Source organism: Vigna unguiculata, chromosome 1, assembly GCF_037176805.1.
Source record: "Vigna unguiculata cultivar grain cowpea cultivar isolate G323 ecotype 2 chromosome 1, ASM3717680v1, whole genome shotgun sequence".
Lineage (NCBI taxonomy): Eukaryota > Viridiplantae > Streptophyta > Magnoliopsida > Fabales > Fabaceae > Vigna > Vigna unguiculata.
The window spans coordinates 21815535-21883572 of record NC_140792.1 but is presented as its reverse complement, the minus strand read 5'-3'; the positions used below and the strand labels follow the sequence as shown (position 1 = coordinate 21883572).

The following is a 68038-nucleotide window of genomic DNA, read 5'->3' as shown; positions in this document are numbered from 1 at the left end:
GCAGGTTCGTGGAAGCATTGGAATCCCTAAGACCAGCTTGAGTGTGTATCTTGTATAGGGTTATGTGTTTTTCTTAACTTCGTTTTAGTGTATTGTTATGTGGACTTCGGCCGAGATGTTACATTTGGTATCAGAGCAATGATTTTCAAATGGTTTTTGGGCCTTCGGGAGTGATGAGTGCGTATTTTTGCCCTCATTTAATGTTTAATTCTGGGTATTTAATTGAATTTTTGTGCTTAAAGATTGATTTAATTGGGATTTCCTATAATTGGGTTTATTGAACATGAGATACAAAAACATGTTAAAAATAGCTTTTTAGTTGCATAAATGTTCTTTGGATATTTTGAGGTGTGTTTGTGCAGCTGCAGCTATGTTGAGCTCATGGAGGTGTGGAAATAAATTGATTAAAGCTTCATGACACCTTAAAGATAAATCCAAGAATAAGAAATTATCAAAAGCACAAAAATCCAAGCCAAGCATTGCATGAAGACGGCAAGAAAAGCTTGAAAAGTGAATAAGTTTGGCTAAACCAAGAAGAGAGGAACAAAAAAATTGGACCTTGCGGTTTTCTTTATCTTTATGATAGAAGATAATTTGGAAAAAATATATCTTTAGATATTTTATTTGATATTTTTAAATAATTATCTTATTTAATTATATCATAAAATATTGAAAGATAATAACTACCAAATCTTTTTAAATATGACAAGATCTTCTTGAATCTTTTTAGTTCCACAACAAACAAATATATCTTGAAGATATTGGATTATTTAGAAGATAATTTAAGGAGATTGCAAAGGGTTGATTTGGAAAATTTATACAAATACTAATTGGTGATAATTTATCATATATCTTTAATTAATTAATTAATTTAATTATATTAGATATTGATATTATCAACCAATTATATTTGTCAAATAGTCTATATCTCTCCAAATATTTTTTAAATATTTATCTTTATCTTTATTTTAAAAGATATTTGAGAGATTTTAGCAACAGAAAAGCCTAGTCCAATTCCTATATAAAGAGACCAAGGGAGAAGCAGAAGGACATGCTCGGGACTTCGGAGTTTTGGAACCCTTAGGGGGGCCTAATTTCGTTTCCTTTCTCTCTCTCCATTCTTTTATTTTTATTTTGTATTCCATGGATTGCTAAACTTCTTGGGTTGATTCCATTGTAATTTCTTAATTGGATTATGAGGTTAGATCAATTAATTTCTTTGTTCTTTTTATTATTGTTTAGGTTTAATTTCATCTATGTCTTTTATCTTTGAATCACGTAAAAAGTAATGATTTTAAATCTACACGCATGCTAATCATATGAGTTAAAGAGTTTTTAAATTCAATTGAAACTTTACTTTGATTTTATTTAGAAACTTTCATGTGATTGAATGAGTTTTTACCAATAATTGAAACTTTACTTTGGTTAAAGGTATTTACTCTAACTACAATTAATTGAGACTTTACTTTGATTAATTAAGTTTTTTATTTGGTGAGGAGATAAAAGAATAGACATGATTAGGCATAGTAAATTTGATTGAGACTGTACTTTAGTTGAATTTACTATGGATAATCTAAAAGTTCTCACTTTTAATTGAGACTGTACTTTGGTTAAAAGTGAGAACGCCAACAAATTAATTGAGACTTTACATTGATTAATTTGTAAATCTACAACAATAATTAATTGAGCAATAATCTTTAGATAGCCGATGATGAATCTATTTTGAAAAAGCAGTGGAATCAATCTATTTTCTTTACTATTGTTTCTATCTTATTTATCTTTTTATCTTAATCCTCCCATATTTTTATTGTTTTATTTGATTAACTCTTTTGTATAGTTTTATAAGAACTAATTTGTTAGAAATTAATTCCGTGTTCGTTGGGAGACGACTTAAGGTTGACTTAACCCTTACTATTTTGTTGACTACTTTCTTAACAATACTGAAGTTGTTATAGATAAGTAGTATTAATTTGATCGCGTCAACGACAACGTTATCAGGGAGTGAGCTTGTCGTGTTTTCGTTGCAAAACCTTGTAGGAATGGATTGATGGTCTATCAATCATATTATTGATTGTGGACTGTGTAGAGTGTTGAAACTGGAAGCATTAAGAACAAAAAATATCTTGGTAGAGTGATGAGGGTGCACACTCATGACTATATCAGAGATAGTTTCCTTTCTTAATTCTAAAGTTTTTGGTAAAAGAGAGGGAAGTTATAGGTTGAGTTTTTCTCCTATACCTTTTCCTGTTATGTTTGCACTTCTGTGGTATATGTTTGTTGTTTGTGGTGGCAAAGAAATGCAGATTCAAGGTCACACTTGACTTGCTTGCCTTGCAAGGGTTGGGTAGGACCTTTGAGGTAGCCTCTTGATTGAAGATACGAATATGCAGAAGGTTGTGTATCGGTGGACGAGTGAAGTTAAGTTTTGGATTTTGGCGAAAAGCGCCGGAGGAGTTTAGAAACATCGCGTTAAACTGAGGGATCTTCAAGAATAGGTTCTTGGGAATATCATAAGTTGTGCAAGAGGAGTTGAGTTCAAAGGTTAGATAAAGGGAAGGTATCAGTGTATGCTTATGCAACAAAGTTGAGAAGTCAAACTGGTACTACATCCTAGAATAGGTTTGAGGTCAGAGGTAGAAAGTGGTAGAACGTTGGAGGCTAAGGCTTAAAAGGTAGAGACTAGGAAGGGAGAATCTCAAGTGGGAGGTTAAGTTGAGGCAGATCTAGGGAGAGTAGCCTGACAAGGCGGTGTTCTAAGGCAAAGGGGAAGTATGTGAAACTGGGGTGTCTTTGATAGTTGGTGCTGGATCGATTGAAGCAAATAAGTAAATTCAAGGATACAAGGTGTAAATGTGGTGCTTGGGGTATGGGTTTCAGTTTTAATTGAGATTGTATACTCCTAGGTAACGCCGGTATGGGAATTGGGTTCTGGTTATCTTCAAGAGAGAGTGTAGTGAGAGGTTGGTTTGGCTAGAGTTGTGGCTAAATGTGGAGTACTCGAGTATGAGTGGTGTTTCGTGGTAATAAGAAGATCCAAACTCAGGAAGCAAACTCATAAATTCATTGGACCATATCAGATAACACGGAGGATAGGTCCAACAACCTATGAGATCGCTTTACCACCGCACTGGACGTTGGTGATGCCTTTGGTGACAATCGATGTCGTTAGAGCTAACCTTGGTTGTGCGAGTAGCATTCGCACAAGAAGAAAAGGTCTAGCGCATTGGAGAATAAGGAAGAAAGAGATGTGTTGTCGCCGGTGAAACTTTCAGTGGTGGTCGCCGGTGTCCCTGGCCTGCCGGAATAGCTGCGACGCTGATGTTGGTTGGTGCTGGTTTTGATTTCATGCGTAAGAGAGGGAATATGAGACCCTCGTGATTTCTATTTTGAGAAGAAATTGGGTTAGGGTTGCCTCCTTTTCTTTGTGCTGCCACCTTGTTTATTTGATGGGTTGTCTCCATTTCATTCGTGCACCCCCTACATGCTATTCCCACTCCCCTTGCTTTGTCATTTTTGTTTTGGGTTTTATTGCTGGCAAACACCATTGCTCTCCGCTGATTGCACCCCTGCCACACTTATTTCCCTTTTTTACTTTGCGCACTCTCACATGATAATCTCACACCCCCTTATGTCTTTGTTTATTATTTTTGGGCTTGTTTTTTTGTTTACTTCATGCACCCTCATATTTTTGTTTTCCCACTATTATCCTTTCTTTTAATTTCACAGTTTTATTTTTCTTTCTAAAAAGAGAAAAAAAAAACGAAGGATGCGCACTAATGGCGATGGCCCTGGGTGCTCCCGTAGAGATAGTTCGAGTCGCGCCTGAGAGGAGAGTGAAGGTCGCATGTCTTAAGGCTCTCGTCGTCAACATCGATTGACGTTGACGGCAAGCTTGCTGCGTGATGGCGTGGTGAAGCAAAGATGAAGGTGGTGTTTTCGTGGAGAATGACGAGAGAGAAGGTCCATGGGTAAGAGGGCCACCGACGATGATGATGCTCGTCAGAAGAGGTGTGTAGCGGTGCACCTACATGCTTCTAGTTCTCGCTCGAAGAAGTGGCTTGTTTGGCGACATTGATGAGGATTCTGGTGGCAAATGGCTTCGCCGGTGACATCTCTCGGTGGCTGAGGTTAGTGTGGTGGTGACACCTGCTATTGGAGCTCCATGGAAGCTGTCCGTGTGACATTGGAGAAGAAGGAGGTAGCTGGAATGAGGAACCCTTGTTTTGGATGCACTGAAGAAGAAAGAAGAAAAAAGAAAGAAGAAAGGAGAAAGGGTTTGGGCATGAAAGGAAAATCTCGTGTGGCACCCCTGAATTTACCCATGCACCCTTGTGTTTGTTTTCTACACACCACTACTTGTGTTTTTTATTGTTATTTTATGTCTATTTTATTGTTCTTCTTACACTCCCCATGTTACTAACCCCACACCCCTGTGTCATTTTGTGTTATTTTTTAGCTTGTTTTATTTTCTTCGCATACCTCCATATTTTGTTAACTCTACACCCCTATATTTGTTGTTTGTTTTGGGCCTGATTTATTATTATGTGTGTATCTAGATGTTTACTAGCCATGCACCTCTTATGTTATTTTGTATCTGATTGTGTTTACTCATTACACTCTTGTTGTTTACGCCTTGCACCCCTTATGTCATTGGTCCCCATTTGTTGACTACACCCCACTTTTCATAATTCACACCTCTCCTTCTATGTTCACTTTACTTTCAGGTTTTACTCATTGCAACCCACCGTTTACAGCTTACACCTTCCCATGCATCTTATTTCTTTTTTAACCAAGCTTTTATTTATTTATTTATTTAATCTCACTTTCTCTTTATACACATTTTTTTAAAAAAACCCAAAATATTTGAAAATCATAAAAATTCACAAAAATACAAAAAATAATTTTCTTTCTCTTCTAGTGTTTGTCCGACCGTTTGCGTCACGTGACACTAATTTTCAAATAATTCAAAAATAACAAAAAATATATAAAATTTTCAAAATATAAAAATATCAGCATTTCTAGCCAAAAAGTCTTTTTAAGAACTTTGTGATCCTTGATTGTCCATTGTGAATGGAGATACATAAGAGCAAGGTCATTCATTCTTAGGTTCACCACCAAAACATTTTCCAAATTGTTTCGCCATAAGAACTACGTGATCCTTGATTCTCCATTCTGCAATATGTAGGAGCAAGGTCAACCCTTGTCAGGTTCATCTCCCAAAAATCCAAAATCATTTCCAAAATAGTTTTCCATAGAGATGTCAATGTGAGCCAGAACCCGTGAGCCAACCCGGCTCACCACGGGTTCGAGCCGGGTCGGGTTGGGATTTTTTTTTTTTTTGCGATAATGGGTCAAAACGGGTTGAGCTCACTTAACCCACGGGCTATGCGGGTTCGAGCCGGGTTATGGTGAGCTGACCCACCAACCCACCTATATTTTAAAAAACCTAATTTAGTAAAATTAATTATTTAAAATTAATATTTTTCAGAATCTGAAAAAATTTACGCAATCCCTAACTCAGTTTTCACGCAGTGACGCAGCGCGTAGTTCCCTTTCTCTTTTCCTTTCCCTTTCCCTGTCGCGACGATGGTGCCATAGGTGGTGGTCGTCAGTGGTTCTTTGGCGGCGGTGGTCGACGTTGGGTGGCGGCCGTTCGGTGGTGGTCGAGCTGAGGAAAAACGGTGGTGTCCGTTTTTCAATTTCGACCCACACAGCGCAGTTCCCTTCCCTCTCAGTCGTGTCCGTCGCGGTGGTGCCCACAGGTGGTGGTCGTCGGTCGTTCTTTGGCAGCGGTGGTCGACGTTGGTGGCGGCCGTTCGGTGGTGGTCGCGTTGAGAGAAAACCCAATCCCTAACCTAATTCTGTTCTCATTTTCATTTTCGACCCACTCGCACTTCCCTTCCCTCTCACTCGTGTTTGTGGCGGTGGTGCCCAGAGGTAGTGGTCGTCGGTCGTTCTTTGGCGGCGGTGGTCGACGTTGGTACCGGCCGTTCGGTGGTGGTCGAGCCGACGCTTCTTTTGCTCGTGCTGCTCCTGTGCCTAGCCACTTTCCCTTTCGTTCCCGATGATTTTTTTTAAAAAAAAAAATCTTTTTTTTTAATTTTTATACGGGTTAGTGAGCCAACCCACTCAACCCACCAACCCGTGGTGGGTTGAGCCGGGTTGAAAAATTTCTGGCTCACCAGAAAGTGAGCCGGGTTGAGCTCAACAATTTCTAACCCGACCCGTGGTGAGCCAACCCGTGTGAGCCGGGTTGGCTCACTTTGACATGAATAGTTTTCCAAATATCTTTTAAAGAACTACATAATCCTGATTTCTTATTTTGAAGGAGAATACGTAGGACCAAGTTCAATCCTTGTCGGGCAAAAAAAAAACAAAAATATTTTTGTTTCTTTTTAATATTATTTGTCTTATTATTTTTGGGGAAAATTAACATTTTTTAAAACCACATCAACTTGCATGTTTAATTAAAGGTACCACCCTCGGGCAAGCGTTAACACTTTTCCTACGCGTAACCGACTTCCAGATCTGAAAATTTGGTTTTTCGCAGACTTCCTTCATCTTTATAGTTTTCCATAGTTTCCATAAATAACTACGGTGGTGACTCAAAATCTCTTTTTTAACTCATTTCTTTTTTGGTTCGCCGTTCCCGTCGCAATTTAAGTTGCGACAATTGTAAACAAGAACTTAAACCAAATACTTATAGTATACAAAGGACTAAAAAGAACTCTCTTGATTTCTTGATTTGGCCAATGTTTTTCTTTTTTCTCTGTACATAAACATGTTTGTTGCAAAAACCAAAGACTATAAACAAAACACATCGTAAAAACCATTTTCAATTCCAAAGAGAATGATGTAAATGTAATAATACGTAATACATTAAAATACATAATTCATAGCAATCAAATTCTACATCAAGCCCTACTACAGTTAAACCTAAACAAACACACAAGTCTAAGATACATAGTGATACCAGGTACTGCTTGATACGAATAAAATGATCGTTTAGAACTCGACGATGTAGAATCTCCTTTATCAATGGACCAAATATGTTCAAGGGTTCTTCAAGCTTCAAACACCATCGAAAAAGGTTCCTTTGATATGGGAACAATGTCTCTTTCTCTATAGACTGTTCATTTCAACAATATATTTAGTCTCACAACGATTTTGAAGTTTAACCTATAATTTCATACAAATAAACCATGAATCATACTACATTCAACAACAATATATGGAAAAAAATAGTTGAAATTAATTCAGTCAACTAATAAATCCTGACCTCAAATGACCTGTACAAAAACTATCTTTGAAAAATCAGTCACTTAAACAAAAAAGTATTGTTCAAAACAACATTCAAGTAACCAAATAAAAAATATTTATTTTCCAAAGTGAATGAGCACATCATGTACAACTAAATATATGTTTTCCTTTTATGAAAAAAGCTTATAGGCTAAAAGAATGAATACGTCACTTGATAACTGTTTCTGTTTTCATCAGGACACAAAAAGCAATGAAGTATTTAACTTAAAAAAAATGAAAGACCATTCACATCAATAAATCTAAAAGATGTGTATTTTGGGTATCAACTTCACTCAAATAATTATGACAATCTGTAAACAAAATTGTATGCAACAAAATTGTACATTTAAGATATAAAGATGACTTTTTCAAATTTCCATAGAGGGATGTTACAAACATGTATGCATTCATTCAATGTAAATAAAAAACTATGTTCTTGCACAAAAATGTTCTCTCGGGTTACCACATAACTAGAACCTAGTTGTCACTTAGGCGTGAAAACAAAGGGGGTAACTTCAGCCAAAAAACTTACAAATGCGACAAAGATGGGGTTCTTCGAAAAGTACCGACCATCGCCTGGAACACCAGCGCAAAGCACAATATCCACGAAAAGGTTTGAAACTCAATCCCAAGATAAGGTACGAGAAGTTTGAAAGAAAACAAAGAAGGGTAGACTAACCCTAATGCAACTCAACACAAGACTTCCTCCCAAGATGCAGTATGTGAACAACATTTTCAAAATAGAGAATGGTAGAGCAAGGCGCAGCACAGGATTTCCACCTTGGATTAGGATTAAGAGCAACCCTAAAGCTACAGAACTACAAAACGAGGCGCGCATGAAAGGAGTTTGTCCAAAATGTAATATGTGAAAGATGGAAATAACGTAGAGGAGAGTAGAGGAAGACAAAACCTATAAAGGTTTCAAAGAAGGGCCACAAGACAAGAGTTTCTTCCCAAATACAATATGTGAAAAGAATGTTTGAACCCACCCCTATTTAGCTTCCATCGTGGAATAAAAATTCAGTTTTAAAAAAAAAACTAAAGTTAATGCCATGTAATGTGTGTGACCTTATCTTATCAAAAGTTGCAACTCCAAAAATGTTGTCAAAATATCATTTATGTATATAATAAAAGAAACTAACTCGTTTATATAGATCCAAAAGAAACAATGGTCGTTTGATGTTGTAGGGCTATGATATGTTAACAAAGTATTTTTGACAAAGTTTTGACAAACTTTCCTATTTAGGCAAAAACATATTATTTTATTATTTTATTTTAATTAAAAAATAAAAAATTAATCAACTTTAATTCTATTTTTAGAAACTTTGTTAACTTTGTCAAAATTTTGTTTGTCAAATGATAATTTTCCTAAAGATTAAGGTCGTGTGTTCTTTTAAATAGACTTACTATTTGAAAGGAATAATAGACCATTTAAAGGATTTTTTCTGTTCCTTTAAATTGATTTGCGAGTTAGGAAGGAAGTGGAAACGCATGATTCATCCTTCATGGCATCTTCCTTTGTGCAAAGAGATTTGCGGGGTAAATTTTTTTTTTACAAAAACATCCTCATTTAAAATCACTTGTATATCATGGACACCACCACTCTTTATTATTCTATTGTTTATATTTTTCTTTCAACGAGTTCAAATCTATTCATTATACAAATGTATACTAGTTTTTTTTTCTTCTAATTTTTGTAATCAATATTTAGAAACATACTTTATTTGTAAAATGTATTTCTCGCAATCCTAATTTTAAAAGATAAAAAATATTTTCAAATTAAATATTTATTATGTCACCTTTTTTTCTTCCCGATAATCATTAATATTTAAATATTTTTTTTTTCAAAAAATAAAGAGATTATTTAAAAATAAATATTTTTTTTAAAATTAATGAATAATAATGTTAAAAAAAATTAACTCATCCAATGTTCATTTCATATTTTAACATTAAAAATAATTTAATAATTTTTATTTTTTATCTATTATATCTTTTTTATGTATCATTTCAATTAAATTATTTACAAATTTTCACAAATTTCATTTTCTAATCTATTCAAAAATCATTTCTTAAGAAAAACGATAACCATTTTACTTTCTAATTCTTCTTATCTCATCTCTTCCCATTCTTCAAATCAATCTATTAAAAAAACACAATTGCGACCAAAAGGGTTAAGTGTGTGGCAGGTGAAAACCCACTGACTCAAAATACCACGTTAGCATATGATTGTCATAATAACCAAACAAAACACTCGTTAATTTATATATGCGATTTTCTTTCTTCACACTAATTGTGAGATCGGGTTTTGAGTGACACTGAGCAATTTGGTTATCACATTTTCGAGAAAAAAAATCATGGGAAGCGATAGAAAATCGAAACGAACTTCACCCTCCCAACGCGAAGAAGGTACTTGACTTGCCCTCGCTATGCATCATTCCACCTTCTGCAAAAACCCAAACTAATAAGTTTTGGAATTGGAACTAACTTCGATTCATGGGTTCTTTAAAATAGTGAGCAAGAAGAAAAAAATTGGATTTCGTACTTATTTATCAATGTTTTTGTGTTGACCCGTTTATCGTTATTGTTGTTTGTTAATTTTGGGGTTAATTGACAGATGAGAAGAGAAGCAAGAGGCAGAGAACAGTAGAGGACGAGGAGAAGAAGGAAAGGAAGAGGGAAAAGAAAGAGAAAAGGGAGGACAAGAAATCTCGCAAGCATTCCAAAGAAAAAGCTGATAAGAAGGGTCAGTGGGCTTTATATCTTTTATTTTTAACCTTTGCTTAACTTTGGTGGATAGAACTGTGAATGTTATAAGAGGAAAAAAAAAAACGTAGAAATGAGATTGTTAAGATGAATGTATGGTCACACAAGGAAAGACAAGATACCAAATGAAAGTATCTTATTGCTAAATGGTGGCACCTTGACATATGATGGAATGGTGAGACAGATTTTTTGCCAACTGCCATAGGCAATTTGTGAATGGAGGTATGCTAAGGCCGTTTTCTGGCCATAGTGACATGTTTTATGGCTGAATTTCAGCTTTCCGCACGTTGATAACACTGTATTTCTTGTAAAAGGAATTGGTGTTGCACCAATTGAGGAAAAATGCAGAAAATCAATTAAGATGGTATGAACAGGAATAGAGAAGCTCATTGAATGCACCAAAGAGTAGACAGCATGGCTTCTAGTCATGTCAAAGGGGGAAGGGGGGACAAAGAAGGAATTTGGGGGACGTCTTTAAGAAGAACCTTATGCTGAATAATGTCTTTAAATTTGGTCTTAAACTTAGTCGAAAAGCTTCATGTGATCCATGTGGTCAGGCTTTTCTAGTGGAACAAGGCTTTTGTTGTTGCTTAACTGTAGTGCCGGCAGGACATAGATACATGCATATTTGGGTTCTGATTATCTGGATTGGACATCAAGTTTAACCTTGGTGGGACTATTAGTTTCAAATCTTAAGTAAACGGAATATAATATAGCATTAATCTTGTATTATTGTGTAAAAAACGTTGTTTTGAAAGTGCCTTAGGCTGTGATAGTTTATTTAAGAGATTAGGACCATATCTCCAAGTTATGGAATAATTCTAGTCAGAGGAACAAAAGAAAGGAAGGGTTATCTGCAGTCAACATGATTTGGAGAGTATCGAGAGATTGTAAACCTAAGCCTGTTAGAATAGGAAGCGAGAGGCTATGGACACTAGTTTTTTATATGCTGAAACCTTCAATGCTCTAATCCAAAAGGCTATGGACACCAATATTTATTATGTATTTTGAATGTAAAATAAATTTCAGGTATCTTTCTGTTTGATGGGTCTATGGACACCAATGCTCTCACCCATTCTCCAGTTCCATAACATAACTCAGCAGATCAAATTTTAATGTAAATTCATCTGGTCATGGAAAATGAAAGTATTTCTCAATCATATGTACCATAGGTATGTGATTTCCTACTGTAATAGGGCAAAGTATAGGCATAAAACGTGACTACCTGCTAGGAAGGCAGAAAATTGGATGTAACCTAGGTAAAAAAAGTAAAATAGAGTGGAACTTTGTTGTTTAAAACATAACAGAAAGTGGATAGAAGAATTCTCCCAGGGGTTTGCCATTCATAGCGGATCTGGCCCTTTGCTAAATGCACAATCTGATTTACCGAATACCTTCCCCAATCTGATTTTCCTAGTTTCAGTAAATAACTGATGGACTAACTGACTAAAAGCTGTTCTTATTCAGTCCTCCTACTTATACATCCTAACCATACTTCCCCTTTGAGCCCTCAAGGTGGAAATAGGAAATGCTCATCCTATGAAGGCTCTTGCCGATACTCTTAGCCTTGCATCTCTCTCCTGGATGTTGATAATCTCCCTAGACCCACCTTATTGGCCCATTATTTTGCCATTGCACAACAAATTTTTTCACTACTTTATCCAATGATACCTCACGTCACAACATCAGGTATCCAAGGTTTGGCGGTTATCTCCACATAGTTGTAAGGGGGAGATTTGTTGGGTATTGGGTTTCCTTTCTATGTGGAGAAAAGGCCCAAAACTTGAGAAGCCCATGTCTCACTTAACCTAGCGAAGAAGGGTTGCAAAATAAAAAGAGAGGTAGAACAATAGAGTTAGAATCCACTAAAAACCCTAACACATTGAGAGAGAGGTAGAGGGAAACTAAGCTGCCACCATAAAATCGACACTACGGATTCGTTCACCTTGGATCGTGTTGGAAATTTTACAGCAGGTTCAGAACACATTGTTCTTCATCCTGACCGGTCAGATTGTTGATACGAGGTCTGAGTTGGGAGAAATTAATTTTGCACTGCAACAGTGATTTTATAGGTTTTTCTTCACTCTCCAAAGCCTCTTCAAAACAATCAGGTTCTCCACCGTCAGTCAAAGTTATATACTCATCATAAGAATACCTTGTAGAAGGTTGTTTCTGTCTGTTAGACCTCCTGAGTTGGACTTGAGGTGGTTCAGGTATATCACCAAGATCATATGTTCCTCTTGAGCATCATCAATTGGAACCTCTACTCCACGTCCAAACTGTTGATCGTCAACATCACAATGTTGCTCATCATCTTGAGCTTCAGTTTCAACATTATCCAGATTGTGAGCGGCAACCTCATCAGATTGTCATCAGTGAGATTATTATGTTGCTCGGGTGTGGTCTTTTCCACCTTATCAATGTCCTTAATGGTCTGGTCTTCCATGAATTATACATTACGACTTCTAACAAGCTTCTTCTCAACATGATCATAAAACTTGTAGCCAAATTCATCCTTACCATAGCCAATAAAGATGCACTGCCTTGTCTTCGCATCTAACTTGGATCTTTCATCCCTTGGAATATGAACAAATGCTTTGCAACCAAAGACATGTAAATGATCATAATTTACATTCTTGCCAAACCAAATTTTATTTGACACTTCACTGTCCAGACTCACAGTAGGAGTGAGATTGATAACGTGCACCGTCGTGTATAGTGCCTCACCCCAAAAATGCTTGGGTAATTTAGCATCTCAGAGCATACATCTCACCTTCTCAAGTAATGTTCTGTTCATCCTCTCAGCTAAACCATTCAACTGAGGAGTTTTTGGGTGAATCTTCTCATGTGCAATACCATGTTTGCAATAAGCATCAAAAGGTCCACGATACTCACCACCATTGTGAGAACGAATACATTTCAACTTCTTCCCTAACTGCCTCTCAACCAAGGCATGAACTTTCTTGAACTTATCAAGTACTTGATCCTTTCTTTGAAGTGCATAGACCCATGGCTTCATGGAACAATCATCAATAAAGGTAACACAATAAAGTACACCACTAAATGACTTTACTTTCAATGGGCCACAAACGTCAAAATGCACCAATTGTAAAAACTCTAACTTCCTTGAGGTCGAATGCTTCTTGAAGGATACTCTGGTTTGCTTGCCATCTATGCAATGAGAACATCTCTCTAATTCTGCATTTTTAGCCCTTGAAGAACATCCTTTTTAGCTAAACAATTAAGCCCTTTTTCACTTATATGACTAAGACTCCGATGCCACAAAGATGCCTCCATATCCATGGCATTTACAGTGTCTTCAGCAACCAAAGCTTTTGTCCACTATAGTTTGGTTGATTTTTCTCCTCTAGCCACAACCAAGTTACCTTTGGTGAGTTTCCACTTTCCAGAACCAAAGTGACCATCATAACCACCATCATCAACCATCTGCACAGAGATTAAATTAAAACGGACATCAGGAGCATGTTTGACTCCTTTAAGCAACAATTGCATTCCCATGTTGGTTTGCAGGCAAACATCACCAACACCAATCACTTTAGATACACCATTCCTACTTAGGTGTAACATGCAGAGTGTAGCACCACTATCAATAATTCACGTGCTCTCATCAGATACAAGATTAACGGACTCAAAATCACGAAGAAGAACAAGATCACCACCTGTAGTAGTGACACGATCATCGCCACGATCATTCTCTTTCTGCTTGCCCTTCTTGTCTACATTGTCCTTTTTCCACATAAAACAGTATTTTTGAATGTGCCATGTTTTATTACAATAATGACACTCTATATTCTTGTATCTAGACTTGGACATGCTCCTGCTTTTCTCTCTACCACCTTTCAGTTCCTTTTCTTGACTTCTCCCCCTAATTTCTGTGACAAACATATCAGATTGAGATGAAGAACCATGTGCCTTCCTTCTCATCTCTTCATTACGAGCACCACTCTTTGCCATTTAGGGCAGAGTTTGTAATTGAAACCCGAAATATCTCCCATAACTCTGGTAGAGTATTTAGTAGCCATAGTCCCAAGACTTCATCATCAAAGTTTAAACCCATTCTTGATAGTTGATCCAAGAGCCCCTGAACTCATTTAAATGATAAGAAATTGAAGAATTCTCTTTGTACCTCAAATTCATCAAGCAATTCAACAAATACAGTTTATTATTGCCCGACTCAAAAGCATACAAAGACTCAATCTTCTCCCACAAAGTTCTAGCATGTGTCTCATTAGCAATGTGATTATAAACATTATCTCAACATATTGCCGAATAAAACCACACACCTGTTGGTGCTCAAAGTCCTATTATTTATTAGACATAGAATCCGGCTTCTGTGTAGCAAATATGGGAAGATGCAACTTCTTAAAAAATTACAAGTCTTTCATATTGTCCTTCCACAAGTGATAATTTGAACCATTCAATGCAACCATCTTTGCATTTGCCTCCATCATTCAAGCAAGTAAATATAGCCTAACCAAGAGCTCTAATACCACTTTGATGGGGAAAACAACAACACAAATAATATACAAGAGAGTGCAACATATATAATTTCCCCTAACTTACAAGAATCTATGAGGAAAAACTGTCAAAGAGCAGCAATAATAAATCAGCATAATCACAAATAAAGACACTAAGATTTTTAACGTGGAAAACCCCTCAAATAAAAGGTAAATACCACGAGTCGTCCAGATCAAAGAAATAGTTCCACTATGATCAACAAGAGTACAAATAAGTCTCAATCAACTGCACAAATTAGTGTCAACATCAGTGTTGTCTAATATCGGCCATGGCACCGATATGGCAGAAACCGGTAGCGGTTTTTGGCCAGCCGCCATAACAAGGTGGGGGCGAATCGGAATTTGCATGGCGGCTCGTGGCGGCCGCTTTGCGCGTGACGGGTGGCGGTGGCGGAGCGCTCGTGGCAAAAATCTCGGACAGCAGGAGAAGAGAAGAGAAGAGAAGAGAAGAGAAGAGAAGAGAAGAGAAGAAAAGAGAAGAGAAGAAAGAAGGAGAAGAAAGAAAGAGAAGAGAAGAAAGGAGCTGTGCGGCGGCGTGTTGGTTGGAGGAAGAAGATAGTAGAAACCTAAATTCCTAAACCTAATTGGTTTGAAATTGGGCCTTGGCCCACTTCCCCCATCCAAATTTCTTCATTCCACCCATTTAATATTTAGCCACGTCCAAACGTCCAAATTTCTTCACTATTACCTCATTTCAGCCATTCAGCCACTGATTCTGTTTTTATTCTACGTGAACATGGTAATGGCCCCATCGTATGCATACTACGTACACGTCCTTTTATGCCCTCTTGTAAGCCATGAATAAAATTTCCAAAGTATTGATCATCAGGCAAACGTGGTATCTGTGCTGTCCACTGCTCAAACTCAGATATATACTCCTCGACACTTCCTTCTTGTTGAATCGATGCCAACCGCTCAAAGATATCACCCTCTCCACAACCACTATATTGTTCCAAGAGTTCGGTCTTTTATTGTTCCCACGTAAGAATGGTATTCTCATCAATCAGCGATTTGAAAAAATGTATTGTCGAGCCCTCCATATAGAGTTGTGCTAACTTCACCTTGATATGAGGATGAGTCTCATGTACCTGGAAATACATCTTAGCTCGTACTATCCACCCAGCGGGATCTTCGTCGTTGAACAACGGCAACTCCACCTTCTTTGCATTTTGTCCAAAATCATCCTGTGGATCGTTGTTTAAATCTGGGGAGGTCCTTGTGGCTGAACCACCACCGTTTGTTATTCCACTGTTTCCTGACAATAGCGCCATGAGTTTCTCATGATTAGTGTTAGATATAGTTTGATATTATTAAGATATTGTTAGATATTGATAACCACAATATCAAACAATATCTTCTATTTAATCTTTTTATTTTCAGTTACTCTTTTTACTTGTACCTCTCTCTATTATAAATAGATTACCCTATGTGTGGTTTATACACAAGGGAGATTAATCTCAATCCCTATCTTCTTTATTCTCAACATGGTATCTAGAGCTTAAGGTTTTTTTTTTCCGCTATCGCTGCCTCCACCTCTGCCGCCACCGCCGCTGCTGCCACCGGAGCCGCCGGCGCCACTGCCGGCGCCGTCGGAGTAGTCGCCGGAGCCGTCGCCGGAGACGCTGCCGGAGCCGCTGCCGGAGCCGTCGCCGGAGCCGCCGCCGAAGTCGCCACCACCGTTGTCGTCGCCGGAGTGTTAGTTCCGACCGGCGACCATACAGTTTTGATCATCCCTCACGCGCCATTCGAAGCCGCATTCGAAGCCGCGTGTCTTCCAGTTCCTCTATGGCGTCTTCCGCTGCCTCTTTCTGTTCTGAACTCTCTTCTGTTTCATCCGATATACTTGTTATGTACAACAAATTTCTCAAATGGTATAAGGATCAACAGTTTTCTAGTTCCACTGCATCTGTTGCTCACACAGGTACATCTTTTGTTGGTCTGACTCAATCTTCTTCTCCTGGTCCTTGGGTTTTTGATTCAGGAGCCACTGATCATATTACTGGTAACAAATCTTTGTTCTCTTCTTTATCCTCTACTAATCCTTTACCTTCTGTTACACTCGCTGATGGTTCTAGAGTCTCATCTCATGGTGTTGGCATTGTTAAACTTTTTCCTTCTTTAACCATTGATAATGTTCTTTATGTCCCTGGGTCTCCTTTTAACCTGTTGTCCATCAGTCGCCTAACTTGTTCTCTTGATTGTGTTGTTTCTTTTACCAACAATTCTGTCTGTTTACAGGATCGGAGTTCGAAACAGGTGATTGGCACAGGATATGAGTCTCATGGTCTTTATCATCTTCGTCCCTCTACACACATTGGTGCAGTTATGGAGTCTCCCTCTCTTATTCATGCTCAGTTTGGTCATCCAAGCCTTGCCAAGTTACAACAACTTGTCCCTGCCTTGTCCAAGTTGTCTCGTTTGGATTGTGAGTCGTGTCAATTAGGCAAGCATACTCGTACTTCTTTTCCTTGTAGTGTCACACGTGATGCTTCGTCCCCTTTTGCCTTGGTTCACTCTGACATTTGGGGTCCTAGCCGCGTTAAGTCTACTTTAGGTTTTCAATACTTTGTTACTTTCATTGATGATTACTCCAGATGCACTTGGTTATTTCTAATGAAACATCGTTCGGAATTATTTCATATCTTTCAATCTTTTTTTAATGAAATTAAAACTCAGTTTGGTGTTTCTATTAGAGTTTTGCGTAGTGATAATGGCCGTGAATATCTTTCTCATTCTTTCAAACAATTTATGGCTTCTCACGGTATTCTGCATCAAACTTCTTGTGCTTATACCCCTCAACAAAATGGTGTAGCTGAACGTAAAAATAGACATCTTATGGAAACCACTCGCACTCTTTTAATTCATGGCGAGGTTCCTGAACATTTCTGGGGTGATGCCATTCTTACTGCCTGTTATCTCATTAATCGTATGCCTTCTTCGGTTTTAAAGAATAACATACCTCACTCCATTTTATTCCCTCATGAACCTCTTCATCCCTTACCTTTAAGAGTTTTCGGGTCTACATGTTTTGTTCATAATTTTAGTCCTGGTCTTGACAAGCTTTCTCCTAGATCACATAAGTGTGTTTTCTTAGGGTTTACAAGATCACAAAGAGGATACAAATGTTTTTCTCCTTTTCTTAACCGTTATTTTGTGTCTGCAGATGTCACCTTTAATGAGTTCTCCCTTTATTTTAAGAGTCAATCTTCACCTCTGACTCCATCCAATCCTGACAACTCTTCTAATACCTTTAACGTTCCTATTGTTTGTGACCCTCTTACTGTGTTTTCTTCACCCTCGGTTCCTGCTCCACAGTCACCTGCTCCTCCACCACCTCTTCAGGTTTATAGTCGCCGTAATCGATCACAACCACCACCATGTGACTCCACTCCAGTGCCAACTACTCTGTCTCCTCCGGCCCTGACACCTGAGTCTGACCTTCCCATTGCCCTCCGAAAAGGTATGCGTTCTACCCGTAATCCCTCTCCCCATTATATTGCTTTGAGTTATCATCGCTTGTCATTACCTTTTTATACATGTCTTTCCTCTCTTTCTTCTGTGACCATTCCAAAAACTGTCCGTGACGCTTTAGCCAATCCTGGTTGGCGTCAGGCCATGGCAGATGAATTAAGTGCTCTTCATAATAGTGGAACTTGGGAACTGGTCCCGTTGCCGTCTGGGAAATCTGTTGTTGGTTGCAGGTGGGTGTTTGCTATCAAAGTTGGACCTGATGGTACTATTGATCGCCTCAAAGCTTGTCTTGTAGCCAAAGGTTATACTCAAATTTTTGGGTTGGATTATGGAGATACTTTTTCCCCCGTGGCAAAGATGGCTTCTGTTCGTTTATTTATCGCCATGGCCGCTCTTAAACAATGGCCTCTTTATCAACTGGATGTTAAGAATGTTTTCCTCAATGGTGATTTGCAAGAGGAAATTTATATGGAGCAACCTCCTGGGTTTGTTGCTCAGGGGGAGTCTTCTGGGATGGTATGTCGTCTTCGCAAATCACTATATGGCCTAAAACAATCTCCTAGGGCCTGGTTTGGAAAGTTTAGCAATGTTGTTCAACAATTTGGTATGACTCGGTGTGAAACAGATCATTCTGTTTTTTATCAACACTCGAGTGCTGGATGTGTTTACTTGATAGTATATGTTGATGACATCGTTCTTACAGGGAGTAACAACCATGGCATCTCTCAGTTGAAACAACATATCTGTCACCATTTTCAGACCAAAGATCTTGGCAAACTCAGATATTTCTTGGGTATTGAGGTGGCACAGTCCAATGATGGTATTGTTATATCTCAAAGAAAGTATGCCATGGATATTCTGGAGGAAACTGGATTGATGAGTTCAAAGTCTGTTGATACACCCATGGATCCCAATACTAAACTTCTACCAAATCAGGGGGAGCTTATATCTGATCCTGAGCAGTATAGACGATTGGTTGGGAAATTGAATTATCTTACCGTTACTCGTCCTGACATTTCCTTTGCAGTCAGTGTGGTAAGCCAATTTCTTAATTCTCCATGTGAAGATCATTGGAATGCAGTCATTCGCATCTTGAAGTATATTAAAAAATCTCCTGGAAAAGGATTGTTATATGGTTCTAATAACCATACAAGAGTTGTTTGCTATTCAGATGCTGATTGGGCAGGATCTCCTTCTGATAGAAGATCTACATCTGGGTATTGTGTCTCCATTGGTGGTAACTTGATCTCGTGGAAAAGTAAGAAACAGAGTGTTGTAGCAAGATCTAGTGCAGAAGCAGAATATAGAGCTATGGCCTCAGCTGCCTGTGAACTTGTTTGGCTCAAGCAATTGCTTCAAGAGTTACAATTTGGAGATATTACTCAAATGACACTTGTATGTGACAATCAGGCTGCCCTTCATATTAGTTCTAATCCTGTCTTTCATGAGAGGACTAAACACATTGAGATTGATTGTCATTTCGTTCGGGAAAAGGTTATGTCTGGAGACATCAAGACTGAGTTTGTTAACTCAAGTGATCAGTTAGCAGATATTTTTACGAAGTCTTTACGGGGGCCTAGAATTGATTATATTTGTAACAAGCTTGGCACATACGATTTGTATGCTCCAGCTTGAGGGGGAGTGTTAGATATAGTTTGATATTATTAAGATATTGTTAGATATTGATAACCACAATATCAAACAATATCTTCTATTTAATCTTTTTATTTTCAGTTACTCTTTTTACTTGTACCTCTCTCTATTATAAATAGATTACCCTATGTGTGGTTTATACACAAGGGAGATTAATCTCAATCCCTATCTTCTTTATTCTCAACAATTAGAATAAGCTTTGAGCTACATGACCTGCAGTGCATTCCTTAGGTCGACGACTTCTAGCTCAAGAGTTGTGCTATAGCTTCCATTTTCTTTGGTGGCATTCTTGACCCCTGGTTGTCCGCTCGTATCTGGCAGGTCAGACCAATTTGTTAGAGACTAACAATCGAAAAAGGACAAAACAATTGAGATGAAAGATTTCTGATAGTATTATTCAGAATATGTATCATAAAACAGTAAGGTTAACAAAACCTTCTGCCACAGAGCAAGCTCCTTACAAGGAATACCCACATCCTTCCTTCTCTCTTCCCTCTCTCTCTCCTCTTCTCCTCCCTTTATATTCCCTCATCTCCCCCTTTATTCGATTATGTTACATCTTTTGCCACCTCAGCACTCCTCTTCACACCCTTTGTTCTTCTCTCATACACTCTCCAAACCTTGGGCCTACTGCTAGTGTCCAGGCCCACATCCCTTGCTCTATCACAGAGGTGCTATCTCATGAACATTTGTCCTCTTGTTTTTGACTCGATGCTCCAGTAGCAACCCACCTAGGCCACACGACCAAGATGCAGTGAACAACTTAGCGAGCCATAGTGTATAACGCCCTTTGCATTTAACGCTTACACAAGATTTAATGCTCACTACCAGCACTCGCCTATACTCAGTGTAATTGCATTGGTCCTATAACACATGGATTCCACACTTTGTGATCTACTTAGCATAGAACACAACTATCGTCCAAATCATTGCAAATTGCACTTAGCAACTATCCGTACTCATCAAACACAAAACACACCCACTGACCTAAACACGTTTGCTTGCCTTAAAGCACGACCTCGTCTAACACCATACTCATCTAATTTGCAATTAGACAACTCCACCTTGACTAGTCCTCCACTAGACCACTCCATTCCTTGGTCCTTACACTAGATCCTTATTTTTAAAGTCAATTAAACAATTCAAACTCCACATAATATTGAACTTACACATTAACTAGTAATTTGTTATATTGAAATTATGTTTCTGATAAGAACAATTAGTAATATAGAACAATCAAGATTAGAAGCTAGAACTCAAGATTACAACTGAGGAAGCTTTGAGAGATCCTGACTCTTCTACCAGGTCCTTTAAGAACAACCAAAAACTGCCTATTTTCCTATAACTTTTGACTATTTATAATAGTCAGTTACATGACAGATTTAAAAAGAGAAAACAGAATTACTCTACAAAGGTTATAACTGTCATATTCAGTTATTCCTCTTTTCCCTCATGGGTTAGAAAAGATAGTTGCACCAGCCAGCTCATCCAATAATTCATCTACTGTCATATTCAGTTATTCCTCTTTTCCCTCATGGGTTAGAAAAGATAGTTGCACCAGCCAGCTCATCCAATAATTCATCTATAACTGGAATATGAAATTTATTTGGAAAGGTTACCTTGTTAAGAGCCCTGTAATCTACACAAAACCTCCATCCACCATCTTTCTTTTTCACCAAGATAATAGGGCTGGAATAAGGACTAATACTAGGTCGAATAATACCAACATTCAGCATATCACCAATAAATCTTTCAATCTCATTCTTTTGCGAGTGCGAATACTTATATGGCCTTAAGTTTGGAATGGATGGTCCCTCCTTGAGATGAATAGCATGATCTTGTTTTCGGGTAGGAGGTAATTCCTGGAACTCTTGAAAAACCTCACCATAGGATGCCAACACTTGCTCCACTTCCTTTGTACAAGCCTTGGAATCCACAACTTCATGATTCTGAACCATATTCACCAAAAATCCCTGGTCCCCTTGCTGCAATTAGTGTATCAACTTTTTAAATGAAGTTGCAGTAGATAAAGCAGGATCCCCGATCACCATGTGCTGCTGGTCCCCTCCACCAATGGAAAGTTTTAAGTTGCCAAAATCTGCCTTACCTCCCCTAAACTGGCCAACCACTCTAAGCCCAACACAATATCAGCTCCACCTATCTCAAAAATGAAAAATTCTTGTCGAATTTGTAATCCTTGGATTTCTAAGATAAAATCTGCACATTTTCCTTGACAATCTATCTTTCTACCATCTCCAACTTCCACCACTTAAGAGGGAGTGGCCATTGTCTGCAACCCTCATCTACTAATTAAATTATTTGAAATGAAATTGTGGGAAGCTCCACAATCCAACAAAACAATCACGGTCTCTCCAATTTTACCCCAAAGTTTCCAAGACTTCTTAGTAGTGAGTCCAGCCATGGTACACAAGGATAACTGTAAAACCTGTCTTGTGTCCTTCAAGGTATCTTTTGTTGTCTCTGTGTGGTGCTAGAATTCTCCCAATTCAGTTATTTCGTCTTCTGACAGTAGTAACATGTGCAATTGTTTGTTTCTACATACATGTTGAGGCCCAAACTTCTCATCTTGTCTTGCAATTCTGCATCAGATAATTTTCGAAAAGGGGCTCCTCGTTGTCGCAGGCCCCCTGAATTTCTTATAGACACCTCACTGCTCTCCCCCTTGTCCTCATTGGTAGTACTAGAAGCTACCGAGTTACTGCCTTCTCTTGAAAATGTTCTAGTGGCTGAATATGGTTTGGCCCCTGAAATGTTGCTGCCAACCCCTAGAAGTTCGCTTTTAGATGTGACTCTAATTTTCCTCCACCATTTTAGCTTTCATCATTAGTTCAGCAAGACTTTTTGGTTCATATAGCTTCACTTCAGCCTTAATACCTTCTTTTAACCCGTTCAAGAAAATGCCTACCAAATAATCTTGCTTCACGTTTTTTAAGAACCCAGCATATTATTCAAAATTTTCAATATACTCTTCAACCAAACCTGTTTGTTTTAAGCCAATCAAAATCTCAAACGGATTATCCAACATGGTCAGTTGAAACCTGTGCACCACTACAATCTTGAAAGCATCCCATGTAAGCTTGAGATTACACGTTTCCCACCATTGGAACCAAATCAAAGCCTTTCCTTCCAAAGCAATAAGAACAACCTGCATCCTTTCTTCCTCTGTTACCTCCTTTAAACGAAAATAGCGCTCCAATCTATTGGTCCATCCATAAGCATCTTCTCCTATAAAAACTGGAATATCCAGTTTTCTCCATCTTGACGAAGAAGAAGAACGTTCTCCATTTGTGACTGAAATATCATCACTATCCGATTTTCCTGTTAACGATATTTTCTCCACCACCACTGTAAGACCACGAATCATGTCTTCCAAACGTTGGAACTTGATGAGCCTCATTTTCCTGTCTGTCTCGATCTTGAACCATTTCTTGGACCATTAGTTCAACCCCATTCATGCATGACTCCATTCTGGTATGCACCATGCTCTAACGAACCCTTCCCATAGAACCCAGAAGGTGCTCTGAATACCAATTGATAGGAACAATTAGTAATACAGAACAATCAAGATTAATTCTTGATTACTTTTATTGAACAACACTGCTTGTGCCAAAAGAGTAGAAGCTAAAACTCAAGATTACAACTGAGGAAGCTTTGAGAGATCCTCACTCTCCTACCACGTCCTTTTAGAAAAACCAAAAACTGCCTTTTTCCTAAAACCTTTGACTATTTATAATAGTCAGTTACATGACAGATTTAAAAAAAGCTACAGAGGTTATAACTATCATATTCAGTTATTTCTCTTTTCCTTCCTTCTATAAACTATTCCAAACCTATCAGTTTCTTACAACTAATGTTTGAAAAATTAGAAAAGAAGGAAGAGAACTTCAAAAGAATAACATAAACATATGACTCAAACACACAAAGGTTAACTAAACTAGACACAAATGTAATCAATGAACAATGCTAGTATAGTTAAACAAAGGTAAACTAAGAACACACAAAACAACAATGGATTAGCTACGAAAATTAGAGACTAAAACATAACAAGTGACAAATTTTCGAACCAAACCACTAAGTCAAGGTATCATGCAAAATCAACTCTTTCTTCATTCATTTTATAGACTAATCTTGCTTTGATGACCAAATGATGATAGTCTAATTTGAATTAGCTTGATTGAAGACAAAAAGCTTCATCTATTTTACTTTTTTAGCTATTTTATAACACAAACATGAATTTCAAAGATGCACTGCACTAGTTACTAATTTAATCTATTCTTAACCCCATTCAAATAAGTGATACCAAAATTTTCTCCTAGTTTACAAAAGAGTTTCCCAACCACAATTAAAACTATGAAATCATGATTTGGTTGATCAAGTCGAACAAGTATTATGAACAAAGCAAAAACAATTAATTGAATTAATCAATCTTGTTAAAAGGGAGATGAAGAATTACATGAGTCGTATAGATACATCAACCTCTTAAACTAGGTGTTTGGCTGCCATGGCTTAACAATTACTCCAAACACTAAAAGAAATTAAATAGTTGACGCTTCTACAAATTTAACTTAACTTTGTGTTGACCTGTGGATATTTTTGTGATGTCTGGCCTTGAATTTAATATATTGAGTTGGACCTTTCTTTTATCGAGACCTGCTCAAAGTGTGCGTCCTAGGTCAAGCTATAGTAGTCATGGTAGAGTGTCCATGTGGCCTTGATGATGTTGAAATATTGTATCATTCTACGTGCTTCTTGTCTAAGTGCCCTCAAGGCTTGCTTAAGCAAGAGTCGTTCGCTCATGTTTTCTAAACAAGCAGCATTTGCTCAAGCGAGTTGATGCTTTGTTTAAGTGAGTGTCCTTGTGTAATCCAAGACTTGCTGGTTTCTCCTGTTCAAGTGCTCCAAGTTTTGCTTGATCAAGAATCATTCTCCTCACCCAAAACTAAAAATAAAACAAAAAAACTTAAAATCATGATAAAAAATTATTAAAATTAAAATTAAAATTAAATCTAAACCTAGTAAAAATAACATAAATTTTAAAAGGTTTCAAAATGCACCATATATGTGACAACAACGTAACATTATGTATTGACTTTTATGAGAGAACCAAACATATTGATGTAGATTTTATTTTGTAAGAGAAAAACTGGAGTGTCAACTCCATTGAAGTGATGTTTGACATATTCACCAAGTTTCTAAGAAGACCAAAGATTGATTATACTTGTACCAAGATGGGCATATACAACCTATATGTTCCGGTTTGAGGAGGAGTATTACAAATTACAGTTATTAAATAAGAAACAAATCCTATATGATCAAGAACATCTAGATTATATATGTATTAATAGGAACATTTATCTATTCATGTATATCTTTATTATTAGAAGATACTTCTCTATTTATTGTACTAATTTCTTTCTGTCAATGTAATTAAAACGATTGTAGTGTCTCAGAAAAACACGGTTTTAGCTCAATGTCTAATTGTTTCCTACAGTTTAACATGTTAGGATTAAATTAGGTATAAACTCACATGAAAATCAATTTGAATTTATATGTAATTTTTAAATCTAACATCATACTTAGGGCAATGGTTAAGCAATTTATCTGTAATTTTTAAACCTAACATTATCCGCAGGGCAACCATTAGGCAATTTAAAATGGTAAGTTTATTTCAAAATGTAACATTTAATGTTATCAATCAATACATTAACTACCATGCTTTCAAATAAAAACTTTGTGTATCATAATTTATTGACCATTGCTCTTAGGGATTTACAAAACTGAATTTATGATCGAAATGGTTTTTGATTCTCCTTTATTTTTATTCCTCTTTTCTTATTATCTCACCCTTACTTCTTCCATATTCCTTATTATTTCTAAGCCCTCCAAAGATCTTTCTCCCTGCCATGTTATGTGCGGTTTGTCCTACGTTAATATTGTATGTGTTTGAGTTGAAGTTTCCAAATTGACTTTTGAGAGAAACAACGCACGAATTATTGGTATCAGTGGCTCTACGTATTGCTGTATGTGTATGGTACTTCACTTTTCTTAAAAAATGCTTCAATTTTTAAGAAAACAAATTTTGGGTAAAATTTGTTTCTCATAGTTTGGTAATTTTCCATAAAACAATTGCTCCGTGGATGAATGGCGAGAAAACTAGAAATTTTTCTTAGAAAGATTTTCTTTCTAAATAGTTGAATGCCTACTTTTTTTAACACAAGTGAAGTGAAGATGGTCATACTCTTCCTCTCTCTTACGAATTTTCCAGTCATTATTGCTTAATATTGTGTTAGATGAGCATTAACTTTGGTGTTTGTTTTCTGGACTAGAGTTCTGGCTAATTTACTCGTCTTTTTCAAATGGGATTTTTGTCATGGCAAATTAAATCTACAGTTTGTTGTTATTTCAGGGAAGTCGAAAGATAAGCACAGAAACAAGCATAGAAAAGGTGATGCCCATGCGGTGAGTTGTATTGCCAATATTATTAGTTGTGCTACATGCACAATAATCTTGTATTAATATCAAGCTGTATCTGGGACCTCGCCCTTTCATTTTTTTCATTCATGCTTTTCTGTTCAACAGTTGTTTGTATTAAATTTTATTCTTCCACCCTCACATTTTACAGCATTGTTTTTTCTACAAACATTCATTATGTTGTTCAAGGAAGGCTTTTATTTTATTAGAAAGAAAAACAAATGCAGTAAAAAAGAAAAAGTGGTTAATGCTGCAACGTCTAACAGTCCAACAGTGTTTGTTTCCCTCATTTTAATGACTTTATTTAGTTCAGCTGTATAATTATCAAATTATTGAAAACTTTTAAGATTGACCACTCTATTCAACATATGTCCCGACATTCTATTATAAGGCAGAAACTGATATCTTATTAATTGGCTTATATTGATCAAGTTATGTGATTTTAGTTGTTAGGAGTAGGTATTGAAATTATTTATCTATTGATTCATTGGTATTTAGGGTTCATTTTGGCTACTTTGGATGTAGGAATTCCTACAATTATCAAAGGATGACTATTTTGCAAAGAATAATGAGTTCGCTGCCTGGCTAAAGGAAGAGAAGAATGTGTTTTTCTCTGATCTGTTGTCCGAGTCAGCACGTGAGTTGTTTACTGATTTTGTCAAAGCTTGGAATAAAGGAAAACTTGATTCACAGTACTATGAAGGCATTGCAAGCGGACCCCGCACATCCCATAACTGGAAGATTAAGAAGTAACTTTAGACTGAGCAGTCGTTTGGATCCAATCTATTTGGAACTTTTATTTAGCTTTTCATTCTAACCACCAAACATGATACAGAAAGTACAGATGTTTTTTTTTTTTTTTTTAATTCTGTGTAAATTCTTTCTACAAAAATCTACAAGAATTAGTTTCGTTACCAGAAGGAAATTGTTTTTGATTGTATTTCATGGAGTCAATTATATGAGTACCGACACAATTCAGTGCAATAAAATAGATAAGACAATGACTATCTAAGAATATTAACTAGCATAATATATAAGATTAAAAATAATATTAAAACTGTTTACGAGAATATTTATATATTTGATCGTACATTCAAAACAAGAAATTTGTTGTATATTGAAACTAGTTCAAAAATCATTCAAGAGTATAAAACATAAACTACTTCTAAAATTGTGAACATGATTTCCAATATGACCACACTGTAGTTGATGCAAATGATCCTGTAAAATGAATTCTGATGCATGAAAATTATGTTTAAACAATTAAAATACAAGACAATATGTAAGGAAACATGTTCTAACTATTAAATATATATAAATCAGTGCAAAATTGTGAAAACGAAAACTGCTTGATAAAATGCCAAATAGAAAACCTTATTTTCAGAAGGTGTTTGACAAAATGCCTAATTGAACTAAAACTGATTTATGTAATGAAAATGTTTGGAACATATTTATTTACCTAAAACTAGATATGATATGAATGAAGAATTGTCAAACCACTCAATTGACAAAATCTCTATGAAAACCAGATTTGGCTGCACGTGAAAGTTCATCAGCGTTTTGATAGCTTGTGCAAAATTTTATTCTATTATGTAGAGATGATATATATGCAAAGGAGATGAATGAGATATATTTAAATCATTAAAAATATGCATGAGAAGTATGTAAAACTGTTAAAGCACTCGAAACTATCAAAGCTGCACCAAAAACCAGAACTGGACATCATGGACTTTAAAACATCGTAACAGGTTTTGACAGCAAATGCGATTATGTGGTCTGTTATGCAGAACTGAATTATAATCAATGTTGTGGATTAATTTATGATATGAACATGAAAACAAGTGTAAAACAGTGCTAAGTGAGCATTAACACCAAGAATTATCACGGAGAACAAGTAGAAAATGAAATACTAAAATTTAGAAAATCACTTAAACTAGAAAACCTGATTGCAGTTTAGAAAAATTAAATTTGGTTGAATGAAATTGAAAATTGCATTCAACCGAAAAGTTTTATGGTTTTGTTTTGAAAGTAACTCACGTTTGAAACTCAACGAAACAACAAATATTATCTGTGACTTTCAATACAAAGTAAACTTGGGTTTGAGCTCCCAAACTGAAAATCAAACTAACTAAGAACTAACTATGAAGTAATATGTAGTTGAATGGATAAACATGATTCTATTATAGAAACGACCACAAAAAAACTGATTGAAACTAGAATTAAGCAGCAAAAACTAAAATTCATTTCTCAAACTAAAGTAAAAAGCTGGTGGCGCTAAACTAACTAAAATAACCGTCAAACTGAAAATCTAGAAATTTGAGCCAAAACTGGAAATTAACGCTTGGAACAGGTTTCTAATGATTAAAAAGCATTTTTGAATGTAAAATCATACTAGAAACTAAATGGCAGAATGTAAATCAAGTTTGGAACTGAAAATTTAAAGAAAGCATGTAAAGAAAACAAGTAAACTATTTAAACCAAAAAACAATCTTCAATTGATGTTCACTAGGTTTCACTTTTGAACCTAAGGTTCATTTCTGATTCCTTTGTGTATAGGCGCTATGATGAGAATTGCGTTTCAGATTGAGGTGTTATTACTTGTGGAAGCATTTAAAGCGGAATGAGAAATGGATGAAGATGACTCGATGAAGTTTGAGAACGGATAAAATCATGTCACTTGGAGAAAGTTCCAAGATAACCGAGAAAGATCCGTCACATTGAATTCAAAAATTCAAAGATAAAGACCAAAGTTCTAAACAAGAACCAAGACAGAGCTCTCACTTTAAGAGAAAACCTCAGTTTTCAATTATAAAAAATCTCCATACAAGAGTCTATAAAAAAGGCTTATACTATGGGCCTCTATAGTCATAAGTCCAAACACGACGAAGGCCCAATAAAGCCTAAAATACAAAAAATACAAAAATTCCTATTCTAAAATCCAAAGCTACTCCATGATCCTTGTGAAGGTCCAAGTCATGCTTCTATCACGATCACTTTGTACTCACTAAACCTTAGCATGAATCCATAACTGAGTTTAGGTTACAAAAGTGAGAACTAGTGCTCATAAATGGAAAACTGAAATTTGACATAGAAGGAGAAAGCATTGCAAAAACATTGAATCTTGAATGTGCAATAATGTAAAAGCATAAATGTAAAGCAATAACGGTAAATTGAATTTGTAAAGCAGTACAAGAAAGGTAAAATTGCTTGAAAACAGAATTGAATTAAATGGAACCTGGTTCAGGATTACCGAGAGATGAAGTTCTTGTTGCCCACCTCACTTTGGAGTCTAAGACAACAAAGAAACTCCAGAGAGAACTGAATAACTGAAAACTAGCCTAAGCAATATTGTAGAGTAATGAAATATGTCTGTGAACTAGCCTTATATAGCTAAGCTAGGTCTGGAACATGGAAATTGGAAAAACCTCCTAGAAACAGTCAAATTTGCTGCCAATGACAAGACAACTATTCACTTAAACTAACTAAACTAACTTAACTACCATTACATGTGACTTAAGTATCCAGTAAAATCATCTAGCTGTGAATTAGTGTACAGGTCATCATAGTTCAACTTCTTCATGCAAAATCTGTCGAGTCAACTTTCAACTGGCAGCAGTAGGTTGCTCAAACAAGTCCAACCAGTCTTCATCTCTAAATGATGTGACAGCTTGGTCTAAATGCATCTTCAGATTTTCCAGGCAGGTGCAGGTCACGTAGACTTGGTTTAACTTCTTTGTCTGTGTTCACCTCTAATAATATGTCTCTTAAGCATAATTCTACTCAACTGGACTGGTTTAGCATTGCTTGAATTCTCAACGCACTAAAATTATGAAGCCAAAGTCATTCTCTCAACTGCATTGCACAAAGAAGCTAACAACACCTAACACCAGAAGTTAACAGCTCTATAATCTGTCTGGGATTTTCAAAACTAAACTGCAATTTCCATAGAACTTCAAAAATTACTTTCTTACACTCAAATTAAAGATAATTGAAATGCAATGAAAAAAAAAAATCAACTCAATTGAATAACTGTGGAAAAGGTTATGGACTAAATAATCAGCAAAGGTAAGTTGTCAGAATTTACTTTTATACTTATTAACTAAAAATCTATCTAACAAGTACAAATTAATACATTTTCACAGAAACTATGATTTTTATAAAGAAAACCAAATCTGAACTAAAAAGAAAAAATTATAACGAAACAATACCCAAAAGGAATGCTATTAACTATGAAAACATTACAAAATTGGGATTTAACATAGATTTGCTCAAATTTCTTAACATGACACTTATTAATGATTTGTTAATTGACTTAAAGAAACGAGACTAAAGGGGAACTTAGGAACGAAAAGAACAAGTTTTAAGTTTAAAGAAGGAGAAAGAGAAACTTGACCAATTCTTTGGGAAGCCACTTTAGATCCATTGGCAAGGGTATTGAAATGAGATGTTTTAGGAAAGGAGGGAGAAGAGAACAAAGAGATATTACCAGAAATATCATCATATGCACTTGAGTCAATAATCCATGGATTTTGACCCTCCACAGATTGTGAAATGCAAGTTGTTGTTCACAAACTGGAGTTGTAGATGATTGAGCTAGGCTGTTGGATTTCAACCTTAAATATTCTTGATATTCTTCATTAGTGAACTTTGGTTGGTGATAATTTATCATATATCTTTAAGTAATTAATTTATTTAATTATATCATAAATTTTCAATCAACTAAATTTGTCAAATAGCCTATATCTCTCCAAATATTTTTAAATATTCATAATCATTATAAAGATAAGTAATATTTATCTTTATCTTTATTTTAAAAGATATTTGAGATATTTTAGCAACAGAAAAGCCTAGGAGATCAAGGGAAGCAGAAAAGAAAAGCTCGGAACTTCAGAGTATAGGAACCCTTAGGGGGGGCCTAATTTCGTTCTCCTTTTCCACCCTCTCTTCTTTTATTTTTATTTTACTTTTATTCCATGGAGTGCTAAACTTCTTGGGTTGATTCTATTGTAATTTCATTATGGATTCTGAGGTTAGAATGAAATAATTTCTTTGTTTTTTTATTATTGTGGTTTTCATTTATCTATGTCTTTTGTCTTTAAATCACCTAAAAAGTAATGATTTTTACATGCTAGCTAATTAGAGAAGTGTTTAAATCAAAATGCATGCTAATCACATTAGTTCAAGGGTTTTTAATTTTAATTGAGAATGTACTTTGATTAAATTTAGAAACTTTCATGTGATTGAACGAGTTTTTGCCAATGATTGAGAATGTACTTTGATTAGAGGTGAAAAATTTAACTAAAATTAATCAAGAATGTACTTTGGTTAATTAGTTTTTTGCTTGATTTTAGAGGTAACAAAATGATTATGCATAGTAATATTTAATTGAGAATGTACTTTGGTTAAATTTACTATGACTAATCTACAAAGTTTTTACTTTTAATTGAGAATATACTTTGGTTAATTGTGAGAACGATAATAAATTAATTGACAATTTACATTGATTAATTTGCAAATGTACAACAATAATTAATTGAGCAATAATCTTTAGATAATTGATTATGAATCTTATTTTGAAAAAGCAGTAGAACTAATCTATTTTCTTTATCATTGTTTTTACAACTTTTCATCTTTCACCAATTTTATTTCTTTGTTTCTTATTTTATTTGACTAACCCCTTTTGTATAGTTTTTATAAGAACTAATTTGTTAGAAATCAATTTCGTGTTCGTTGGGAGACGACTTAGGGTTGACTTTACCCTTTCTATTTTGTTGGCTACTATCTTAACAATACTAACGTTGCTATAGTTTAGTAATATTAATTTGATCGCGTCAACGACAGCGTTATCACTCGGGATCTGACATAGGCTCCTCCTGATGGTAGAAGTTTAGTATTATGATCCATGGGTATGTCAACAGATTTTGAATTCATCAACCCAATTTCCTCTAAAATATCTAGCACATATTTCCTTTGAGATATAATAATACCATCTTTGGATTGTGTCACCTCAATACCCAAGAAGTATCTAAGTTTTCCAAGATGTTTGGTTTGAAACTCATTAAAAAGATATTGTTTCATTTGGGAAATGTTATGGTATTTACTACCTATAAGAACAATGTCATCAACATATGTTGTCAAGTAGATACATCTAGCACTCGAGTGACGATAAAAGACTGAATGATTTGCTTGACACCAAGTCATACCAAACTGTTAAACAACATTGTTGAATTTTCCAAACCAAGCACTGGGAGACTGTTTGAGACCATATAAGCATTTGCGAAAATGACATACCAACCCAGAAGAATCCACCTGAACAACAAATCCATGAGGTTGTTCCATATAAATCTCTTCTTGCAAATATCCATTGAGGGACGTATTTTTAACATCTAGTTGATAAAGATGTCATTGCTGAAGAGCAACCATAACTATAAAAAAAACAAAAAGAAGTCATCCTTGCAACTGGAGGAAAAGTATCACAATAATCCAACTTTGTTTGACAAACTTTGACAAAGTTTGCTTTTTAACACATAATAAAGTTTTTTCTTCTTTTTTCAAATCACATCAAACCTTTGTTTCATCTATTAAAGTCCTGTCACATATACGTTATCACAAATTTGTCAACAAAAGTTTGTTAAAAAATAATTTTCCATATTTTTAACGAGAGTACACATGTTGGTAGAACCATTAGTGATAGAGATTTTCTTCAAAAAGAAGTAAAGGTTTTAGTTTGTATTTGGATTGGATTTCTAAATCTAATGATAATGGTTTTCTTGTTTGTTCTACTTGTCAATCACATTAATTACATTTTCATTATTTTTATTTGTAATAATAAAAATATTTTAAAAATAAAACAAAACTACGCTGAAATAAGTAAGAAAATTTTGAAAACATTTTTTCTCAATTTCTATAAAAATATTAACAATATTTTTTGTCTGAATCATTTGTTATTTACAGTATTCTCTAAAAACAAAAACATGATGAAGATTGTATTACGAAAAGTTAAATGAAATTGTAACTTTATTGATCATCCAAAGTACTTACTTTATGCATACTCTTCTCTTAATGCAATAGCACAGTAACAACAAACTTCCGACAAACTTCCGACAAACCTCACCCCTCACACTTTATTACATTAATCTGTGATAAGAAGAAGAAACACATGTAGCAAACACACGGGTGTGGTTGAAATTTCAGAGAAACACAGGCAGCAATAGTGAGTGAAGAATGATTGATCAATTGGTGGGAGGAGTTACAGTGCTGACAAAAAAGTCCTCATCAATTTTTTCATCATGGCAGCACTGGAAGGTGGTGAGCACGTGCATGTTGCGGCGACACTCAGGGCACGTGAGCCTCTCTGGGATTCTCCCCATTGAATGAGAGAACTCAAATCTGCAGCAGGGACTAACAACGGAATGAACCTTGTCATAGTGATTCTTAAAAGCTGGTTCAAAGCCTTCCCTGTCAGCATGTTCTTTCCACACAGCATCATACTCCACCAGGGTTTGGAACCCGGTTGTGGCATGCCCATTGACCACAATGTGAGACCCTCTTGCCAGAACAATCCATCCACCCTGTTTGTCATAGCTGAGAAGCTTCTTGATTTCCTGCATCACATGGTCGTCATCATCGCTCTGCTTCAGTTGAAGCTTGGAGAAGAGCATACTCTGAAGACGGGTCCAGAAGAACCATATCATACTCTGCTCTGACCAGTATTGAGTGTTGAGTTTATCACGAATTATTATGTCGATGATTTTCTGCACTTGCTCCCTTTTGTTGCTTTTCCCAACATACACCATCTCTAAGGGTATTTGTGTAGCCATTGCAACCCTGCGGGCTTCCTTCACAAATCTTCTTACCCATTCAGGATCATCGCCCCCAAACAAGAAAATGTATTTTCCATCCTTTATCTGTGCAATCGGACATTGGCATTTGTTAATATCGATGACTGGCAAAAAGGAGAAAAATTGTGAGAATATGTGCTTACCCAGTTCAAAATTTCTTGATCAATGCCATCTACTAGCAATTCAAGCCTCCAGGTCTCTTCCTTCCATAGAGCTTCTTCTCTTGAACTTGTGAAAGGGTAGGCAGCACTTCCCCAAATCCACATCATGTGAATAGCATTGGGGCAAGAAACTCTCCCTTGTGGATCCAAAACCACGAGAATTGGCTTATTCTTGTACTTCCATTCGCTCTGGATGAACCAGATAACTGGCTTGCCTATCAAAGACGGATGATACACCGAGTACCATGACATGTTTTCTTGCAGGCTCTCAAACTGTTTTTTCTTTGCCTCTGTCCATTCCGAGTTTGGATCAACAATTGGGATCCAAACCAACTCATATCTACTCTCCATTCTCGGTGCATGAGCCTTCGATTCGTTGTAGATCTGTTCAAGAATCAGAAGCTCGTCCGTGGAGATCTCCATGCCTGAAAATAGAAGCAGCACATTCTTCCTTCTCAATGCCTCAAGGCTAACCTGTTTGTTTCCATTCATTATTCAAAGATTAGCATCACCAACGCAGCTTCTCATAATACTAATGCATATTGTAGGTAGTTACTGTGTTAGAAAATCAGACCCTTTTCTTGGTAACACCATCATATAGAGGTAGAATATCATCCTGTGCATAAATCAGAGCTTTCAGAACCTTCATGTTGTCAGTGTGGGGTTTTGAAAACAAATCTCGCAGCATATGGTAAGCTTCAGCATCCATCTTTTTCCCTACATTCAATGATGATATTAAGCTAGCTTCCTATCTAGAAAATTTTACTTACAAAACAGTAAAACCAATTGTTCACTATTTCCTATACGAAATTCTGAAAGTAGGAAATAAGCCAAAATGGATTTACACTCCCCATTGATATCTCAGTTCTATTTATGGATACATAGAGACAAGGAATTATAAGTGGCCTACCAATATGTTCGCGGCAACTATTTAGCAGCTGCCTGAGATGGTCAATTATGTTTTTGAGCTTGAAAATCAAAGTAGATAGCTCCCAAGCATCAGTGGATGTGAATATCCTGAAACAGTGATTTTGGTATATTAGTATGTGTCTGTGATATTAAACAAAACCCTTTCATAGGTATGAATCTAAGACACAAGGATTAATTTATAAAGAGAATTGAAAATGCTGACATGGATGTTCTAAGAAGCATGAAAACGATTGGAAAACATACTCATAGCCAAGAGTAGTGAGGCTAGTAATCTGAGCTGCGCAAGCCACAATACTTCTGATGGTCCAGTAGGAAGCAACTGGGATATAGTTGTTGGCAGTGGTGTAGGCTGTTATGTCTTGCGTAATATATTGAGATGGCAGATCATGGAACTCTATGACACACTTGGTCACCTCAACTATGATTCTAACTAGATCATTAAGGGTATCAAACCGTGGTTTCAGAGAGTTTGCATGTTCCATGATACTAGGTAGTTGCTTCAGAATTGCCATTGATTTGGCTAGCTGGTTCTTGTCATGAATTTGGGCCAGCAGCCAAAATTCACCATACGTTAGAGCAAAAGCAGCTAATGTCAGCACTATTTTCACATCCCACTTGAAGATTGTAAGCATGTCAAATATTCCAACTGTTGTGGAGTGTGCATCTACACCACCCAGAGTCTTGTAGGAAATCTGAAATTTCATGTTGGTTTTGATATTTTTAAGTTGTTCCATTGATGGAAAGACTTCCTTATGCCAATGTCTCAAAATATAGTGGTTTTTATTTTGGTTCCCCCAAATTTACAGGAAGTTACTTTTGCTCGCTCAAAATTTAAAAGTTAAGATTTTAGTCCTGGACATTAAATTGAGGGAGTAAAACAAGTTCTGTAAAACTGTTATTTTGTACTTAAAATTTAATTTTTAGAGACTAAAACCATATTTTACTAAATTTGGGGGATTAGAATGAACCCTTTTCAATCTGAAGGACTGAAACGGGTTTACCCCAAATTTCAGAGGCTGAAAAATTAAACCTTGATGGAAATTATGCATCTATGTTCTTCTGTCTATGACAGCCATGAGTCAAACATGAGGAAAATAAGGTTTCCATAGTATGCTGCAGTCCGTTTTACAAATTAAGAACAGAATATCAGGTCTTGTGATAGCCATATTAACATTTTTCAGTGATTGCACATAATAATGTTTAAGATATTTTTCTATCACCTCACAGGAAATCCTATCAATCTTAGCAGATAGAGCCTCTAGCGTGTTTGTTTGGCCAGGATGGTAGCTTCTGTCTTCCACATGATCAACACGAGCAAGGGCACCCTGAAACCAAGCATTAAATATATGATAACACTCAAATTTCTAAAATACATTTCAGTCCCTAAACAACGAGACAATGAAATGATTACTGTTTTTTGAATCCGAGGAACAAAAATTGAAAAGCTAAAAACATAATTGAATTCAGTGCCTTAAAACTTTGCTTGGCAGCTAGATAATCGACTTTTATTTTATTAGCATCATACCGTTGTAACACCTTCAGAACTCAAGGTAGAACGTATTAGAACATCCTCAACTATTTGAAGAAGGGGCCTGACATCATATTCAATCCCCTCAGGGTTATGCTCGGTCACTATTTTCTTCACCAAAACGCTGTCATCAGATATTGCAGCTGCAGGCATCATTCTTCCACCTTTTACAAATTGTTGCATAGCACCCAACTTGCCAATGCTATTCATTGTGGCTACGCAAAACAAAATGCAGATGAAAAACTCTAGTTTTGAGGCGAAGAAGATATAATAAGGCTTTGGTATTGCGTTTTGAAGTGCAATGTTATAAGCCTACATATAATAACACATCGAAAGGAATAACCGCGCCGGAATCAACTTCCTTTCTTTCCCCGTAATTTAGTTCTTGAGACGCTAGCGAGGAAGGAAGCTTTAAAGGCTTAAGCTTCTTTTGTCTCTTCGTCTTCACTTTAGTATATGTGATAACCTCTGCAGTGACAAGACAACATAAAGCTGTCGAATCTAAACCTTTTTAGTGTTTTAGGCAATGAAAGAAACCTCACCGTCTCTGAAATGAGTGTAATGTACATCAGGGAATTGTCCTACAATAGTATGTACTATTTTAAGGTGTAAAGTATGTACTATGGGTAAAGTATACATGGAATAATGATGTGGACGAAACATTCAATGATAAGAAGATCCCCAAGACCATGCTGCAAGTAATCGGGGTAAGTAGATGAACTAGATTTAGCTCTTTGGCATCTTTGTTTGGACTTTATTAGGCGGCAATGTTCACACAAAGAGAAACAACCGTATTCTAACCATGGTGGTAAGTAGAAAACGTGTTGAAGGCCGTGGGTATGGTATGCTTCCTTGCTTTGTTCCAGTTTTTCCTTGTAACTCAGTTCAGAATATTTTACGCCACAATCCCAAGGTAGAAATTAACCCGCAATAAATAAATAATAACTGCTTTAAATTTTCGAAAACATTTTTTTGACACCATCACTTTAACTCACTTTTGACACCGGTACACGTGTCAAACGGTTAGCACTGTAGTTAATTTTTTTTTTCTTTGTAAAAGTGTGTCACATGTGGGTGGTTGGAGGAAATGTAATAAGAGGATTTTTTCACTGAACTGAAAAGTGAATCCATGGATTTGAGACGCAAAAAACAATAAACATAAAAGTGTGTAAAATCCAATGCTCTGAGAGGAAGGATGATGAAGGATTGACCCCAACCAAGGATGGAGGAACATGCTTAAGAAGACTAAGCATGTTTAGAAAGAAAGTTCACTAATCCTTCATCCCTTTCATTTGTGTTTGTTATTTTTGATTCCCTAAGTTGACTTAGTTGAATCAACTTTAGTTGACTTGTTGACCTTTGACTAGGTTTGACTTGTTGACTATAGTTGACTTGACTTAAGCCAACATGCTAATTTATGTTTATTTGCTTTATAGGTTAATTAGGAGTAAGAAATCAATGCTAGGTGGCACATGGTGATTGGGGAGCATAAATGATGTGGAGGAGAGAGTAAAGCAAAGGCATAAAGCATAAAGAAAAAGGCATAAAGCAAGTGTACCTATGTACCTTTGGTCTCCTTTGTTTTTAGCACACTATGGCCACTTTTTGGAGACATATGAGACACATTCTTTGTCTCCTTTTATGCTAGAACGAAATTAGCCTTGCACACACCATAGTTAGCTCTTTTGTCTCTCATTTTTGTAACCTTATTTGACCTAGTTTCTAGAAGCTAGGGTTAGGTTTTTGTAGAGACATCCTTAGGTATCTTTTATTTGCTTAGAGGCCCCTAAACTCTTCTATATAAGGGGTGCTCCTAGACATGTAAAAGGGTTGAACATTTTGAAGTAAAAACACTCTTGTGTCTCAACCATTTGTGAGAGTTTCCTCCCTTGGGAGTGAATACTTTTAAGCCTTATCTTGCATAGCAAGTGGCGGCATACATCCACTCATCTTCAAGGTTGTCATGGCTTCTAGCCTAGCCTTGTAGTGGCGTGCTTCTCACATTTTTACCATTTCTTTCCTTTCCATTTTATGTTTTCTTCTTCCTTTAATTGTTCTTGGTTTTCTATGGTTTATGTGCTTTCCATTTCCTTTTTGTTTTGAATCAATCCATCATCTTCTTCTCTTGAGCTTTGTGAAAGGAACCTTCACATCTAGATAGCTTGCTATCTTAATGTCCAGTGGGGATTTCACTTAGCTTTCTTAATCAACTCACACCATATTCAATAATCTTAAAAAAAGGAACAAGATAATCCTTCATCAGAGAACTTTCATCGTTTTCGTCTACCGAAGTTCGCTGGAGAATCGAACGTCGTTTGCGTGTAGTGAAGTTCGCCGGTGGATATCGTTTTCCTTCCATTTCTAGTTTGTGTGAGTTACTTTGTAAAGGTGTGGTCTTTGGTTGACAAAGCATATGTCAACAATTTCCCGATCGTTGTTATTGTGGAGGAGATTGTGGTTTTATAGTGAGTTAACCGTATGCTTTTTATTTTGGTTTGCGTCATTGTAGAGGAGAATCGTGGAGAGGAATTCGTAAAAGTGGTGCCTTTCGTATACACAGGGAAAAGAAGGTGGAAAAGAAGGTGGAGTAACATAATTTCCAGCAAGTGGTTGTTGGACGACATTGGTATGGTGAGTATTATTTTTGTCCATGGTTGTTTGTGGTTTGGTAGTGTGTAGTATATGCTTCCATTGTTGACCCGTTATGGATGTTTTTCAAAGGTGTGGGCTTTGTAAGGGAAAGCATACAAATTTGCTAGCAATGGCCAACCTAGAGTACAGAGGTTAAAGATTAAAACAATTTTGTGGCCACCTCGACCAACGATTCCACCAATGCCACAAATTTGTTCATCTGTTTCCAATCAAGTTCTCATTAGTGTGATATGTTTTTATAATGTTATTCTTTTTCATTTTGGTTTATTTGTGGGATAGTGATTGAAAAAATTCAAAGTGCAGCTATGTAGAAGTTTGTAATCAAAGATTGTTTGACATGTTTTTTATCGTGAAATATGGTCTTGAGGAACTGTGATTTATGTAAGGTGTTATAGTTTGATGTTTTTGGAATGTTGGGTGCAAAGCACTTTAAGTGGACGGTTGATTTCGTTACTTAAGTTATATTTGTACATTGTAAGTGTTATAGTGATGTTTGGTGTGATGTTTCGTTTGTGTGTAGGTGCGTTTGGTTTAGCTCCAAATGCATTGTTTTTTAAGAGTTCTTGGGATTTTGCTTATTGATTTGGTTATTGGCTATGTTTGAATATGTTGATTTGGTTATTGATTTGGTTGTTGTGTTGATTGAATATGTGAACTTATTATAATTGATGTGGTTATTTGTTCTTAAAATTTTGTGTCACTAAATACGAATTGATTTCCATTGGCCAGTGATATTTGAAGTTAGTGAATTGAAGTGTTGGAATTCATGGCTGTTAATAATGCAATTAATGAAAAGGTTGGTTGAATTTGCTATTGGTGTTTGTTGTGCGTTTGATGTACCAAGTAATGGGAATTCGTTTGTTTATACATTATTTATGTTTGTGGTGTATGATAGGCTCGGCTGCGTACTTTTTGTTATACAAAGTACATTGTCGAGATGAATGGGTTGATCTTGGACAGCCACCGTGCAAGGATTGGAGATACACCATTCAAATGGTGTTTGCATATTGATAAAGCATTACCAACACTTTTATGTTTACTTTTTTTTCCCTCTCAAACCCATGGGTTCATTTTTCAGTTCAGTGAAAAAAATCCTCTTCTTACATTTCCTCCAACCACCCACACGTGACACACTTTTACAAAGAAAAAAAAATTAACTGCAGTGCTAATCGTTTGACACTTGTACTAATGTCAAAAGTGAGTTAAAGTGGTGGTGTCAAAATAACGTTTTCGTTAAATTTTTAGTCTCAACATGGATGATCTCTCTATACTTGGCAGAGAGATTAGTAGCAATATTACATTAAAGAGAATTAATTTAAAACCAAAGCAAGATTTTTTCTTTTACCCTATGTTTTCTTTACACATAATGAAACAGAAGAAAATAGAAAGGTGAGGAAATGAAAAGTAATATATAAATATTAATTTTTACCGGTTGTTTGATAAGACAAACAAAGAATGAGAATAGTTATTTTTGTGAGATCTATTCGATCAATCAAGCACACAAAAATTTCTCTAATTCTCTTCTTATTTTGTGAGAACATCATTTTTTCTTCTTTCTTATTTATAAACTAAAATTGATTATTACTTTATCAAATGCAATTTATTTGCAACATCTCGCTTAGAGTTTTATTATCACTACATGTCTCTAATGAGTATTGTCTAGTAGATCGTAAGATGCATAATTTTTTTATACATAATAATATATTTATGATGAGTGCAAATTTAAGCACTCGATTAACTTTTGACCTTAGCTTCTTATTTGATTTTTGTGCATTAAAATATTATTTTATTTAAAATTTATTTCAAGATAGCTATATAGAGTTTGAGATATAAAAACAAATTAAAAATAATATTTCAGTTGTATAAATATTCTTTAGATATTCTGAGGTGTTTTGATTACTTGAAGCTAAGTTTAAGTTGATGGATTAACTAAGCTGTAAGAAATTAAGACAAACACTGCAAGAAAAAGAAAAAACGACATATAAGAAGTGAAAAATGAAGAAAATGAAGATATCATATCAATATAGATATGAAGATATCTTCAGTATCTTCCCAAATCTGATTAAATCTTATCACATATTTTCAAATCTCTTCAACAACAAATAATATCATAAAGATATCATAATTATATAGATATGATTTGTGGAGATTTCATCAAAAGAAAGATAATTTGATCAACAAAAATTGTAGAAATTGGGAAACACAAAGGATACATTATTAGATTAAGACCTTTTTGTTAGCCAAATTCGACCAACCTTCGTCTTCATACCCTTTCCATCTTTTTTCACGTTCAACATAAACTTGGCCAAATTTAAGCCCCTAAATGGTTCCTAAAATTAAAATATGTGTTATGGGTAAACACTAAAGTAGTTAATGGATGTGTCCATCAAAGCTTTGTGAATGAGTTATTAGTAAACGCTCAAGCAACTAGCAAATGTGTGCCCATCTAAGCTTAATAAATATGTTATGGATGAATGCTCGAGTAGTTGATGGGTGTGTGTGTCCATCCAAGCTTAATAAATATGTGTTAAGGATAAATGCTCAAGTGGCTAGGGAATGTATGTCCATTTGAGCTTAATAAATATGCGTTATAGGCAAAGGCTTAAATAATCGGCGAATGTGTGCCCATTCGAGCTTAATAAATATATGTTATGGGTAAACAATTAAGTAGTTTATGGATGTATGTCTATTTGAGCTTAGTAAATATGTGTTATAGGTAAACACTTAAGTAGTTAGCAAACATGTGTCCATCCATGCTTAATACATATGTTACTAGTAAATGCTCAAGTAGTCTGCATATAAATTGCCATCTAAGTTTAATCGTATTAGCTAGCTTATGCGTCATCATCTTAGCTTAATTGAAGCAGTTTTTGAGTATGTGTCATTCCATGTTCTTTGCAACAATTTGCCACTGAGTTTTTTAAGTTCTTGTGCTATACTCTATAGTGAATCCACTATGCAATAAGGGTCATCCCAATTTGGACCAATTTGCCTCCATGGTTATCTTGATTCATCAAATGCGTGTCAAACTAAGTCTCCTTTATAATGGCATGTTCTTGGGCATATGGATTGCAATGTTGTGTTTCTTGGTCTTTTTTGTAATTTCTTCCTTTGCCCAAGCTTCTTCTCATACCTTATCTAGGAGGTTTAGATCGACTTGTTCGTTTTCATCATTATAAACTTCAAAGTTTTGTTTTGTTAGAGGCTTTTCCAAGCTTAACAAGAATCATAGCATCTACTCCATATACGAGTTGGGAAGGTGTTTCTTTTGTCGATGATTGGGGAGTGGAATGATATTTTGATAGTATACTTGGAATCGCAATAGTCTAGAGGCCTTTGGCTTGGTCAAATTTTTTCTTCAACTAATTTAATACAACATTGTTTGCTACTTCAGTTTGACCGTTGGTTTGTGGATGCTCTATCGAAGAGACTTGATATTTTGTCCAAGATGCTCGAAAAATTGTTTTAAACCTTTGTTAATAAATTGTCGACCATTACCAATGACAATAGAATAGGGTAAATCATGCTTGCAATGTTTGCATATGACATTCTTCCAAAAGAACTATCGCATTTATTATGCAATGATAGTTGCTAAAATAATTGATCACCGCCATTCAAATTTGTAATGACCTTTAGCGAATAGGAACAGTCTGAGTATTTTCATTTCCCATGTGCTAAAGGGCTAAGAAGTAACAATTATTCCACTTTTATCATTTGCATTATTTTTTTAATAAATGTATGGTATCTTTTTTATCATTTATATTATCTATAATGTCTAAGTGATGTGTTCTTAGTGTTTGTTTTCAAACAATCTCGAACCAAATCACTTTATATATTATTATTCAGTATTGTTCAATTGCTCTTTTTTTTTCTATTCCTAGAGTTAACATTCATACAACAATTTTAAAGATTTTGAATAAAATAACATATAAGACAATAAAACGACTAAGGGTAACAATATTATTTGATAGAGGAAATTCTATTTATAGAATATGCCTCACTAAAATTTTGTTCAGAAATTTTTTTTTTAAAACCAAAAGAAAAAAAAAAAGTAACATCATTCTCATCCATGATTAACACTCATGGTATAGGAAAAATGAGAAATATTGAGTATATACTAAATATATGAATCGAGTGTTTACTCCTTATATTTACAAGTTTTTATTCTCATGAATAAAAATGTATTTGTATATTAAAGAAGTTATGTTATGAACATAATCCATTACTCTATCACGAAATACTATTTATATCCTGAATATATTAGATATTGAATTATTATATTATAAGATATTATCTCTAAATTTCTTGCAGATGTAATAAAATATAATAATCAATTAATATATTACGGACATTATTTAAAAATATCTTGAAAATATTTTAAAATATTTTAAATAGGTCTTCTAATATCTCGGAAAGTAATACAAAACCCTCAAAAAGAGATACTCATTAATGTTGATTATTTTATTTGATTAAATGTCAAAATATAAGGGTTGAATCACACATCATATACTTTCACCTAGAGCCTACCCTTGGTGTGACTATGGTTCAGTTTCCAGTACCACAGTATTTTAGTCTGATGTTCCAAATATTTAATTTTGTGTGACTACGTTGGAGTCTTGAGAGCAAGCTATACACTTTTTGTTGTTGTACTTGTACAACATGCTTGACTGTTTCTAAAGCCTTAGATTGATATCAAACACATCGTAACACTTTCTCAAACTCCTTCAATCAAAGGTCTAGAAACTGTCCCTTACATGTTGCGCCAGTACCCAAGTTGAATATACATTTTCATATTTGTACCACTGGGATTTTACATTGCATAAACTTATCTACAACATTTTCACCAAGGAACCATCCCAGACATGAAAAATTCTTCCAACGCTGTAATATCACAACACTCTTATTACCAACCGTCCCAAACCTTCCGCACTTCTCATTCCCTCTTCACAAATCGTCCCTGCAAAATGTACCCAAAAGAAATCCATTTTACAAGAGTTTAGGATTAACAAGTTTCTTACATTGCGTGCATCATGAAGTGGCATCGCAATTGAACAGAAACAATCAACAGTAAAAATGAGAGAAGGGAATAGTACCTTCATCCTGGGTCGTTTTTCAGCATTGAGTTTGCGAACCTCATAACGGATTTTCTTAGCGAAGAGTCTGCTTTGTCTCTTCTCCTTATATCTTTGAACACTTGCCTCTCTCTGCCCCAACTTCCAACCATTTTCTTCCTTCACATTCGTCTTCATAGCCCCACAATCTTCAGTTACATTCCATGTGTTCCCAACCACACCATTCCCCCAACCATCCCATGCAACCTGTTCAAAAACCAACTCATCAATTTAATTACTACAACAATTTCTCTAGTGCCTAGTTTACACCCCTTTACCAAAAACTTTACCCAAAAAAGGTACCAATACAAATCGATTCCTCGATCACTACAGAATTTAACTAAGGCACAATCTAACAATCAAATAAATAAAGAAGCTAACTCTTCAGACTCGGCCACCACATCTTACAAACAAATCAGTCACATACATAAAGAAGCCTCTTTTTTTTATTTTTATTTCAGTCAATGATGTCTCAAACTATAAACAGCGCTACATATGTATTATATTTCTAACATTATTTCTCTATATCTCCCGATCTAACCTAACATTACCCATTTTCCAACTTTTGATAAAACATTAACATAAACTAAAAATGGGGCTCATAGTTTTTTTGAATCCCAAAAATTGAAACTTCCGCCTTTTGTTCCGTTAACTATCAACTGCCCAAATTTGCAGGAGTCCAACATTTTTTTGTACACAAGAGTCTTAAATTTGAATGAATTCACCCAAATTTAAGTTTAATGAAATTGCAAAGCACAAATTAATTCTAAAGAAAGTAAAAAATATCACCAATGGCATCCATCTAATAAGAGTCCCAACTCGAAACCCATGTCTTCCGCATCTAAGATGTTCAATGTCTAATAAGAAATTGAAAAATAAAATACTTAAAATCAAATCAGAACACATTAATAAATAAAAAATATATATATACGCCTTTTAGATTTGAATAAAAAGTTCTTTCAAATCTATGTCATGATTCTGAAAAACTGTTGATACCACTTGTCTTTAAAAAAGAAAAAGAAGAAAAAAAAAATGAGAAGTAAGGGTTTTAAAAGTGAAGACAAAAATCAATCAATAAATGGGAATTTTACATAGACAAAAGATAATTATTAAGCCATAGAATATTTGAGAGTGGAGAGAAAATTACATGGGGAAGGAACGCATTATGAAGGAGGAAACCATTGAGGAAGTCAGGGACAGTGTGTGGGCCTCCCTCCCCCGCGACGTATAGGGAACCTTTATCAGACCAAGCATTCAATATCCCCTGGTGATCCAGCTTCAAGGACAACAATCCAAACGACGTTGTCGTTGTCGTTGTCCCCATCATGCAATAACTCGTCACTTCCTCCATCGTCTCCTTCTTCTCCTCCACCACCTCCGAATAGCACACCCACCGTTCCTCGCTCCCCTCCTCGCTCTCCCTCCGCCGCATCGCCTTCCTCACCAGCCAATTCCCCGCGTCCTCCGCCGGACACGTCAGCGCCGACAGCGATCCCTCTGTAGTTGCCGAGGACGGCGACATCGAATCCTCCTCTAGTAGCCCCGTCAGCGTTGCCCCGCCCTCCGCGCTGAAGAGCAGAGCCACGTTCTGCTCCTCCTGCATGTCATGGTGCTCCGGATGCAGAGGGAAGAGGTTGAGCTGCGGCTGCTGCAGGGCCTTGGGCTTGGGCTGGGAGTCCATGTTCTTGGGCTCCGATAGCTGAAGACGCAGGCTAAGGAACTTGGGCCTCCGCGTCTTGGTCCGGTTCCCGCGGCGGTGCGGCTTAAGCGACGAAGAAGACGAAGAGGAGGAGGAAGATGAGTGATAACGCTTCGTGGGTTTCCGTGTCCTCTTCATAATAGAGGTTGTTTGAATGTCTGGAGAAGAAGGACTGTTCTTGTTGCACATCACTGAATGAATGCGCACACACCAAAACACAAACACTCACTCAACGCTCTCTCTTTCTCCGTTGGAGTTTCGGTTTCTCACTCTTGGGAAGGCAAGAAAAAGTGAGCGAAAAGGTAAGGACTTTTTCCATAGGTGGGACAGGGACGAATGAAGGGATGATGTGACGTGTTTCCCGTTGACACGTGGAGCCTTCTTATTGGCCCCCGCGGTGGATTCTATTGTTATCTGGATTTCGTTTTTGGAAGAGATGAGGAGATAGATTGGGTTTGGAGCGAATTGGTGCAAGTGTTAAAAAGTAAAAAGCTTTTCTATCCTTATTGGCACTCTAGATTACACCCTCCACCACTGTTCATTAATTCCAAATTTTTCCTTATTTTTACAATCAAAAGAAGCTCTTGGAAGAGTCTCGATGGACACGTCTACATAAATGATAATGCCACACATGAAACTAAGAAACGTAAATAAAATAAAAATATTCTTAGATTTAAACATATAAAATATCATCGTTAACACTTCACATAATCTGCTTACAGGAAGAAAGTAATTTTAATATTCATGGATTATTCACATGTCTAAAATATTTACTGTTGAAAGAGTAGCTAATGATGATTAGGTGACGAGATTAGGATACGTCAAATTATATTTAAATGGGATGTTTATTAAAATATAGTTGTTGAAAAGTTTGAGTTAACATTTACAACATTTAAATTATTGTTTAATGTTGAGATGTTATAATCTCCTCCTGTTTGAACTGTTATCGCTGCCATTATTATATAGATATTAACTTGATATTGGTGGAGCTGGGTAAGAGAGAAGTCATGTGACTTGAATAATGAAGCATTTGATAAATGAATTTGTTTGCATGCAATTAGGGAGATAGAGATAAAGAGTTTACAGAGCAAGTGAGCAGGATTTGCACGAGAAAGTGCATGGAGGGTCCCACCATCACATCCTTTTCCCTTTACCTTTTGGTTTGCTTGGGTACCCAGCAGCCACCCGTGTACAAAACAACACTTGATATGTGTCACAACACCATTCACAAGTATCTTCCATTGACTTCTCTTATTATTTAATAAGCTACACAGTTTTATCATACGTAAATTTACATGCATAGATGTTTTTAATTATTTTACTATTATTGAGATGAAATAGGGATGCAGGTTTCGTTTCTCACATATATATAAGCACTAAAAGAATACTAGTTATGAAACACCACACCAAATTCATGGCAAAGAAAAGCAAAATAAAAAACCTAACTTTACGAAATGCAGGTAAATAATATTTATTACTGAGTATACCGTACAAATACATCTCCATAATCTAGGTTGGGATGTACTCACTAATAGACGGTTAGGACCAAACCATTTCTGTCCGGACAAGATCATATTCATAATATCATTAATGAATGTTGGGGCATAATTAAGCTAAAGCAAATTAGTAAAATTAATCAAGATAGATCACATGGACCAAATCGTCCATCTAGGTAAAATTTTATAATTGTAGTATAAATAGTATAATGCAAGGTAAATTAATCACGTATAGTATTTACACTTGGCTGACTTGAACGTTAGAGTGTTTTCTGAAGGCACAATCTCGTTATGGCTTGGAAAGGACAATATTTAAGGAGTTACTGACTTGTGAAAGTTTGGAGATTAGAGTACGTAATGATTATGACTAGTGAATATCTTTACAGAGTATAGTTGGTTCTACAAACAAGAACAGTTTTTGTGCCCACCGTTGGGGCCAACATATATTTTGTGAACAAAAACGTTATATGGTGTCTAGTAAGAGAAAGATGGTTGGAGCAAAGGTAGTAGGACTAGAACCTTCCTCAACTTACATAGCCACTAAGTATAGATGAAAAGGCAACAAAAGTTTGTAGAGTTCAAGAAGAAAAGTGTTAAAGAGATGGATGCTTTAAGGCAAGAGAACACTAAGCTAAGAAGGAAGATAGAGGCTAACAACAAGGAATAGAAGAAGAAAAACACTGAGAACACAACTTCAGTGCACAAATGATGTGAACCCCATTTGCACAAGGGTTGACTTAGGATCTTTAGGGTTAGAACCTTGTAGGAAACTTGGAAAATTAGTGAAAAGGTAAACATGAAAGTGACTGAAATTTCAGTTTGGATAGTAATTTAGAATCGTCGATATCTCGTGGTATAAAACTCCAATTGAGGTGATTTCAAAATGATGTGAAAGTTCACGTTCTGAACTTTAGTTTAGGATTAAGAATAACTAATTTTGGATTAGTAGAATGAGAGTTATGACCACGAGATAAATCTGAGCATAATTGAGTTTTCTTTTTGAAAATTGGGTGAAGAAGAAAGAATAAAAGGTGAATATGAAAGGTGGAAGGAAAGAATTGTTGTAACTAACTGACAAATCACAAGCAAAATGGTACTTCTTGAGGCGTGTAAAATCACTACTCTTAAGGACTTATTCGCGGTGTGTTGCGCAAGCCCCCCAGGATACAACAAGAACTTCTCGGATCTTCCGAGGATCTCAAAACTAGCAAGAAAGTACTCTTTAAAGAGTATTTAACCCAGATAGTAGAAGAAATAAATATGAGAGAGAAGAGAGCTTGAAGAATAAAGGAGAAGAATGAGAGATAGTGTGTTTTGGAGAGCACCAAAGCCACTTATTTATAGGTGTTAAGGAGTGAATGGAATGGGCTGAAATCCCATATTCCTCACCTAACGTTCAAAAGCAGATTTGCAACGTATATGGGTAGCCATGAATCATAATCATTGCAAGAATTATGGAATCAAAACTGAAGAATCTTTGCACCACAAGCAAAACTACTGCAGTGGAAAAATTAAATGTTGGAGGCAACGTTCAAAACTTTTGCAATAACCACTAGTATTATAACAATCCCCCACATATTGCAAAAGATAAGGAAAAAGAAAGAAGAGAAAAAAAAATTGGGTCTCATATAAGATGTAATGCGTCGTAGCTGGTATAGCAAGCTATATGAACCAGTCCTAGACAGATAAACTTAACAAACAGTGTAGTTGGTATAGCAAGCTATATGAACCAAATACACTTGATGTGTGTTAGTGGTTTATCAATCACAATACACCCCGACAATCCTTGTTGTTAATGATGTGTTGCACTTACTAGGCCATGCGCGTGCCCGGTATTCATGAGTGCTCTAGAGATCATGCCAAGATCTCATACAAGAGGCCCCACTTGACACTCATATAGGTAATTTCATCAAGTGTATGCTGCAAATCATACACCACTCGTAAGGGACATGAAAATCACTAAAACTTTGTTTAAACTAAAATTCTTACACCACATAGCATTTTAATTTTACAAAGTTTAACCTCTCAATAATGCAGCCTTTAGCACTTTCACGCATACCATAGGAATGGACATAATTGATTTAAAATAAATTTAGTGTTATCAAAACTAACAAGTGACTTGTTTTACCCATATGAACCTTATTCATGGGATCTCCAATCACAAAGGTTGGGTTACCATTACTTGTTTGTTTGCAAGTGGCTTAAGTCCCATTCCCCTCGATGTTTCTAAAATCATATTTCTTCCTAGGGGTTTTGTCAGGGGATCTACTAGATTCTGTTCTGACTTCACATAATCAATGGAAATAGTTCCACTCTTTAGCAACTGTTTAACTAGATTATGTCTCAATTGTATATGTCTATTCTTTCCATTATAGTTTTTGTTTTTAGCTATAGTTATTGCCGATTCGCAATCACAATGTATAGATACAAATGGGGTTGGTTTCATTCCTAGAGGAATGTTTGCTAAAAAGTTTTTCAACCACTCAGCCTCACTATCAGCCATTTCGAGAGCAACAAACTCAGATTCCATTGTTGATCTTGCAATAATTGTTTTCCTAGCTGATCTCCATGTAATCGCACCACCCCCAAGTGTGAATACATAACTACTAGTGAATTTTGTCTCATCTGAATCAGAGATCCAGTTAGCATCATTGTACCCTTTTAGTACAACAGGAAATCCACTATATTCAATGGCATAATCCATCGAACCTCTTAAGTATCTCATAAGCCTTCCAAGTTCATCCCAATACTCTTGATTAGGAAATTGAGTGTATCTACTCAGTCTACCTACTACATAAGCAATATTAGGTCTTGAAAAGCTCATTAAGTGCAATAAGCTCCCAATTATCTGGGCATACTGAGGTTGAGAAACATATTATCCTCTATTTTTCATTAATTTAGAGTTAGCATCATAAAGGGTACTCACTGGTTTAAAGTCATAATATCCAAACTTCCTAAGAAGTTTCTCAATGTATTGTTCCAGGGATAGTAATATACTATCTTCCTTCTTTACGATTCTAACACCTAAAATCACATTGGCTTCACCCATGTCTTTCATTTCAAACTTAGATCCTAGAAACAATTTAGTTCTAGAGACTATATCAATGCATGTACCAAAAATTAACATGTCATCCACATACAAACATATAATGACACATTCACCATTTTTAGATTTAAAGTACACACATTTATCAACATCATTAGGTGAAAACCCATCACAAAGTAACACATTATCTAGTTTTTCATGCCACTGTTTTGGTGCTTGTTTTAACCCATACAAAGATTTTAAAAGTTTGCATACCTTATTTTCTTGACCAGGGACAACACACCCTTCAGGTTGAGTCATATAAATTTCCTCCTCTAATTCACCATTCAGAAAAGCAGTCTTAACATCCATCTGATGTATCACTAGCTTATGAGTAGTCGCTAGAGCTAACAAAACTCGAATAGAGGAAATCCTAGTCACAGGGGCAAAGGTATCAAAATAATCTATGTTGGGTTTCTGAGTAAAAACTTTTGCTACTAACCTTGCCTTATATTTATCTATGGATCCATCAGGGTGATACTTTTTCTTAAAGATCCACTTACAACCAATGGGTTTTTCTCCTTTTGGCAAATCTACTAAGGTCCAAGTATTATTTTTCTCAATTGATTCAATTTCAGTCCTAATAGCCTTATCCCACTGTTTTGCATCAGGAGTACTAGTAGCCTCTAAAAAACTTGTTGGATCATTTTCAACTAGATAGATATAAAAGTCATCTCCAAAGGAAGTTTCCTTCCTCTATCTTTTACTTCTTTTCAAACCCTCACACATGGCATCACTATTATTATCTATAGGTTGTTTAACTCTATCACTAACCTTTAAAGGAAATCTATGTTCAAAAAATTCAACATTTTTTGTCTCCACAATAGTATTATGTTCAATCACATCACTTTTAAGAACAAGAAACCTATAGGCAAAACTATGTTCAGCATAACCCAAGAACATACAATTAGAGGTTTTGGAGCCTATTTTCCTTTTCTTAGGATCAGGTAACATTACTTTAGCTAGGCACCCCCACACTCTTAGATATTTAAGATTAGGTTGATAGCCTCTCTATAACTCATAGGGAGTTTTACCCGTTTTCTTATGAGGTATCCTATTTTGTAAAAAAACATGCAGTAAGAAGGGTTTCTCCCCAAAGGTTATCAGGTGCACTAGAACTAATAAGCATGGCATTCATCATTTCCTTAAGAGTTCTATTTTTCCTCTCAGCTACTTCATTAGACTCAGGTAGATATGGTGGGGTTACTTCATGGATAATACTTTCTTTCACACAAAAGTCATTAAACAACACATATTCACCACCTCTATCTGATCTAATCCTCTTAATTTTCTTATTCAATTGATTTTCTACTTCTGCTTCACATCAAAGGCTTCATCCTTACGTTTGATTAAGTACACTTTGGTGTATCTAGAATAATCATCTATAAAGGTTACAAAATAATTTATACCACCTCTAGACATGGTTTGTTTTAAATCAGCTAGATCAGTATGAATTAACCCTAACAATTTTGTTTGACGTTCTACAGGATAACATGTTTTCTTAGTTATTTTGGATTCTACACATACATCACATTTACCACTTTGCTTATCATGCATATTAATTAATTCTAGTCGTTGCAATTTCATAACATACGAGGAATTCACATGTCCTAATCTAGCATGCCACATATCATATGAGTCAACGATATAAGTGTAAGACCCGTGAAATTAATTAATTAAATAATTAATTAATTAATTAATACGGGTAGTGGAGGCCTTTATGGCATTAAATGTTGATGAAGGTGACGTGGAAAAGTACTAGCTCAAGTGGTTGAGAGTACTTGATTGTGTGAGAGAACTTGGGTTCAAGTCTTATATAGGCCAATTGGGTGTTGTTTAATTATTGTTGTTTTTAATAATATGATTGAACATGTTGAATGATAATAAAATTATTGAATTATATTAGTTAGCAAGAAACATGAATTAGCTTGATGGTTTAACATTGATTTGACATTGGCATGGTTGTGGGTTCAAACCTTGGTAGGACCAAAATAAACTTTCTTTTTGCCAATTTTAGTTTTGGGCATGAATGTGAAGGGGCAAGGGAAACCCTAGCTGAAGGAGCAGCCAAGAGGAGCTGAAAAACAGCCCATTATGATTCATTGAATGGTAATTACCCTTAACAACGAAATTGGAGAGTGTATGGTGAGATTGAGCGCAACAAGCGACTGAATTGGAGGAAAGCTTGAGGCAAGTCATTGGTGATCAAAGGGACAACCAATTTCTCAAACTTTAATCAAAGGAATCCAAGTTAGGGGAGCTCCTTTATGTGTGTATATGCTCTGTAAATGTTTTCATAATTATACTGCATGTATATGATGACTCTGCGTGATCAAACATCCGTTTGTTTTGTGTTTCTGGAAAAATTCCCAGAAATCGCCTAGCGACTTTGAGTGTGCTGTCAGGCGATGCATGAGTGTTAACCCAATTTTGGGTTTTGTTGAGTTGAGCCGCCTAGCGGCAAGGGCGAGCCCGCCAGGCAACACGAGCTGGAGCTGTTCTGCGTGGTTCTTTGATTTTATATGATTTGTTGGGTTTTCTAGATGGTTTATGTGTATGATATAATTCATGAAATGCGTGGAATTCTTGAATGATTTAGAATATTGGTATATGCGTATGTACATTGATGATTGAATGGCATGCGTTCACTTGCGGTAATTTTGTTAGGGTTTGGGGAGATGGTTTTAAATTCATTCTTGAAGTATAATTAGGGGGAAATTAATATTGTATGATTTTAATGTGAGTGGATGAAGAAAAGAAATATAAAAGTTGGTATGAGTTCAGGTAGTATTGATTGAATTACGAATTCAGAATATTGGGTCACATGGTTGCTGCGAAGGAAAAATCTGGGCTAGTCCAGATTGCTATGTGTCGCCCGACAGTGAGAATGTGCCGCCAAACGATGGGCGGGGCAGTAGAGTTAAGTGTTGTATTGAATAGTTGTATGCAGGTTGGGGTCTGTGAGGGTGAGGGACAAAATTATACAAAAAGATAGTAACGATAGAAACGATAGTAAAGATAGTACACTTGGGAAAAATTGGTATATGAATAGGTTGAATGATGCAAGTACTAGGTTAGATGGAATAACTTTAATTGGGTGTGAGAAACATTGTTTGGTTGAATAAACTTCTTGTGTAATACTGTTATAATTGGCACTCAAGAGCTGTGATATAGATTAACTGAAATTGGCAAACTGTAGGAGGAACTATCAGTACGGGTTCCATGGGTTGATGAATTACCAAGGGGGTTAACATGCACTAATAGGCAATTGAATGAAATCATGATTACTTACATGATATTTAAGTATATGCATGACTTGGATTGTGAAACCATGAATTGTGATGTGTTGTAATACTGTTATGGGAAATGGTTTGAGGTTATTCAAGTATTAATGTACGAAAGTCTGTGTACAACTGTAATGAGGTTATTCAATTAGATATTAAAGGCCCAAATAAATTATTAGTGGCCTTTACATTTTATAATAAAGATCATTTGCAAGATCATCACCTCTGCTATCATCTAGGGTCTAGAACTTTTAAAGTTCTCTTCATTCTCAACTTTTCCTTCTTAAGTTCATTTCTTTTTTTTTTCAGCCATTCAGATTTATTACTTTATGACTTTCTTTGTATTTTCAAATTTTGGCTTTTTTTCTATTGAAACGTTTTTTCACTTAATTGAGTCTCTGTAATGGCCTTGCAATTCTTGACATGTTGATGGAATGGTCATTGATTTTCATGTGCTTTCATATCAAGGCCCTCTCCGATGGAATGGTCATTGATTTCATATGTCTATATCAAGACCCTCTTCGATGGAATGGTCATTGGTTTTCATTTGCTTTCATATCGAGGCCCTCTGCAAAGCAATGGTCATCGATCTTTCATATCAAGGTCCTCTCCGATGGAATGGTCATTGATTTCATAAGTTTATATCAAGACCCTATTCAATGGAATGGTCATTGATTTTCATGTGCTTTCATATCGAGACCCTCTGCAAAGCAATGGTCATCGCTCTTTCGTATCAATGCCATCTCCAATGGAATGGTCATTGATTTCATATGTCCAAATCAAGACCCTCTTCAATGGAATAGTTTGATTTTAATGTGTTGTCATATCGAGGCCCTCTGCAAAGCAATGGTCATCGATCTTTCATATCAAGGCCCTCTCCGATAGAATGGTCATTGATTTCGTAGGTTTATATAAAGGCCATCTTCGACGAAATGGTCATTATTTTTCTTAATGTTTGCATTAATGTGGTTTCTTTTTTGAGCCTGGATGAAATTAATGTTTCTGTTTTTTCTTATATTTTACTTTGATGATATGAAATTGACTAATTTTTTGTATCATCTAGTAAGATCTAAGAAAAGAGGGGCAGATATCAACACCCAATTTCGTTCGGGTGAAATAACATTGTTTTTTTTTAAAAAATATATATATAAAATAAAATAAATAAATTAAATTAAATTAAATTAAATTAAAAGTAAAATAAAATAAAATAAAAAATATATATACATATTCAAAACTAAGTGTTAAGTAAATTAAAAAGAGAAAGAAAAGAAAGAGAAATAAATTGTTAAAAAATAATAATAATAATAATAAAAGTTTTTTATTTATGATTTTAAGCGTTGAGTAAAATAATTTTTGTTTTTAAAATAATATAATAATTTCGTTTTTAATTAATTGATAAAATTCAGAATTCAAATATTAAAATTTGAAAATAAAAACGTTTTCAGGAATGGAACAATTTACCTTATTCATATCTCAACTTCTACTTTAAACTCCTACTAGTGACATTTTTTTTTTAGATATATTGGATCATGGTAAAGGAAAAAGGGGATCGCTCATCATTCACAAAAAAATGATTTTTCTTCCTTCTTTTTGGGTTATACATCTCTGCTAGTAAAAACAAAATTTTGGGATTCTCTTCATTGTGTCAATAGCAACAATGGAAATGACACATGTTTTATCATAAATGGAGTGCTGAAACCAAAAGGGTATATAGGGGATATTCAACTTTCATTCAGAATCAAGAGCAATTAAGGTACATGTAGTTTATTTAACTTTGCTATGATGCCCTTGTTCCTTGAGTTAGGGATGTATTAATTGCATGAAGATTGTGGGAGCAAAATCAACTTTCTTAATCTCATTCTATAAGATGATTAATTAACCCACCATATAAAACTAAAAAGTGACGGTAAATAAGAGTTGGGGTTTAGGAATTCAAGTAAATTAGAGTTGGGGTTTAGGAATTCAAGAAAATTGAGGGTGAATGTTGCGGCAAAGGTGTTTTGCGGAAAGGAAGAAGAAGAAGTAAGGGTTAGGTCTCATGTTTAACTTGTGCTGTGTGTTTTTAGAGCATATTTAATTTTTTCTTCATGCACCACCCTTGTTTTTATTTGGATTAGAGCAGATTTAATTTTTGCTTCATGCACCACCATAATTCATTCACGCATCACCCTTGTTTTTAGGATTAGAACATATTTAATATTTGCTTCATGCACCACAACAATTCATTCACGCACCACCTCTGTTTTTATTAGGATTAGCAAGTTTAATTTTGCATCACGCACTACCACAATTCATTCACGCACCACCCCTATTTTTATTAGGATTGGCAGGTTTAATTTTGCTTCATTCACCACCACAATTCATTCACACACCACCCATGTTTTTGTTAGGATTAGCAAGTTTAATTTTGTTTCACACACCACCACAATTCATTCACGCACCACCCCTTTTTTTATTCGAATTAGCAGGTTCAGTTTTGCTTTACGCACCTCCATAATTTAAGTCCTGCAACCCTGTTTTTAATTAGGATTAGCAGATTCTTGTTTCTTCACGCACCTCCATAATTTAATTTTTGCACACCTACTTTTAATTTGGATTCTGTCTATCTATTTACTTTATACACTCCCCAATGTAATAACCCCACACCCTTTACATTAAGTTTTATTTTACTTTATGTACCTGCGTTTTCACTAAGCACACACTCCACTCCTTTAGTTTCTTGTTAGGCTAGGATGCATTTACTTTATGCACCCCACGTTTACTTTATGCACTCCACGTTTCTCCTTATGCACCACGTTTCCATTTTTTTCTTTTTTTCTTTTTTCTCATTCACCATTTTTTTTAATTAAATCTCACATTTCAATCACATCATTTTCAAAAATAATAAATGTATTTTAAAATTGAAATAAAAATTAAAGTTTTATTAAAGTGATAAAAATAAGAATAAATAAAATTTAAATTTATTTTCTTTATTTTATCTTTTAGTGTTTAATCGACCGCTCGCGTCGCACAAAACTTCTTTTTTAAAAAATAAAAGTTAAAAAATTGGTTTAATGTCTAATCTGCCGCTCGCGTCGCACGACACTTTCTTTAAAAATACAAAAATTATAAAAAATATTTTTGGTGTTTAATTTTTTCGGTGTATAATCGACCACTCGCGTCGCACAACACTTCTTTTTAAAATATAAAAGTTATAAAAGTTATTTTGGTGTCTAATCGACCGCTCGCATCATACGGCACTCCTTTTTAAAAATGTCAAAAGGCAACTTTCAAAAATTAAATTATTTAATCAAGTCTTTTTACAAAAGAATTATTTAGCCCTGATTTCTCATTTTTAATAAGAATACGTAGGACCAAGGTTTTAATCCTTGTCGGGTCCCTTTCGCTCCAAAAATAATTTTGTTCAATATTTTCTTATTTATGGGAAAAATAAATATTTAAAATAAACACATCTCTTTTGCAAATTTAATTAAAGGTATCGCCTTTGGGCGGGTGCGGTAGGGTGCTAATACCTTCCCTACGCGTAACTGACTTCCGGTCCAGCCCAATTTGCATTCTTTGCAAACACAAATTCTCTCTAGCTCACTTTCACGTGCTCACATATTCTACTCTCAAGTGTTTTCCTCACCACAACTTCACCTTCAATAAGATAAGCACCTGCAGAGCTGTCCAAAATAGTGAGTTTCCAACTTCCAAAAAGGAATAACAAAAAACGAGTCTACCACTTGAGATTAAAAGCAGAAAACAATAAAAGACTCAAATTAGAAAATTGGACACATCAATTGATAGAGTAGATGGAAAAACTGAAAGAACAATCAACAATGAAAACCAAGAAAAATAAATCAAATCAAGAAAGTTGGCACACCAAGAGAATCCTAAGGAGTATGTCTAGAATATGATTAACAAAACCAAAAATCAAAAAGAGACAACAAATAAGCTAAATCAAGAATAGAACATGTGCATACATAGTTGACATTGAAAGTAACACAAATACAATTGTGAATTATACACTTTTCTTTTCTTTTATTTGTTTTTTTAACTCAAAGCACTTGATTCAGTAATCAGTTTCTCTTTTCCAAATGTTGTTTCATCTATCAATTCTTTTCACTGATTTTTTTTTCTTTTCAATCCAAGGTCACGTAGGGTACTCTTTCTTTAGCAAAGAATTCACAACAATATGTCCAAATCAACTCAAGCATATACATATGACTATGAAAAGCAAATGATTCAACTCAAAACTATTAAAAAGACACACAAGGAAAAAATAAACAAGGCTCAACAATGTAGTAAGAATTAGCAATAGGCAACATACTCTGATTCAAAAAGACACTAGTGCATCAACATAGAGATAGGTAATTAAAAACTGTGAACAGACCCAAATGTATCTCTATGAAACTGATTTGACCAAAAACAAAACACTATAGAAATGTAGATCAATCTTCAAAACTCATAATTAAAGGCATGACTAGTGCAACAGACTTCATCCAAACAAAGAAATTTGCCAACACAAACAAGGTATATCTATGAAACTACAGAGGTATGATAAAAAGTAACACACTAGGCTGAGCACAAATCAACAAATTGTGATTCAGTAGATACAAAAATAAAAAACATATGTAGTTTCCAATGATCAACAAAGAACAATCATGATTTTCAAAATTTGGTTATGGTTCTAGTCAAGGACATTAGAAATCAATCAAACAATGGATGGACAATAACAAAGTCAACTATGCAGTGATTGAAACCAATTGGATTTCCACCTGAGCAAACTCAAAATAATCAGACTTAAACAACAGCAACAAATCTGATTGAGCAAATGCACATCTCGTAGATTAACGAGAATGAGAAAGTTGTTCATGTCATGTATCTCACGGGTAATAAAAAAAACCTGCATTGAAATGATTGCAAAAGACACTAGCACACAAACAAACACTGATGCTAACTAGAAAACAGATATAGCTAGCAATGATTCATCAAAATAGAATGCACAAGATCAAGGTGCGAAGATGACCTATGCAATCACATGACCAAGCTTAAGTTTTCACACATAAATTCTGATACAAATCAGATTTCATTATGGTATAATACTCATTAAATCTTTAGTCAGTAGCAATCCTTGTCCAGTAAATTTAATTTCAAAATAGCACAAGAGTCAAACAAAAACTCAAATTCAATTAGACAACAATTCAAGAAACTTAGCACAAATTAAACACGACAATAAGAAATATGCAATGTAGAAAATTTCTAGTGATCTATTACCAATTAAGGAACTCCACAAACTTAGAGTTAACCATCAACACATGACATAATTCATCAAAATAAAGTAAACCAACACACAAAATGTGGAACAACATTATGGAATTTAAGAACATGTAAAATAGCTACACAAAAAAACCTAAGACAAAACATGAGATAAAAAAAACTTTAAAGCTAAGTAATAAAACGAATTTAAACCTAACTATGACATGCATCGAGTAGCAGATTAAAGAACCTAGACATTTCATCAACACGTATTGATTCACGATAAATTGGAACAAAAATAAGTTAATCAATCTCAAAAAAACAAAGTTCAACACAGAATCAGTAGAGAAACAAATCAAGAAATTAAAAGAACTCAAACGGAGCATGAACAAGACTGGATTCAAGATAGAAATGAAAGAAGACACGACATAAGATGAAGAAAACTTATCTTTGAAGACCTCCAAGCTCGAAACCGGAGCTCTGAATACCACATGATGAGGATCACTTCACGGATCTCTTCAAACTCACATTCTAATAGGAGAAAACTCGACGATACTTTTTGATAATTCCTCCGAACTTCGATCCAGTAAAGAGGATCGACTAAATCTTAGTGGAAGACATGGAAATGGAGACGGTCTCACCAAGCTTCTTCAATGGAGCTTCAGATGCTCGCAATCGAGACAACCCTAGGTTAGGGAATCTGAATGAAGAAGATGAACTCTGAAGAGGGAAAAGCGTTAAACGCAAAACCTCTATTGCACCCATCTCATGCAAACAACCATTGAATCACCACCTCGTTGAACCCTCAACGCTGCTAGGATTCATCAGAGCGTCCCTGCACTTTGAGATTAATAATGTTATGCTGCCAAATTTATTTGAGCCATATCTTGTCTCTTAGTGACTTGCTAGAGCATCCCATGAGGTCACTTTAACACCTCCTTCTCGAGAGTTGGCCTAACCTCCCTTAGAGCACCACAAGCAACCTTCAACCTACCATTAAACACCAAAAACCAAGAGCATACTCTCACCATCCATTGATCTCGATAACATCACTTTCAAGCTTTCGCCTAACCTAGCTTGAGGAGGAGCCTATCATTTGGTGTCAAGAGCTTTGGTTCTATAAGAGCTAAGCATCTTGTTCCTACCTATATTTTTTTTGTTCATGTGTTGTTCTTTCTTTTCTTCATTTTTTAAGTCCATAGATGCTTATTTTCATGGTTCTATCTTTTATTCTTCCTTGAACCATTAAGTTTTCACGATTAGATTTCCATACATTTATGTTGTTTGTGTGGTTGATTCTGCTGTAATTTCTTAATTGGATAATGATGTTAGATGAATAAATTTGTTTGTTTTTTTGATTGTCGTTGTGATTTATATTTATATATGTCTTTTGTCTCTTAATCAAGTAAAAGTAATGATTTTTACATTATAGCAAATTAGCACAGTGTTAAATCTACATAACATAATAATCATATCAGTTCAAGGATTTTTAATTTTAATTGAGAAGTTACTTTGATTAAAGTTAGAAACTTTAATAGGATTAAATGAGTTTTTGCTACTAATTTTCCTTACTATTATTTTTATCTATTTTTATTTTTTTTTTCAATTTAATTTCTTTCTTTCATTCATTATTTTGCTATCTAATATTTTATTTATTTTGATATTCTTATATTACTTTTATTTTATTTGATTAACCCTTTTATATAATGTTTACAAGAACTAATTTGTTAGGAATCAATTTTGTGTTCGTTGAGAGAGGACTTAGGGTTGACTTTAACTTTTCTATTTTGTTGGTTATTACCTTATGAACATTGAACTTTCTATAGTTTAGTAGTATTAATTTGATTGCATCAGTGATAGTGTTATCAATTGGGTTCTCTTTAGCAGAAACCACTCCTCTGTGTTGAGTCTCGATCAACTCCTTTCTTTTCTGTCGAAATGGCCTTAGCTCAAATTTTAGCTGCTCGCTGCCTTAACTCGTGCATGCTTGCAGGCGGCGTCACACACAAGTCATCTACAAAGGGTCCTAGCCTTAGTGTCGTGATCATGTAGTTCAAAACTACTTCGGGGTTCAGGTTCCTAATCTTTAAAGTGGCCTTACAAACCTATTGATGAAGGTTCGTAATTAAAGATTCTCTTTTGTCCAGCCTGACGTTAAGGAAGCTCAAGGAGGTAAGATGGCGGTGTCGGTTGGTGGCGAATTGCTTTGTGAAAGAAGATGTCAATGTATCAAAGCAGTCAATGGATTAAGGAGGTAGGTGAATGAACCACTCAAAAGTTAGTCATTTCAAGGTCGTTGCAAAGGTCTTGTCCATGACAACATCGTCAGTCGAGTAGAGACTTACTTGGGTGATATACACGACAACATGTTCATTAGGATCAATGTTGCAGTTGTAAGGATCCAAGGTGAGAGCTCTCCACTGTTTAGGGAGTGGGGCATCCCTGATACCATTGATGAAGGGGTGTCGACAAGCTCCTTTTGCAGCCAAATAGGTGTTGGTCACTCTTATAGTCTTGGGAGTGGTATAGTAACCACTTTCCCCTTCGTTCGTGTTGATCATTCATAGGTGTGAAGCAATCATGTGCTCCTAGACAACATTTTCAATAATCTCCTTCCCTTTTCCCTTATCTTCAACCTCCACCCTCGCTCTTAGCCTAATGTTCTCCTCCCTCGGGGCATCCATCTCCTCCACTCTCTTGTTTTTGAACTCAAACTCCTGTTGAATTTTCATTTGATTTTCTAGGATAACGACTATGTCAGCAAAGAAGGGTCCAGGTCCTGCTTCTTTCGCTCTAACCATCTTGCTTCTTGTAGACACCACATATAAAATGTTTCTTCTTCGTAGAATATATGTCGGTCTTATGGTGGACGTCAATTGTTCTTACAAAGCCAAATATATCGTGCAAAGACTCCAACAAACACTCCAAATACTCCAAGTCTTCAACTCCACGGGTACTCATCCTCCTCAAGGGTACCTGTCCTAGTCGAATAGGGGATTATGCCTGCAAAAGATATTCCAACATTTAAGTCAGTTAAATGCGTAAGAAAGTAAAAAATAATTGTAATAATGAATCTAATTAATTTACTTCATATACTGTGTTATTTATACCTTATTTATGAGTCTTTTTCCTGGATGAACCTGATCCATGCGGTTAATTTCGTTGTTTAGTCTTTAGTTAATTAATTATGTTAATGATGTCTTAATCTTGAAGTTAATCCGGTCAACGTGGTCAATGTTTGCCATGTGAGTTGTCATGACTGATATGTAGTCAGCCAGGCCATCCGAGAGTCCTTATACAGTAAGAGCCAAGTTCATTAGTGCATGGATGGTCGAGACGTAATCGAACACGTGTGGTACAATCACGAATACCGTTGTTACTTTTCTTAGGTTATCGACAATCGTTGCTTGATGTAAATAAACTAAAATCAATCATTCCTTCGAAAAATATATCAAATATCAATAGATTTTTTGGTTCTCTGGATGCAAACAGGATCACTCAACAGAACAAATAAAATGATTCTGCTAGCCAACAAGATCCAAAATTCCATTGATTTTGCTTCCCATGAAAAGAGGATCCCTTCTCTATGCTGGGGCCTCTTCTATGGCTGACCACAAAGCTTCGTCATTATTATCATCAATATTAATAGTGCTCAAAATAAGACCATACATAAATATAAATTGAAATAGTTCTGAATAGTTGTTGTATAAATTTTCATTTGCTGGCTAGGCAATTTTAATTTTAAAAAATTATTTTGGAGATTTGAAACCAACATTCGTGTCTCAAGAGATGCACTCAAGCCATCATCTCCAAAAACCCTTTCCTCTATTATTATAATAATTTATTCGTAAAATTAAACATGTATAATAATCTTACTCAATTATTTCTTACCTAATAATAAAATTAAATCAATATTATATGTAATCATTTATATATTATTAATTATATGAAAATCATAATATGTTTATTCAATTTAAGAAATTTTTATACTATAAAATTTGAATAGCATAAAACAAAAACATTCTGAATAAATTTTAAAATACCACTACTAATGAAAGTAACCCTTTTATCGACAAATTGAACTTTAAAACTCATAATCTGCCATATTTTCTGAAAAACTGTCCCAACCTTAGCAAAGCTTCCCTCTTTAGCTTTACCATTGTTAATTAATCTACTTTTTTCGGCGTGCACGCGTGGGTTCAAGAACATATATAGGACATAAACAATCATGATAAGAAAATTGTTAAATAAGAGAAGAAATGAACACTCCACATCATTCACAAAACTACGCATAATAATGACTGGCATTTCATCAACTAAAACATTTTTAATGAAGCGATGACACCAAACAAACACAAAACATAATTAGGTTCTTACACTCTAACGTAAAAGTGCGAAAACACGCGTGCCTCACTAGATTAAACTGTATTCGAGGTTAATTAACACTAATTGATATTAACGAGTTTGGTTAATTAATTAATTAGTGAAACAGAGATGGAACGACTTGGGGTCACTTAAGCCAAGCATTTTCTTCTCCTTTATTGCTGGATCCTCCAACAGAAGAACCTTGTCCTTGTCTCTAACCCCAACCATATGCAGATATTCATCGTCAGCTCTCTCTTTTCCCTTGAAGAGAAGCCTTTGCTCTCGCGGCTCAAAACTTGTGACCAATGACAGGATAATTTTCAATTCTCCTGCAAATTATTTCTATTAACGGAAGGAAATAAAATTTAACTATAGATAAAATTAAATCATTCACCTGATTGTCTAAAATAATTGGAATAATAGGTTAAAATTGAAAAAGGGGTGTTGTAGAATAGACATACCAAAAGTTGACGTGGACTCAATAGAAATTTGGTGTGAGTGTGAGACAGTTGACACCGTAATTGTGATGAATCCCTCCTCGGATGAACTTAGGTTACTCTCCCTTTTCTGAACAAGCATGCCACCAGGCCTAAGTTCCCATTGGATTTGACAAATGCCTCTGCAATCGTTTTCTGTGGGTGTTGTTGCTTTGTTCCCATTTCTAAGCTTGGACCTGCTTCTGCTGAACCTCATTGACCTCAACATAATCATCTTCTTCTTGCTTAATTTATTTCTTCCCTACTGAAGAGGTGAAAGAGTAGTAAGAGGAGCTGAAGCAGTTGGGGCAGTTATATAATACTAGAAAGCGTGCATATGGACGAAGAAAACCATGAATAAAATATAAGTTGGCCTTGTGTTACTGAAAAGCAAGACTTAATAAAACAGAAAAGCCAATGAGTTTGGAACATGTGGAAGATAATGGAGGCATTGGTTTTTCTGCTGATTTTGTGAATCACTGTGGCACATGGGTGGTGGGTACCTGAGAACACGCTAGCTTGATTAGTGGGCCAAACTCAACACATTTCAATACCTACTTGCTTCCTTGTACTTTTAAATTGAAATCGAAATTTTTGTTTTAGGAAAATGATAGTTCTAAGAACTGGGATTCCTCTAAATTATCACCCACTTCAGATATACAAGAAAAGGAGTCTCTATTACCAGAATAAATATAATAATTATCAATTTCTGAAATTTATATCTTCAATTTCTTCACAGATAATTTGCGTGTTTCTTTTTTTTTTTCTAATTAAAACTAGATAGATAATGGACATAATGAAAGCCTAAAATTTAAGATTCAATTTGAGAAAAAAAATAATGTATTGAAAACTAAATAAAAAAATCAATGATAATGAAATGAGTACTATTATCATAAAAGTTAATAACCAACTATATTATTTAATTACGTTAAAATTGATTGTTTAAATTTTGTTTACGTTTATACATTTTATATAAAGTTCAATTACCTTTTGAATGTCATTACTTATTTTATTTCATTCAGCTTAATCGCTAATAACAGATTCAATAAGTCCCCACTTTTAAAAAACATAACAATATGATTATGTTTCCATCAGTTAGTGTACTATATGTCCCATCGGTCAATCGGCCAAATCTGATTCTTAGGCCCATCGGCCAAAGTTGAAAAACTAGTACATGAAAGGCTATCGGTCGAACGGTCGAACGGCCTCACGAATAAATTGCAGGACCACCGGAGAATCGGCTCTGTCAACCAGCCACGTAGCATCGTTAAACTATAAGACCATCGGTCGAACGGATCACGAATAAACTATAAGACCATCGGTCAAACGGTTAAAGAAATAAGTCACGAGCCAACCATGTTCAGGCCCACCGGTCCATCGGTAACACCTGGTCGAGCGACACGGACCCTCGATGGCACACCGGTCGATCGGACACGTACGTGCAACACCTAACCATAACACGACAATCAATGAACCAACCCTCGGTTGATCAATCTCTACACTTGTGTAGCCCTTCGCATATGTCTGTCGGTCGGCCAGACGTACATGAATGGTTCACTTATTAAAAACAGTATAACTAACCCAGCCAAGCGGCCATCGGTCACACGATCAGACAATCAGTCAATCGAGTTAATTAACGTTAAACGAGTCAATAATCTTGATTAAAGGATCATTGGACCGTGATTAAGGAACCCTAATCACAGGCCCACACAGAAAACTATAAATAGGGCCCAAAGGTAGGTTGGTGAGGATCTTAATTTCGCATTTATTATAGCAGATATATTGATACACCGATCGGTCCTTTACTGACTTAAGCATCGGAGTACTTTAGACAGGTACCCCGATCGTCATCCCAGCCGATCGAGCTAAGGAGTGGATTTCGCTAAAGTTACTGGTGTGGAGAAGGATAACACAAGTTGGAGAGGTTCTTTTAGTAGGCTCTTGGTCCCTACCCCGAAACATTTTGGCGCCCACCGTGGGGCCGAGCAGTCTTCTTTGAGAATATACCCATATGGTGACCACGAGGAACCGAAACAGCAACATAGACGGAGGAAGAATGGCAGATGATCAAGCGGACACTAGAGAGATGATAAGGGTGATGCAGCAGAGGATGGATGAGATGTAGAGGAATTATGAAGTGCAGATGTAGATTTTGCGTGAGGAGAACGCCATCCTAAGACGGAAGGAAGAAGGAATCCCGTCGACGCCTACCGTACCCGACCCGAACAGGTTAAGTCGGGTGCAGCAGCACCGAGATGCCGAACGGGTGGAGAGTCGTCTTCCACCTACAGGACACGAGCAATCACAGCCAGCTCGGGTCGAACAGACACAGGCTTCAAGGGGAAATCCGTCGCACACGGTGGCGGAGAGCTCGGGAGCAAACGATGGAGGCCGCCCATCGCGCCAACCGATCCCCGCGTCGGGATCCTCCCCCTTTACATCGTATATTTGACGCCGCTGCCGGAGAAGTGGAAAATGCCGACATTTGACAAGTACGACGGCACGACCAATCCAGACAATCACATGCGAGTCTTCATGCATCAGATGATGTTCCACGCAGTTAGCGACCCCATCTGGTGCCGTGTTTTCTCGACCTCTTTGACGGGGGAGGCGTTGGAGTGGTTTTCCGAGCTGCCGGCCGGCAGTATTAACTCTTTTGCCACTTTGAAGGCAAGGTTCAGCACACAATTCGCACCCCTGAAACCGGCCATTCTGACGATCGACAATCTGGTGAACATCCGACAGGAAGATGGGGAATCGTTGAGGAGTTATCTCGATCGGTACAATCGGATGTCGGTCAAGATAAAGGATCTCAGCGACGAAATTGCTCGTCATCACTTTTCATATGGGCTCCAGCCGGGAGTTTTCATGGACAAGATAAGCCGCAAGAAGCCGAAGACGATGGAGGAGATGAGGAAGCGAGCGGCCAAGTTCATACAGATGGAGGATATGCAAGAGTTCATGGTGAAGAAGAGGGAAAAGGAAGATGCCGCACTCCCGAAGCCGACGGTACCTCGGCCGAACAAAGTCCCAGCCCGGCCCAGCGAAAGGAAGCCGCCTAAGTTCACGACGTATACTCCGCTGGTCGTTCCTAGGGCCAGGATCCTGCAAGAGGCCTTCAACACCAATTCACTTCCAGCAGTCAGGAAGAAGCCCCCTTCACCCGATGCCGACGGTAGTAAACACTGCCAATACCATCGCACGATCGGGCACACCACCGAAGAGTGCCACACGCTCCGTGACAAAATAGAAGAGCTCATTCGGTAGGGGCACTTGAAGAAATACATTCGACAAGATCGTCCCCCGCAGAGCCCGGTGAGGAACAGAAGCCCGGTGAGGAGAGCCCCCTCGGCCCGATATGAGAAGCGGAGAGAGCCCGAGCGCGAGAGACGAAGGAGAGGACCATCCCGGTCACGTCCGAGTCCAAGGAGGAGCCGCAGTCGGAGTCACGATAAACCCCTCAGGGGTTATATCAATACCATATCCGGTGGGTTCGCCGGAGGAGGATCGAGCTCAGCGGCTCGAAAGAGGCATGTGCGGGCGTTGAAATCGGTTCATCTGGTCGAGAAGAAGATCCCGTCGATGCCTCCCATCACGTTTACAGATGACGACTTCAAGGCGCCCGATCCCGATCATGATGACCCGATGGTTATCTCGATAGAGGTGGCCGAATATGGGATCGGTAAGGTTTTGGTTGACCAGGGAAGCTCCGTTAACATCTTGTACTGGAAGACCTTCAGGAAGATGAACCTCTCCGAGGACCTGATCGTCCCGTATAATGAGCAGATCGTTGGTTTCTCTGGCGAGCGGGTCGACACAAGAGGCTACCTGGACCTTCGTACCAGGATCGGCTCGCTGAAGGACGGCCGAGAGGTAAGGGTTAGATTCCTTTTAGTTGAAGCTAACACCTCCTACAATGTATTGTTAGGGAGACCTTGTCTGAACGCGTTCGG

The 68038-nt window shown here is 36.1% G+C and overlaps 4 protein-coding genes across 5 annotated transcripts; 1 reads left to right on the top strand and 3 right to left on the bottom strand.

Moving 5' to 3' along the window:
* The first annotated feature begins 9464 nt into the window (after positions 1 to 9464).
* SCI1 (splicing regulatory glutamine/lysine-rich-like protein) lies at positions 9465 to 27231 on the top strand. The gene is made up of 4 exons (XM_085670487.1): positions 9465 to 9705; positions 9914 to 10042; positions 26152 to 26204; positions 26742 to 27231. The coding sequence occupies exons 1-4, from the start codon at positions 9654 to 9656 to the stop codon at positions 26967 to 26969; spliced, it is 462 nt and encodes a 153-aa protein (XP_085526613.1). The 5' UTR covers positions 9465 to 9653; the 3' UTR covers positions 26970 to 27231.
* A 5984-nt stretch (positions 27232 to 33215) lies between these two features.
* Positions 33216 to 36987, bottom strand: LOC114178611 (protein SIEVE ELEMENT OCCLUSION B-like). Its single transcript, XM_028064996.2, has 7 exons — positions 36674 to 36987; positions 36369 to 36473; positions 35392 to 35840; positions 35129 to 35235; positions 34793 to 34935; positions 34201 to 34692; positions 33216 to 34123 (listed from the first exon to the last, which is right to left on the bottom strand). The coding sequence occupies exons 1-7, from the start codon at positions 36884 to 36886 to the stop codon at positions 33449 to 33451; spliced, it is 2184 nt and encodes a 727-aa protein (XP_027920797.1). The 5' UTR covers positions 36887 to 36987; the 3' UTR covers positions 33216 to 33448.
* A 6907-nt stretch (positions 36988 to 43894) lies between these two features.
* Positions 43895 to 46424, bottom strand: LOC114176822 (CCT motif family protein). Its single transcript, XM_028062002.2, has 3 exons — positions 45587 to 46424; positions 44422 to 44646; positions 43895 to 44285 (listed from the first exon to the last, which is right to left on the bottom strand). The coding sequence occupies exons 1-3, from the start codon at positions 46325 to 46327 to the stop codon at positions 44262 to 44264; spliced, it is 990 nt and encodes a 329-aa protein (XP_027917803.1). The 5' UTR covers positions 46328 to 46424; the 3' UTR covers positions 43895 to 44261.
* Positions 46425 to 63520: 17096 nt separating this feature from the next.
* Positions 63521 to 64698, bottom strand: LOC114178913 (BAG family molecular chaperone regulator 2-like). Of its 2 annotated transcripts, none has more exons than XR_014995073.1 (2): positions 64071 to 64698; positions 63521 to 63951 (listed from the first exon to the last, which is right to left on the bottom strand). XR_014995073.1 is itself a non-coding variant. In XM_028065064.2 (2 exons), exons 1-2 carry the CDS (start codon positions 64318 to 64320, stop codon positions 63721 to 63723), a joined length of 468 nt encoding a protein of 155 aa, XP_027920865.1. In that variant the 5' UTR covers positions 64321 to 64520; the 3' UTR covers positions 63521 to 63720. The 2 variants fall into 2 exon arrangements, 1 of the variants encoding a protein (XP_027920865.1); XM_028065064.2 differs by having other exon boundaries at positions 63521 to 63938; positions 64071 to 64520.
* Positions 64699 to 68038: the final 3340 nt, after the last annotated feature.

What these genes read in the sequence shown, in the direction of transcription:
- LOC114176822 (XM_028062002.2), bottom strand. Translation starts at nt 46,327, where the DNA reads ATGTGCAACAAGAACAGTCCTTCTTCTCCAGACATTCAAACAACCTCT. An exon ending in ATAATGCGTTCCTTCCCCAT is followed by an intron (nt 44,647 to 45,586) that starts GTAATTTTCTCT and finishes GTTTTTGAACAG; the next exon opens with GTTGCATGGGATGGTTGGGG. An exon ending in AAAAACGACCCAGGATGAAG is followed by an intron (nt 44,286 to 44,421) that starts GTACTATTCCCT and finishes TACATTTTGCAG; the next exon opens with GGACGATTTGTGAAGAGGGA.
- LOC114178611 (XM_028064996.2), bottom strand. Translation starts at nt 36,886, where the DNA reads ATGAATAGCATTGGCAAGTTGGGTGCTATGCAACAATTTGTAAAAGGT. An exon ending in GTTCTGAAGGTGTTACAACG is followed by an intron (nt 36,474 to 36,673) that starts GTATGATGCTAA and finishes GCTTGGTTTCAG; the next exon opens with GGTGCCCTTGCTCGTGTTGA. An exon ending in TTGATAGGATTTCCTGTGAG is followed by an intron (nt 35,841 to 36,368) that starts GTGATAGAAAAA and finishes ATGAAATTTCAG; the next exon opens with ATTTCCTACAAGACTCTGGG.
- LOC114178913 (XM_028065064.2), bottom strand. Translation starts at nt 64,320, where the DNA reads ATGATTATGTTGAGGTCAATGAGGTTCAGCAGAAGCAGGTCCAAGCTT. An exon ending in TGAGTCCACGTCAACTTTTG is followed by an intron (nt 63,939 to 64,070) that starts GTATGTCTATTC and finishes AATAATTTGCAG; the next exon opens with GAGAATTGAAAATTATCCTG.
- SCI1 (XM_085670487.1), top strand. Translation starts at nt 9,654, where the DNA reads ATGGGAAGCGATAGAAAATCGAAACGAACTTCACCCTCCCAACGCGAA. An exon ending in AGAAAAAGCTGATAAGAAGG is followed by an intron (nt 10,043 to 26,151) that starts GTCAGTGGGCTT and finishes TTGTTATTTCAG; the next exon opens with GGAAGTCGAAAGATAAGCAC. An exon ending in GAAAAGGTGATGCCCATGCG is followed by an intron (nt 26,205 to 26,741) that starts GTGAGTTGTATT and finishes CTTTGGATGTAG; the next exon opens with GAATTCCTACAATTATCAAA.